The sequence below is a fragment of the Furipterus horrens genome, unplaced genomic scaffold (assembly GCF_987537825.1).
Source record: "Furipterus horrens unplaced genomic scaffold, mFurHor1.1.pri manual_scaffold_1, whole genome shotgun sequence".
Classification (NCBI taxonomy): domain Eukaryota; kingdom Metazoa; phylum Chordata; class Mammalia; order Chiroptera; family Furipteridae; genus Furipterus; species Furipterus horrens.
In genome coordinates this window covers 53,760,216-53,821,163 of record NW_028327171.1, presented here as the reverse complement: position 1 = coordinate 53,821,163, position 60,948 = coordinate 53,760,216, and the positions used below count along the sequence as shown (strand labels likewise).

The 60,948-nt window shown below is 45.5% G+C and overlaps 3 protein-coding genes across 4 annotated transcripts in view; all 3 read left to right on the top strand.

Annotated features, from left to right (window-relative positions):
- The first annotated feature begins 6,846 nt into the window (after positions 1-6,846).
- On the top strand, positions 6,847-8,992 carry GP5 (glycoprotein V platelet). Its single transcript, XM_090282928.1, has one exon. The coding sequence runs from the start codon at positions 6,980-6,982 to the stop codon at positions 8,672-8,674; it is 1,695 nt and encodes a 564-aa protein (XP_090139054.1). The 5' UTR covers positions 6,847-6,979; the 3' UTR covers positions 8,675-8,992.
- Positions 8,993-39,656: 30,664 nt separating this feature from the next.
- LRRC15 (leucine rich repeat containing 15) lies at positions 39,657-50,952 on the top strand. Of its 2 annotated transcripts, none has more exons than XR_016510663.1 (2): positions 39,657-39,717; positions 43,729-43,808. XR_016510663.1 is itself a non-coding variant. In XM_090275505.1 (2 exons), exon 2 carries the CDS (start codon positions 47,049-47,051, stop codon positions 48,801-48,803), a length of 1,755 nt encoding a protein of 584 aa, XP_090131631.1. In that variant the 5' UTR covers positions 39,657-39,717; positions 47,046-47,048; the 3' UTR covers positions 48,804-50,952. The 2 variants fall into 2 exon arrangements, 1 of the variants encoding a protein (XP_090131631.1); XM_090275505.1 differs by lacking the exon at positions 43,729-43,808 and adding an exon at positions 47,046-50,952.
- A 3,874-nt stretch (positions 50,953-54,826) lies between these two features.
- CPN2 (carboxypeptidase N subunit 2) overlaps positions 54,827-60,948 on the top strand; it is an 8,175-nt gene continuing 2,053 nt past the window's right edge. Inside the window, exon 1 of the mRNA XM_090282870.1 lies at positions 54,827-54,951. The gene's annotated coding sequence lies outside the window, so the exon portion shown is untranslated. The remainder of the gene's footprint in view (positions 54,952-60,948) is intronic.

Here is a 60,948-nt window from a genome sequence, read left to right as displayed (position 1 = left end):
TTTAGGACAGAAATGTCCAGGAAAGTAATTGTTAAATAATGATATATGTAACTTTTTAACTTTTTAAATAACAAGATTTTTAATGTGTGTTTCCCTCAGGGTTGTTCAGAGGTGTTTGTTTTTTTTTTTCTCCCTCAAATATAAATAGTGGTAACTATGTTTTGTATCTTCTAGCACCAACTGCTATAAAGCAATGCTGCAAATAATGCTTGAATAAAAATGGCTAAGCCAACAACAAAATAGATAATTTTTATATTAGTTTTATAGTCCTTGCATTTGAAAGCTTTCCAAATTGCACGTGCATTTAAACAAAACTGTTGCAGTTTTTACTGTATTTTGTTTTCCCTGTTTATGAAAATACTGCACAGTTTCAAATGCATGGTAAAATATCAGTGTTTATATATTCTGCTTCCAAAACAGCTATACATACAATATTCAGAGAAGAGCAAAATTCAAGCTTTAGAAAACATTCTAAGATTTCTTGCATGTAATTTTGACATCTGAAAATAGATTTTTGTATATTTATGGTGGGAGGTGGTTGGAAACTTTTAACAAAATACGGGATGTTAATTTTTGTACAGTCTGGGTATTTACACATATTTTTAATGTATTAAACTTTGGTAATTATGTGCACATTAAATTAATAAAATAGTTAACTTCCTGTTATGATTTGTTAATTCCCTAAGACTTTGGAATTTTTTTAAGAAACTTTATATCAGAAATGATACTGCATCTTTATATTTTTAAAATTGTATTGCTGCTCCAGAATGGTACCATGATGTCAAAAGACATACATTCATAATTGTACATTCAGCACTGTAAATAACCTTATGAAATTTTTTTTGATTGAAGCTGTTCAAAATAAAAATGTAAATGAATGAAATAGCATTTCTTTTTTCCTGTGTCTTTATTTATTTGTTTGCTTTTTAGTTACAAGAATATTTCCCTTTCTGGATTTATTTCCCTGTTTAATACTTTATTTCCTTTTTTTTTAACTTTGTATTTTTGAAGGAAATCAGTACATCATTCCACATAACATATCTGTGACCATCTATGGAAACCCATCGTCAGATACAATGTAGAGCTAAATGTTAAGTGTCCGGAGGTCTGAGGGAAATGGTGACTTACAAGACTAAGGAATTAGTCTATTAATAGTTGGGAAGACCAAACCAAAAGCTAATATCATGTAAAGCATGGTAAGTTTGAAGTGAAGTGGAATCCATGGTGCAAAAAGAGCCCTCCAAAGAGAGAAGCTGTGGAGCTAACTGCTGGTCATAGAAATCCCAGGGAAGGCAGATTTGTGTTGGACATTTGTGCATGGGTAGTGTTTCTGGTACGGCAGGTTCTGCATACGACATGCCACCTCTGCGGGCTATGTGGCTGGCTGTGGTGTGATGGATTTGGGTGGTATGAAGGGTGCGTTTGAGCCCAACTTCTTCCATGCACTATGGTTTTTATAGCAAATGGTTGTGTTCCCACAGCCTGCTGGTGTGGGCATGGTTCTTCTGTCTCTTCTTCCTCTTCCCCCTACATCACTGCCAGTTGCCTTATTCTGAGTGTGTATTGCAGGGAAGGACAGAGTCCCAGGAGTTTGAGACTGCCCCTGTTCATAGTTGGGGTTGTGGTTACCTGGCCTCCGAGTCTCCCCTCTGGAGGAAGCGTGGATGACATTCAGGCAGACACCTGCTTTTGGATGGCCAAACCCCATAGGCCAGGGTTCAGTGACACAGAAGCCATTTATGGCAGCTGGTTTCTGGCCTGTTGCATAGATCCCAGCTCCAAAGTACTTGGAACACTAGAGCAGTTGACTTCATTTAAAATAATGCTCAATACCTTGTTCATTTGTCTGGTGGATGAACTCTCGGTGTTCTCCACTGTCTGCAACCTCTACCCAGTTCTCCCTTTGGCAATTCGAATGTCCTGCTCTCTTCAAAGAACAAATGTTGGACGCCATTCAGATTGGAGATATTCCTGGGGAAATAGGCTAAAGAAGCTTCACCAGAATTTGACTCCCAAATTTTACTCTTATTATTCCACAGTACTTGCCAATCTCTCCATTGCATTTGCTCCCTGATTTTTTCATGGGCAAAGGGCCTTTCACTTGATGTGCCTATCTATGCATGACTGGCTCACTGAGTCACCAGGGTTATCTGTTTTGGGCTCTGGGGTTCCTTCCCCTGATTAAAGCTGACGGTAGACGTCCTGCAATACCTGGCAGAAGCAGTGGCTTCATGATTTAGAAGGTAGTTTCAGTCAGTTCAGCATTTCCTGAGCTTTCACTGCATTTGGCTAAGTCAAAGGCTGATTGGCTTTCAGTGCTTTTTCTACACCTGCAAATGTCATGACTCGAATACTTTCTCAACCAGAATAAAATAACTTAAGAACCACTTCAGTACCACTCCACTCAATGATTCCAGAGGTTAATGTTTATTCTTTCACAATTCGAGCACTGACTTTGCCCAGTATGCTTTAATACCTTTATCTGTACGTTGTTTTCTTCAATGATGCCATTTTCCCTTCCAAGTCACTTGATTTTTGCATTAAAACTTTTAAAGAGAATAGTGATATATGCATGTTTAATAAAAATGTAAACCTCACAGAAAGTTATGTAAGGAAGTCTACCTATTCCCTGATTTCTCCCCCAAAAGGTGATTACTAAAGTTTCTTGGGTATATCATTCCAGAAGAAATATATATATTTACTCATGTAAAGATTTTTTAAAAATACACAAGTAGAATCCTATTGTATATGCTATGCTGCCCTTGTTTTCTGTCATAAAGTGTATCTTAAAGAGTTATGTCAGCACTTGGAGCTCAGCTTTATTCACTGCAAGGCATCCCATTGCATTGATGTACAGTACCATAATTGAAACAACTTCTTCCCTGTTGATGGTCATTTAGGTTTTTGTTTCTGTTACAATCCTGCAATTAATGCTTTTGTGCACATATCTAAATGAGCATATCCATAGGGTGTATTTTTAATCAGTGGAACTGCTGGACAAAGAATACATATATTTTAAATTTGGTTGATACTATTAATTCTCCTCCAAAAAATTTGCCCCAATTTATATGCCCACCTATGTAGTGTGAAAATGTCTGTTTCTTCACCTTTATAATATAAACACTGTATATTTTCAGACTTTAAACACTATAAGATTATTTCAATGTGATACTTGTGCAGGAATTATCGAAAAGCCCAGAAACAGGCCCACACACTCATGAGATGTTGGTGCCAACATTGTAGCTCTGAGGTAAAAAGGAATTTATTTAAAACTAGGGCTAAGACAGTTGGTTATCCCAGTGGTGGGGGAGGGTGGGAAAAATTGGACTCAACTCACATCATACACAAAAATCAACTCTAGATGGATTAAAGACTTAAAAGTGAAGGACAAAACTATAACAATAATGCATTATAGGGAAACATTTCTGATTTGGGAGGAAAAGATATAATAGGCACAAAAATCACATTTAAAAAAATTGGTAACTTTGACTAAAATAAGACATCAAAAGATTGCATAAAAATGATGAAAAGACAAAACACTTGTAACATCTATAAGCAACAACAGATTAGAATCCAGAATATATAAAGAATGCCTATAATTCAGGTTTTTAAAAGATAACTACATATTTTGCATATAGACAAATGGGCAAAAAGAATGTTCTAATTTCTCAGGATGAAGAAGTGGCCCTTAATATGAAGAGATGCTCAAGTTCATTATTAGGGAAATGCAAAATTAAAACCACACTGACAGTTTTTTCATATTAATTGCAAAAATTAGTTTTACAAAATCAATTCGAAGTGTGAGCAGAGCTATGAAGCACAGGAACTGTCATACACTGCAGGTGGCATTATGTTGGTGTAACAGAAGCCACGGTCTGCTCAGAATTGTAACAGAACCCCACGGGCTGTTCAGTTATTAGGGGCCCAATTGCCTCCCGCCAGAAGCATAATTCTCAATACAAGAGAGTTTAGTGAAAAGAAAAAGAATTGTTTATTTAATGGTTATATAGATTTAGATTATTTGTGGATTTTTGCCGTTAAGTCTTATTTTCTTTAAAACACCCACAAACACATAGATTTGCCTCCCCCTACCAAACCAGGCTCTTTTTAGAAAAGTTAGAGATACTGTTTCCCTACTTCCTAGACACAGTTTAGCTTTACCAGTAGCTCCCAATTATTTGATCCTGATTGAGGAGGTTTTTCCTGTGTTGTGGTGCCCTCCAGCTTTTAATGCATAACCGCGTAGAGGTCCCAGCCTCCTTGTAAACTGCATGGAGTTCTCCCTTTTCTTTCCAACGCCGCATGGTGGTGTTCTCTCCCTAAAATGTCTGCCGCTTATTTTTAAATCCCTGACTGCGTCCCGTGACGCAGTGGGCATGGTAGCCAGTTTTGACCATCCCCAGAACCTTACACAGGCTGTGTGCTCTTTCTGTACCATTCTATGGTCCAAAAACCCCTCCTACCTTCTTGGGGCCTTGGAAGAACCAAAGCCATTTGCGTAACAAAGACACTAGCCACAGGCATGTGAAGGCATCTTAAAAACTGTTTCCTTTCCCCATTCCCCAACCTGCAGGCTCTGGGGATTTTTGGAGATCCCCATTCTATAACATTGGTATGATGGCCATGGAAAGCAGTTTGACATTCTTAAGTTCAATGAAACATGTGAACACCCTTCAACCCAGTGATGCACAGTTGAACATATTTGACAATGTTTTCAGACTTATTATTCCTAAGAGAAATTGAGTGGAGCCTTTGAGAATGGTCTTAGCCTTATTATTCATCCAAGGGGGATGGGGGTGGGGCTGGGTTAGAGAACTGGGGCAGGGTGGCATGAAAAGGAAGCCCCAAAGGAAGTGTGGCCCATCTAGGGGTGTGGCTGCTGCCATGATCCAACTGTGTCACTAGGTTTGTCTAGTATCAGAGAGTTACATTGTCCCATTTATGGAGAAACGTCTCTCACTCTATCATTCAGCTTTGACAGCAGGACTTAGGTTATATATGATTTCTCTCAGTTTGAAAATGTTTGTCATTAAAAACCAGAATATGCCCTGAGATAGCACACTTTCCATGACTTTTATTCTGTTAAGGTCTTTATCCTGAGGATGCAAGGATACCGCCCTTTTCCTTTGGAAAGTGCTGACTCACAGGCGAGGCTCTAAGCCTTTCAGTTGCTTTGGGGTGCAGCACCACTTCAGGTAAGGCCAAATATTTTAAAAATTAATATGGGCAACTGGAGGGCTTGATTAGTCTGTGTGTGCATAAGGAATAAAATTTAGCTACAAGAAACCATTTGTGTAAAATTACACTTGATAAACATTGTTTTGGCAGATTAGTATTACTGTGTATACTTCACAAATAATTCTATATCGAGTATTAATATTTTTAAAATTCTCACTCGAGGACTTTTTTTTTCCTATTGCTTTTAGAGAGAGGAAGGGTGAGAGAAACACCAATGTGAGAAGGAAGCTTAGATTAGGTGCCTCCCATAGGGATCATAGGCACCCAGGCCAGGGATTGAATTGCAACCTAGGTATGTGCCCTGACAGAGAATCAAACCCACAGCCTTTTGTTTACAGCATGATGCTCCAACCAACTGAGCCACACCGGCCAGGACCATGAGTATTATTAGCCATCTTAGGAATGATAGCTTCTTGTTTATGGCTCGATCATATGTCGTCGGCAGCCGTCCGTCTCGAGAGACGATGGTGTAGCTTCTTAAGAGTCTATCTGCACCGCCGAGAATGGCTGTCCAGTCCAACTCGGGAGTGACACGGTATCTGTCTCCTCCCGTGTTGAATCGACATCTTGCGATGACGCCGGAGTGTCCTCTCCAGTGGAGCTGAAGCTACAGAGCCTGGGCAGGGTGATATGGAGGGTCTGCTGTTGCCCATGCAGCAGACCCCCCCTCTCTTCGCAGCTGAAGGGTCCAAGGGAAAGACGGAGTCAATACAGCTTGGCTTCAGGTGCGCCGCAGGAGTTGCCGGTGTTGACTACAACGTCAAACCGCCTTAGGGACTCCGGCTCCGGATTTTCTGTCGGGGTTTACTCCCTTAGCCTTTCCCCTGAAGAGGTATGCCGCAAGGCAGCGGAGGTTTTTTGGAGTCAGAGTTTTCCTTCTCTGATGTGCCCTGACTGGAAGATCGAACCAGCGACACTTAGCTCGCAGGCCGACGCTCAATCCACTGAGCCAAACCAGCCAGGGTTCGATCATATGTACTACTCTCAAATTCTTGTTGTGTGACCCTAGTTAAGTTACTTAAACTTCTTGTGCCTTACATTCTTCATTCTTTGGCGATAATAGTATCTACCTCACAGGGTTAGGTAAGGATTAAGTTAACTGATTCAAATAAAGCGCTGGGAACAATGCATGACATTTTAGAGTGATAAGTATTATTAGCTGGTTTTCTTCAGTGTGGCTGAGGTTGTTCACTATGGGGGATGTGCTCGTTATTTTAGTAGAGTAGTTGGTATTGCAGATACACACGGTTCTGATCAAAGAAATCAGGTGGTTACTGTTGTTTTAACAGACTTTGCTGTTCCCTTCATGACTTGGTTATAGGTTATAGCCACCCCTGGGTAAGGTATAAGGTCAAGAGCAGACCTGTTTCATAATGGCTCTGCTCTGTGATATCTGGAGCTTAAATGTAAGAATGATTATGTAATATTTTCTCTATGTAAAGACTTATTGGTTTTTCTATAGCTTGAAAATGCTTTAATTTCAATACTTTATACGGAGAGTGGAAAATCAGTGAAACAAAAGAATGAGACGTTATGGCAGAGAATGAATGAATGTCTTTTCACCCACCACCCAGGGAAATCTGCACACCTCAGGAAAGCGGGAGACTTGGTTGTATCAGGATCCCATTCAGAGTCAGTGATAATCCTGGCGAAAGAATCATGCCTCTGCAAAATTAAATTCCCAGGGTTACAAGATCGAATATGAACGTTTGCCCTCGTGTGTTGTCCACAGGTTTCAGACATGCTAAGGGGCACCCTGCTGTGCGCGGTGCTCGCGCTGCTGCGGGCCCAGCCCTTCCCCTGCCCACCCGCCTGCGAGTGTATGTTCCGAGACGCGGCGCAGTGCTCCGGAGGCGACGTCGCGCGCATTGCAGCGCTCGGCCTGCCCACCAACCTCACGCACCTCCTGCTTTTCCGAATGGGCCACGGCGCCTTGCAGAATCACAGCTTTGGGGGCATGACAGTCCTGCAGCGCCTGATACTGTCAAATAGCCACATTTCCGCCATCGCCCCAGGCACCTTCAATGACCTGATAAAACTAAAAACCCTGAGGTTGTCGCGCAACAAGATAACTCATCTTCCTGGAGCGCTCTTGGATAAGATGGTGCTCCTGCAACAGTTGTTTTTGGACCACAATGAACTAAAGAGCATTGACGAAAACATGTTTCAAAAACTGGTTAACCTCCAGGAGCTCGTTTTAAATCACAATCAACTCGTTTTCCTTCCTGGTAGCCTCTTCATACATCTGGGGAACCTGAAACTGTTGGATTTATCTGGAAACAATTTGACTCACCTGCCCAAAGGATTGCTTGGGGCACAGGCTAAGCTTGAGAAACTTCTGCTCCACTCGAACCAGCTCACCTCTCTAGACTCAGGGCTGTTGCATAGCCTGCGCGCCCTAACGGAGCTGCAGCTCGACAGAAACCACATCCGTTTCATTGCGCCCCGGGCTTTCGACCGACTCCGCAACCTGAGCTTTCTGACTCTTTCCAGAAACCAGCTCGAATTCCTGCCCTCTGCACTCTTTCTCCGTTTGCACAATTTGACCTTCTTGACGCTGTTTGAGAACCCGCTGAAAGAGCTCCCAGAGGTGCTTTTCGGGGAGATGGCGGGCCTGCAGAAGCTGTGGCTAAACGGCACCCAGCTGCGCACCCTGCCGGCCGCTGTCTTCAGCAACCTGAGCCGCTTGCAAGAGTTAGGGGTGACCCTGAGCCCGCGTCTGAGCGCGCTCCCAGGAGGCGCCTTCCGGGGCCTCGGTGAACTAGAGAAGCTCGCCCTGCACTCCAATAACCTGTCCTCCCTCCCCGACGGCCTGCTGCGCGGCCTCGGCAGGTTGCGCCAAGTGTCTTTGCGCCACAACAAGCTGCGGGCCCTGCCCCGCGCGCTCTTTCGCGACCTCCGCAGCCTGGAGGAGGTCCAGCTTGACCACAACCAGCTAGAGACCATGCCTGACGATGTGTTTGGGGATCTGCCCCGGCTGGCAGAGGTCATGCTGGGGCATAATCCCTGGCGCTGCGACTGTGGCCTGAGGCCGTTCCTCGGCTGGCTACGACAGCACCCGGGCCTCGTGGGCGAAGCCGACCCCCCGCAGTGCCACGGCCCAGGGCTGCGCGCTGGCCTGCGGCTCCTGGCCCTCCAGGACAGTGATGTGGGGTGCCTGAGCACCCGGGGCCCGCCTCCCCACTCTCCCGCCCCGATCCTGCCGGCTCTGCCCGTGGCCCGCGGCCCCCCAGCCTTGGTGCCTAACAGCTCAGAACCCTGGGCGTGGTGGGCCCAGCCGGTGGCCCAAGGCAAGAGTCAAGACCGTAACCTGTTCTGGGGTCTTTATTTTCTGCTTTTAGCTACTCAGGCCGTAATAACCGGGATCATTATGTTTGCTATGATTAAACTCGGCCGGCTCTTTAGAAAATTAATCAAAGAGAGAGCTCTTGTTTGACTCAACAGGAAAACCTTACAATTAATTAAAACGTGACAAGAGTATTGTTAGATGTGGCTCCGGGAAAATCCAGACAGGCTGCCGTTGTTTCCTTTCTCTTCTCCCGGCAGCCTTCTGCTGTCCCCTCAATCCCACCTCTCTGTCTCCTCCTACTTCCCCTTTCGCAGAATAACCTTTACAAGTGTAAATCGTGACCGCTTGCTTTTACTTCGTCCTTCCTTCCACTGTGCGTTTCTGGGGACGTGGATTGTGTTGCCTCATCCTTGTGCCCCTGTGCCCAGAGGAGAGAAGTGTCTCTTCAAAGTTTACTGAGGAAGGGTGAAAATGAACCAGCCCGCTCCTGGCCAGGGCTCCGCTCCTGCACATGGTAGGTGTCTGGCAAATGTGCAATAAATTAATAAAATAAATACACACGATACAAGGGATGGTGCCTTTTCCTGGGGGAAAGGATGGATTGTTCTCTTTACCTACTTGTGTTGGAAAAACAGAACTCTTCCAGTTCTTTCCCTTGTCCTATTTTTTCTCCCTTGTTGTATCTCTGTGGACTATTTGGGAGAGTGCTGGACTCCAGTCATTCAGTGCATATTTTCACAGTAGGCCCACTCAATGAGAGGTGGAGATATCAAAGAACACAGGGCCCTCTCTCCAGGAGCTCAGCACCCAGTGATGGGAGCCAGGACAGAGTGGTCAGGGCTGAGTGCCAAGGAGCAGGAGGAGGAGCCATGCAAAGGGTGGTGGAGCACAGATTTTAGAGAACTGGGAGCTCACCAGGAAGTGTGTGTGTGTGTGTGTGTGTGTGTGCACATGTGATGCATGTTCATGTCTGTACATGTGCTCCCATGTTGGCATAAGGGTGGGGTTGGGTGGGGTGGGGACATTGATTCAGAGAGTCCTTGTATGTTTGTCTGCAAAGACTTTTGAAACTGCTATGAGAGTAGTATGTCATTGACACTGGATTTTCACTTTCTGAAACTAAACGCTACCTCATTTCACAAAGCATTATGGAACACCTAACGTGACCGGTGTTCATGAATGTAATGACACGTTTGGTTTCTAGTTTCTTATGCTCAGATCACGTTCTCATTTATTCTTCCAATTGAAAGCAGTAAAACTCAAGTTGCTTTCAATGGATGTCTGTGCTTGTGAGCAACAGTGGTTAAAACAAGGCCTGGAGAGTTGACAACCGTGGGTTCAAATCCCAGCTCTACCACTTACGAACTGCATAGGACTCTGGGCAAGACAGTTAAATTCTCTAAGCCTGGATTTCCTCATCTTTGGGAAGGAATAAAGAATATCTGGTTCATAGAGTTGTGAGAATTAGTGGCAATAAAGCCTGTGATGACAGCCCAGTGCCCTATGAAGAGTAAATGCTCAAATGTTAGCTCTTATCAAAGGGCAAGCAATCAAGTACTGCTGTCATGACTTCTAAAGAAGAGCTCTGAGCTGCTTTTTCTTATTTGTGTATATAATGGTGAGAACAAACCTTCTCAAACTCAAGGTTACCTTTAGCTGCTTTGTCTTCATGTGTGGGTGCTCTCGGCCCTGCGTAGTCCAGCTCCGAGCTCACAGTCCAGAGCAATGGATCTTCTGAACAACACCAACTGGACATGGTACGGGAAGTGCTAGGTTCCTGGCATTTGTAGGTGCTTCTTCAAGGCCAAGTCCATATGTCTCCTGGTAAAGCCTTTCCTGACTATCCAGGCAGACTACAGTATTCCCTGCTCTGTGTCCCCCTCGAAGGCTGTTGGGCACTAGGCCCCCTCCCCACACCACCTGCTCCTGGTCACCCTTCACTTCCATGTGTGTATATGTTCAATGTCCCTCCTTGTCTTATTTATTTCCACTGCTCCAAATTTTGCAACTACCTACAGTATAAAACCCAGACTTTTTTGATGGACTATGGACTCGTTCTAACCAGTATGCCCTCAGGCAAGCTACCTAATTTTCTAAGCCTCCATTTCCTCACCTGTAGAGTAAGGATAATAAAGATCCTTTCCATGGTTACAAGGATGGAATGAAATAATCCAGGTCAAATAGTTAAGTCAGTGGCTGGTGCAGGTGAGGCTCAGTAGGAGTTGGCTGTTATTATGATTAGCTCTTTTGAACATGCCTCGTTTTAACATGTCTCATTGCCTTTGTAGATGTCCATTCATTCAGCCCTTTCTGAGTAGGAGGATAGAGTAGTAGTTAAAACAAAGCACACACTTCCATTGGGTTTACATTTTGGTGTCCCCTCCAAACTGAGGGCCATTATCTTTAAACATTCAGAAAAGTAAGGAGAACAACTTTGGACAACCTCAACTTGCTTTATAGAGTCTTCTTATGTTGCCCTATTTACTTCAGATTTTTTTCTTTTTTTAGCAGAATAAAATATGACAGATAAAGTTGAAGGCTCCTGTACATATCTCTTCCCTTGTTCTCATTGCTCTGCTTTTGTCCTTAGTGCTAACCTATTTAATAAACCTGGTGTTTCACATTCCCAGGCATGTTTTTGTATTCCTACTACATGTATCTGTAACTCTGAAAAAGGCTTTGCCTGTTTTGCAATTTTATATAATTGATGCTACTTTGCATATTGCATTCTTCAACTATTTTTTTCTTTGTTAACATTTTTTTTTAGATTAAACCATATGAAGCATATGCCTCTAGTTCATTCTTTTTAATAGCTGCACAACAGTCTATGGAATAAATATAGCACAATTTATCTGTTCTCTTGTTGATAGACATTTATCCCCAGTGTTTTTTGTTTTCTTTTTATTCTCCATTACTTTATATCATCCCTACCTCTTAATAATGTCAGACTTTTTAATTTCTTTTAATCTGATAGGTATGAAATGGTAACTCATTGTTGTTCTATCTTTTATTTCCTTGATAAATAGAAAAGTTAAATTTATTTTTAAATGTTTATTGAACCTTCAGAATCCTTCTTTTAAGAATTATCTGTCATATACATTGACCAATTTATAATGGGGCATTTTGTCTTTTTCCTTTTGATTTGTAGGAATTCTTTGCATACCCTGGACACTATCCTCTGTAAATTATATGTTTCGCAACTATCCTTTTTCAGGTTGTGGCTTCTTATTTTACTTTGCTTATACTGTCTTTTGTGGAACAGAAGCTTTTATTTTAATCTAGTCAAATTTAGCAATATAACTTTATGGTTCGGGCTTGTAAAAATATCTTGTTTAAGAGATTCTTCCTGTTGTGCCCCACTGGCTCCTTGCTTTGCATCAGGGGAGCTTGGGTGAGTTTCTCCTGGAATTCCAAACCTTCCTGTTCTAAGTTCCAGTGGACAGCTGCAGCAGTAGAAAAGAGGATATGGCAACCAAAGGAGGAACTTCTGACCCAGGCAAACAGATATAGCTTGGACCCAATCAGAAATCAGTCTTATCCTTAATATAGGGACTCAATTGCCTCTACTTTATTTTTCCTCCTTTTTATTGAATTTATTGGGGTGACACTGAGTAACAAAATTATGCAGGTCTCAGGTGCACAGTCACACAATACATCATGTGTACACGGTATTGTGTCTTCACTACCCCATGGCAAGCTTTCATCCATCACCATTTATACCCCCTATGTCCTCCTCCACCTCCCTCCCTCCCCCTCCCTCTGGCAAGCACCACACTGTTGTTCGTGTCCATGAGTTTTTCCTTTTCTTTTTTTAAAAGTATATTTTATAGATTATGTTGTTACAGTAGTTCCAATTTTTCCTCCCTTTGCTCCCCTCTGCCCAGTACCCCCCTTCCCTCCAGCAATCCCACTCCCCTTAGTTCATGTCCATGGGTCGTGCATATAAGTTCTTTGGCTTCACCCTTTCCTATATTATTCTTAACTTCCCCCTGTCTATTTTGTACCAACCAATTATGCTTCTTAGTCCCTGCACCATTTCCCCATTTCTCCCCCTACCCCCTCCCAGCTGATAACCCTCCAAATGATCCCCATACCTGTGATTCTGTTCCTATTCTGGTTTGTTTAGTTGGATTTTGTTTTTATTTTTTAGATTCAGTTGTTGATAGCTGTGAGTTGGTTATTTTAATGTTCATAGTTTTGATCTTTTTTTTAAGTAAGTCCCTTTGACATTTCTTATATTATGGCTTGGTGATGATGAGCTCCTTTAGCTTCACACTTTCTGCCTCTCTCTTGCTGCTCCCAGGACTCTGTCTTTATCTTTCACCTTTGGAATCTCAATCATGGTTCATCCTGGTGTGGTCCCCTCTGGGTCCAGCTTGCCTGGGACCCTCCGTGCTTCCTGGACTTATATGTCCATCTCCTTCACAAAATTTGGGAAGTTTTCCTCATTTTTTTCAATTCTTGCTTCCTCATTCTGCACTGGTTCACTGTTTCTTTCTTCCTTATGTTCCAAAATCATTGATTTGAACCCTGGTTTCCTTCCCTTCACCATTGGTTTTGTGTAGATTTTCTTTCGTTTCACTTAGCACAGCCTTCACTTCTTCTCTTAAGCGTTTGCTGTACTTGAGCATATCTGTCAATCCTGTGAGCATCTTTATCACCAGTGTTTTGAATTCTGTGTCTGTTAGGTTGTCTATCTCCACATCTGTAAGGTTGGCTATCTCCTCATTGCTTAGTTCTCCTACTGGAACCTTGACCCGTTTCCCCTTCTGGGTCATACTTCTCTGTCTCCTCATTCTGACAGGCTCCTGTGTTTGTTTGCTTCCTTTTCCCAGGCAGAGCTGTCGCTCCTCTTACGTTTAAGGGGCAGAGCCTTAGGGATTAATCAGTACAGGGCGACCTGTTTCACCACGTTGTGGCACTGTATGTGGGGGAGGGGTCCGAGAGGGAACAATGCCACCTCCCCAGCACTCGCCCCTTTTCCAGACACCTCCCCCACTTCCGCACCAGACAGGTGCCCCTCTAGCTGCTGCCCTGGCCGTTGTTCCCAGAGTGGGTGGGTCTGCGGATGTTCAAGCGGACTCTGCTGAGACCAGCAGTTTCTGTCTCCACCCCAACCCTCACTGGTCTGCACAGTCAGAAACAATGAGGCTTGGTTTTCCCCAGTGCTGGGATTGCAAACTTTGAGGTCTGGTGAGGAGCTGGGAATGCTCCCCAGGTGTCCCTCCTGACTTTTTAAAACGTGGGACTGAACTTTCTTCTGGCCCACTGCTGCTGCCACCACACCGCGTTCTCCCCGCCCCGGCCCTGCTCCTCCTTCCTGTCTGGATGAGTATTTCTTCTTTATATCTTTGTTTGCTGGACTTCCATGTAGTTTGATTTTCTGGAAGTTCTGGTTGTTTCTAGTTTTGAGGTAGTTGTATTCCTTCTTAGTTGTGGAGGGAGATGCAGCGTGTCTGTCTACGCCTCCTTCTTGGCCAGGAGTCGAGTTTTTTTCTTTTCTGTCCAGTTTCTCTACTCCCTGACTCAGCCCCCTGCCCCCTGCCAACAGCTATCAGCCTGCTTTCTATGAGTCTGTTACTATTTTGTTTTTTAGTTCATTTTGTTCATTAGATTCCACATACAAGTGAAATCACATGGTGTTTGTCTTTCTCTGGCTGGTTTATTTCACCTAGTTTGGTACTCCAGGTTGATCCCTACTATTGCAAAGGATAAGATTCCCTCTTTTTTATGGCTGAGTACTATTCCATTGTGCAAATGTACCAAAGTTTTTTTATCCACTCATCCACTGATGGACAGACACTTGGACTGCTTCCAAATATTGGCTATTGTAAATAATGCTGATGTTCTTTTGAATTAGTGTTTCAGGCTTCTTCAGATATATTCCCAGAAGGGAATCACAGTTCCACTTTTAACTTTTTTAAGGAAACTCCATACTACTTTCCACAATGGCTGTATCAATCTGCATTCCCACCAACAATGCAAAAGGGTTCCCCTTTCTCCATATCCTTGCCAATACTTCTCCAAAGAGGACATACAGATGGCCAATAGGCATATGAAAAGATGTTCAATGTCACTAATCATGAGAGATGCAAATTAAAACTGCAATGAGATATCACCTCACACCTGTTAGAATGGCTGTCATCAATAAATCAATTACCTATACTTTAACATGTACATGAGCTAACCCTTTGGGGTCTTAAAAAGATTATTTACTGGAAACCTTCTACTTCTATAGCTTGTAAGGTATATAGCAGGTGTTCTATCTGTCCAAATATAACCCTGGAAATTCATTCAATGGGTCCCAAGGACATTTCCCACTTCTTTTAGATCTTTTGAAGTATGGCAATTGGATTTCATACAAATGCCACAATTGCAAAGATACAAATGTGTGTTAGTTATGATTTGTATGTTTTCCCTCCCACTGGGTTGAGGTACTCTCTTGCAGGAGAGCAACAACCTTAACAATAAGTAAATTATTGTTGGGAAAAATTAACTCCCAATTTGGGAATTCCTTCTGAGTTACTGTGACTGAGGGACTCATTTCACTGGGCAAATAATGCAACCCATTTGTAATATTTGGCCTATTCTACAGTATTTTTATTGTGCCTATCACCTCAATACTCTGGCTTGGTGGAACATACAAATAGTACAGTTAAAACTCACCTAGGTAAATTTTCAGAAGCTTTTAATCTCCATTGGCTAAAAGCTCCCCATATAATGTTTTTCAACCTGAAATCTTCTTTTGGTAAACACATACATAGATTTTCTCATTAAATAGTCACTGGACACTCTATGCATCTAGATGAAGGGGAATATGAGTCAACCTTACTAAAAGGAGAGATTTTGCATTATGATCAAGACCTTATTAACCAGCTTATAGGGACTGATAAATTAACAACATTTATTTCACAGCACGCTCCCAGGAGACAAAGACTTCAAAAACCACAACTTACAGCCAGGAGTTTTTGCACATTGGAAAAAACATTAATTCAGGACCTGCTCCAAAACTGTTGGAAAGGACCTTACCAGGTACCTTACCACAAATAGACATCTTCCCCAGTCTCTGACATTTGCTTCTGCCTACAGTGGAGATCAGAGACCCCCTGAGGATGAGGAGCCACTGACATCAGAGATAGAGAGCTTTCCCAAGACATCAACAAGATGTGTATACCTACAAATTGATGTTGAACTTTACTTGTTTTACTGTCTTTACCTGTGTGCTGATAATGGCCATAATAATGGTTACACTTGTTCATTGGGCTTTTCTCAAACCTTGTGTATATAGCCCAACTGTCAATAATCGCTAAAGGTGTATGAGAGAACTTCTGTATTATCAGTAATAGTCTTCATGGTTTCTCTTGAAATTTAGAAGGAATGCTATTGCAAAAGGAAGAAAAGGGATGTGCGTGTTGAAGAAAAGTTAAAAATAAGTAGTTTGTCCTAATAAGTTAGCTATTTCCAAATGAGTAAGAAGAGACAAACTAAGAAGAACAAGGGAGACTGTAGAAGGTTTATGGAAAAGGAATATTGAGAAAAGAATTTTATGTATAAATGCTAGAACCAAATTATGGCAATGTGCTTAAACCCAAACCCATCAAGGACTACTAACTATATTAATTCAAATGGAAGCTTAAGTGGCTATAGAAATGTGGCCCTCTATAACTGCTGCTGAGGCACAGGGAATTTACTTATGAGACTCTTACTGTCCTCCTTGCCTCCAGAATTTTTAGATGGCAATTGTAATTTCCAGCATTGTGTTCTGACAGCTTTGTCCCTGAATAAATCTTAAAGTTACAGCTTCCAACTGCACAACTAGCAGGAATCATATTAATAATGAATGGCACTGAGTGTTTCCAACGGGAAGTTGATGGACCATAGTAAATAGGAACCCATTTCATGGTCAGATTGTGAAAACTGAAATAGTGTATGGTGTGCCCTCAAACTATAGGCAAGTGTTACTCTAGATGCAAAGTACAGAGAAGTGAGACAGACCGCAAAACTTGAATCATACAGGATATTAATGAACAATACAAACAAATGAGCAAACCAGAACCAGAGGCATGTAAACAAGGAGCAGACTGACAGTGTCCAAAGGGGAGGGAGGGAGGGAAGGAGAAGGGGAAGCATCTAGTCAAGGAACAGGTATAAATTACCCATGGACACGGACAACAGGGAGGGAATTGAATGTGGGAAGTGGGGTGGGCAGGGTAGGGGGGAGCAATGAAGAAAAATGGGACAACTGTAACAGAACAACAATGAAAAAGAAAAGAGAAAAACTTGGATCATGATAACTTATCAGTCAAAAATAATTCAGAGTGTTTTTCATAATGAAGGCCCATAAACCTGACTGCCTTCCATATCCCTGCTTTTCACTTTTGAAAAAAATTTAGCCTTGACTTCTATCCAAAGCTAAGGTCTTGTCCCATTCCCAGTGGTCCATCATACAGCAAGACAAACGCTGACACTAAGACTTCCTAAGAATGAGCCTTCCTAGCACCATGGGAACATGCTATCAAAAGAAAAGTTAGTCATAAATGCATCCTTCAGATTGACTTATGACCAAAAGGGGAACATGTGGATGAAAAAGGAGCCACATACTAAACCTGACAGACTTGGGAGGCCTGCATGGCAGCCTTACAGAGACCTAAAGTCACCTCATAGGGTGATCTGAAATTAAAACTTCTTAACTAAAAGCAAGACATGGTGGGTTGCCTTGTCCTTGGCTAGAATCTTCCCTGACAAAGGTCAACCTTTACCTTAACTAAGCCTGTTTACTGTCTTTTTGCATCTAGGATAACATACCTTTGAAATGTCAGAGTAGAGTAATTTCTTTTTTTTCCCCCTGGATCTGTCAGGGCACAGCCACCCCACCAAAGCAGAGACCACAGATCCCCTCATTGTTATTGTTATTGTGTTAATTGTTGACTGTTAACTATCCCATATCCACCTGTGTAGAAGAAATATGTGTCTATTTGTTTTACATTTTATCCAGTCTCAGAGATTCCCCTGCCTTTGCTTTCTCCTGGCTCCCTGATCTATCACCAACAGATTTCATGTAACTCCCTTATGCCTCCTCCTTTGGTTGTAATGTATAAAATAAACCGCAAAACTACCAGCCTGTGGAGCATTTTCTCAATCCATTGAGATTTTGCTACCCAGCAGTTGTCATAAGTTTAGCTCAAATAAAATCATAAACATTCTTCAAAGAAAGAAAAGAAGGAAGGAAGAAATTCTTCCTACTCTCAGGTTGTAAAAGCAGTCTCTACATCTTCTGAAAGTTGTCAAGATTCATTTTTCACATTTCGGTCTTTAATCCACATGGAAATTATTTTTGTACATGATATGATGCAGGTAACCAACTGCATTTTTTTCCAAATGAACATTATATCCTATTGTCCCCGACCCTTTATCCCAACATCATCCTTCCCTACTGATTTGCAAAACTACCTCTGTCGTGTGTGGAGTTCCCACATGTGCGTGGGTTGGTTTCTGGGCTCTGTAGCCTAACCGTTGGTCTGTTTATCTAATCTTATACCACACTCCCTGTCTTTCTTATTGTAGCTTTACAACTTCTTGGTTTGAGTCACAACTCTACCTCGTTCTTCAGAAGTGTCTCATCTATTCCGAGCCCTTTGCAATTCTATGCACATTTTAAGATCAACATGTAAAACTCCACTGAAAAATTCTGCTGGGATCCTGATGGGATTGCAATGAAGGTGCAAACTAATTTGAGGTGAGGGAAATTTACATTCTTCACACTACCTAGTGCACTTGTCTGTAAACATGGTTCACCTTTCCATTTATTTAGGGCTTTTCTAATCTATTAGTGAGGTTTCAGAATTTTTTCATAAAAATCTTGCACAAATTTTGTTAAATTTATTCCTAGGTATGCTGCCCCTATTCTGAATTCATATTTTTAAAAAGACTTTACTTATTTATTTTTAGAGAGAGAGAAAGGGAGGGAGAAACAGAGGGAGAGAAACATCACTGCAAGAGAAAAACATTGATTGGTTGCCTCTCACACATGCCCCAACTGAAGACTGAACCCACAACCCAGGCATGTGCCCCAACCAGAAATTGAACCAGCGACCCTTCACTTCTCTGAATGATGCCCAACCAACCAAGCCACACTGGTCAGGGCCCTCTTTTGAATTTCTGTTGCTATTGTAGATGTTATCATTTTTTTTTTTTAAATTAGATTTTCTGCCCCAACCAGTGTTTCTCTCCCTTTCTTTCTCCCTTCCTTCCCCTTTCTCTAAAAAATAAATGTAAGAAACAACATGGTTTAAATTTTTTTTGTAATTAAATTTATTGATGTATTATGCATTTCTGCTCATATACAAGGGGGAACCCCCTAAAAACAGGAATTATTTCTGGAATGTGGGGTCCTTGTAGTACAGGCCTCCCCTGCTATGTAAGTGTACTAGGAACCGACCCGTATCAGTGTACCAGCTGGCATTATTGTGAGAGGCTGCGTTCAGATTCAGGGAATTTTTTTTAAAGATTCTTTCAATGCATTTGCTCATTTCATGATGTGTGATTTACAAGCACACCTGCCCACACCACACTGATTGTTCAGCAGTTTTTGACCAAAAACCGGCATGACCCCTGTGCTCCACCCTCCCTATTCACTGGATCTCACCCCAACTGACTTTTTTTGTCTTTTTGTTTCCCCTGATGAATAAAGAGCTCAAAGAGAAATGTTTTGCCAATGTGGAAGATGTGAAATAAAAACAGCAGAAACACTAAAAGGCATCAAAATCGGCAAGTTCAAAACCTCTTCTGAGCAGTGGGAAAAACATCTTCATAGGTGTATTGCATCAAATGGAGAGTACTCCATTTGAAAGTGACTGGAGTTTAAATGGGTAAGAATAAATACACAGATTTTTATAAATAAAGTTCATTTCTTGGGTCCCCCCTTGGATATTAGGTTGAATTATATGAAATTTCTAATATTCAATTATTTTTTCCCAAAAAGAAACATTTTCATGTGATTCAACCTTAAAGCTCTAGCACCATATGTAGTTCTTCTCATGATTATGTTTGTGTCTTTAAAGTTCACCTTTATGTCTTGTTCCATTAATTATCGATGGTGTTACCAGTTCTGGCTCACAAGAGAATAATTCAGGTGAGAGACAAACACACACAGTGGAAATGAGATCGCAAGTTTACTTATGCAACACACTTGAGCAAAGCTACAAGTGAGTGCTCAGCTAGTCTGAGTGCCCCAACTATCAGCATTCGGGGGTTGTACACCTTAGTTAGCTTCCAGGTACCCCTCCTTTTCCCCATTCCACACATCAGGATTCATAATGAGCCTTGCTTTCTTATTTAATAAAGGCCTTTCTCTCTAGTTAGTGAAGTTGTTACAGAAGCTCCCTTTCCCAGCACCATCTTCAGGACCCCTTCCCGCTGCACTATTTTCGCTTGTGATGTTCGGGCACCTGGCAATCTTATCAAACCGGGCTCAGGACAGCTGCATTCATTGGTGAGACACGTTTCCCTTTTGCTTCTAGCCTCCTGTATTAAGTTCTTTGTTAGATTGTAATGCGAGGTTCCTGCTTTATTTCCCCTCCTGCCCCTCATTCCTAGCTGCTACCTAACAATGGTCTCTGTTAACACCTCGCTCTGAAGTTGGCATCAGTGCTCTTGTTTGTCCCAAGCTCTCCTTTTCCCTTCTAACTCCCAAGTTCTGTAACTATTGATGACTTTGGTATTCTATTATCATAACAAAAATTCTGGTGATTGTTGGAAAATCTTGGAAATAATAAAAAAGAAGTTGATGTCATTGTGCCTTTACTGTACTGTCAAGTAATACATTGTAATTATATCTCCTTTCAAGCACTTCTTTTATTTTTCTAGAATTTCTAGGAACCACAATGGGCCTACTACCTGCCCAGCTGTCTCCTTGAGCTTTTCTTGGTTGCTTTCACTGTTTTTTAAATTCCCAGTTTGCTTCTTAATTTTGACTTCTGAGGAGAAGGAATACAGAGGGTACCTATTTTTTCTGAGTCTCTGCTTGAAATTTTTTTTATTCTTTGTTCTCCTCTCACACTTTATTGCTAATTTAGCTGGGAATAAATTCTAAATTCAAATGATCTCCTTAGACCAAGATTACTGTGAGAATTCTTTGTTTTATTTGTAGTTGACTCTTTTTTTTTTTTTGGTTGGGGGGAGCTTTTGGAGATTTTATATGTCCTTTTTGTTCTGGTTTCAGTACGATGTGCCATACATTGCTCAATGTCATTCACATTGCTGGAAACATCCAGAATCCTCTGGAGATTTGTGTTCCTAAGTTGTGTGAAATTCCCTTATACTATTCTCTTGATAATTTTCTTGTCTTTTCCTTTTATTCTTTTTATCTTGTCCTTTCTTTTGTCTTTTAACCTCTCTTTTCCCTTTTCTGGACACTTCAAATTTATCTTCCAACAATTTAATTAAAAATGTTATTTCTGTAATTGTATTTTAAAATTCTGTGATCCCTGTCCTTTAATTGTTCTTTTTTATAGACTCTTATTCCTGTTTTATAGATGTAGTCTCTTCAGGATTTTTGTTAGGATAAATACAGTTTGAAATTTTTTACTTTTTAAAGTTCTCTTTCACTTTCTGAGCTATGTATATGTTTTCTCTGGGATTTTTCTTGTTATTGTTGCTTGCTTGCTCCTTTTGAGTCATTGGTTGTTGGACCCTGGCTGGTGTGGCTCAGTGGACTGAGCACCAGCCTGCGACCCAAAGGGCTGCTGATTTGATTCCCAGTCAGGGCACATGCCTGGGTTGCGGGCCAGGTCCCCAGTTGGGGGTGCATGAGAGGCAACTACACAGTGATGTTTCTCTCCCTATCTTCCCCTCTCTCTAAAAATCAATAAATAAAATCTTTTTAAAAAGATATGCTTTATATGTTTTAAAAAATAAATCTTTGATTGTTGATTCATATTTTTAAAGTGAGTCAATTAAAAAAACAAACAAACAATTTGGGGAGCTTTGTGCACCTGGAGAGGAGTTGTTGACTGGCAAGCTATATTTCAAGGTTCTGGGGTAGCAAGCTGAGTATTTATTGGGAACCTCTACATGCCAGAATTTTGTGCAGGGTTGTTTTTTCCCAGGACCTTAAAATTTCTTTAAATAATTTTTTTTGTTTGTTTTCCTAGGGCAGCAAAGCAAAGGCAACTGTTCCACATACTAGCTTTCAAATAACTCCCTGGTTTTCTACTTCTAGATCTCAGACCTGCCGTGCAATGTACCTAGTGTAATGAATTTTCAAGCTTCTTCAGGGTTTTCTTAAGAAAAAGAGGTCTCTGCCTGTGGCTTCCTCCTCCTTACCTGCCTTCCACTGTTCTGTTCCATACACTTGCTGAAATCTCCAGTCCACTGATTCTCCTTTCCCATTCCCTGTGATATTGTGGGTTCATACTATTTCAATTTCTTTACTATCATCTAAGTAGGGTTCAGGCAGAAAGAAGCAGCCTGAAACTGGGTACAAACAATTTGAATGTTTAACTGAAAGTCCATTCATTTCTATCCTCCAAGTTTCCAGTTCTGGAAGTTTCTTTGACCCCCTCTGGGCAAAATTGGGTCTACCTTGTCCTGGACCCTGGGTTCCTCCTGCACTTTGGGCCTCTCCCCCACTTTCCCAACACACTTCATGTTGTAATTGGCTTATTTGTCTGGAACCACAGCAGGTGGAGCTCTGAATCTCTGCTGAGACTGGGACTGACCAAGGCAATTTTGGGGAGAAGTCACTCCAGGCACCCCAGCTTTTAAAGATTACCATTGCTGCCAGGGTGTGCCGGAGGCAGGGAGATCCCAGGACTCAATGAGTGCCTCATTGCTGCACACGCCCTCATGAGGCCTCTGGAATGTTACAAGATGATTTCATCAAGATCATGAAGAGACAAGCATTGATTGAGTCCAGTGACTAGATCCAGAGTACCGTATCCTGAGACGCCCAGGGGAAAAAAAAACAAAAATCAGGGAGGGGTCGGAGCGGGCAGGTGGAGGAGGGTGTAGGGGTGCAAAAAATAAACAGCCTCTGCCCAGTGACACTGTTCCTCCATCCCCTTCCACCTCTCCGTCCATGCTTCCAGGTGCTACCTGGTTTTTGTTATCCCAGCAGAGATATTGATATTTCCAAGTCCAACCCTTGGGAGGGTTTGGTGTTCCAGCTGCTACTACATTCAGTCAACCCTTATTAAACATCTGGCTGTGGCTGGCACCATGAATTCAATTTTCTTAACCCTCACAGCTGCCCCAACAGGTAGGTATTATTATTTCACTTTACCAGTGAGAGAACCAAGGCAGTAACATCCCTGAGGTATGACTGGCAGACCTGTCACAAGAGCTCAGGTCTCCTGGCTTCTGGCCTACAGCTTCTCAAGCCCCTCCCCCACAGCTTCCTCTGCTGTGGTTGGGGTCACTCCCCTTTCCTCTGCTGATCAGGGAGGTGCAAGCCCCAGGAGGACGCAGGCATGCTCAGGACTGTGGGCATATGACCCAGGGGTTCTAGTCCTTCAAGCCTAGCAGAAGCTCCCTGAGAGTGAGCACTACTTGTGGGAGTCTTGGCTGGTGAGAAGGATATCAGAGGAGACTAAGAGAGTGGAACAGGAGGAAGAAAAGGTGTGGGGGGGGAGGTAATGGAGAAGCACAGGACAGGAGAGAAGAGAGTGGCCCTGACCCAGCAGCATCGACTCAGAACCTATGGGTGCGGCATCCCCATGTGGTGAGAACAGCGGAGCTGCTCTCAAAGGTGGGTCTCAGCTCTGCCTGTCTCGGTTTGCCCGTCCTCACCCAGCGTTATACGTCCAAGATGATAATGCATATAAAATGTGCTGTGAACTGAAGCTCTGGCCAGCAGTGAAGGGTCCCCTGTTGCTGGCACACCACGAGGGCAGGGTGGTGACCTCTTCATTGGCTCCACACCCCAGAGCGCAACCAAGAACAGTACCACTTGGCACAGAGGAAACCCAGGAATGAAGGATGTCAACAGAGTGTGCAGGAAGATACAAGGATGCAGGACATGCCTTCTTGGCAAGCCTCTCCCAGGGCACTGTCTTCCTAGCACTGGCCCCACAGCCCAGAGCCCTCACCCTCTCCTCCTGACTACCATGGCAGGGACCACCCGACTGAGGCCTGCCAGCACCCAGCTGGCCTTGGACAGAAGGTAGAGAGGTGGGCCTAAAATTTATGTTCACAGTGACATCAAAAAGAAAATCAGAAAATGTCAGTATTGCTGAGTTTTTGCCCCCTGAAATCCAAGTTCAAATCTAGCTCGGTTCAAGTTCTTTTCAGTTGATTTGTAGGACAGGGGTAGAGGGAATGGCATCAGTGAACTTCTGCAGCACTTCCAGTCTTCTGAATGATAGTCGTCGTCGGCAGCCGTCCGTCTCGAGAGACGATGGTGTAGCTTCTTAAGAGTCTATCTGCACCGCCGAGAATGGCTGTGCAGTCCAACTCAGGAGTGACACGGTATCTGTCTCCTCCCGTGTTGAATCGACATCTTGCGATGACGCTGGAGTGTCCTCTCCAGTGAAGCTGAAGCTACAGAGCCTGGGCAGGGTGATATGGAGGGTCTGCTGTTGCCCATGCAGCAGACCCCCCCTCTCTTCGCAGCTGAAGGGTCCAAGGGAAAGACGGAGTCAATACAGCTTGGCTTCAAGTGCGCCGCAGGAGTTGCCGGTGTTGACAACAACGTCAAACCGCCTTAGGGACTCCGGCTCCGGATTTTCTGTCGGGGTTTACTCCCTTAGCCTTTCCCCTGAAGAGGTATGCCGCAAGGCAGCGGAGGTTTTTTGGAGTCAGAGTTTTCCTTCTCTGATGTGCCCTGACTGGAGGATTGAACCAGCGACACTTAGCTCGCAGGCCGACGCTCAATCCACTGAGCCAAACCAGCCAGGGGGTGAATGATAGTACTATAATAAGATATTGGCCTTGAGAGCTGCCAGTGGGCATTCAGGTAAAACACAGTCTATCTATGGGCCAGTGTCAGGGAACCTCCTGAATGGACCAGACCCTGTGGGCCACGGTCTTCTCACAGCCCAGTACCCCTTTCTGGTCCAATGAAAAAAACTCCTGGACTCTGTGAGATCTATAACATTTCCAGTGGTGATGAACACAGGAAGATTCTATCTGTCTGTCAATACAAAGAAATAAGCTGCCTTGGAAGGTAGTGATCCTCACAACCCTAGAAGCAATCAGGCAGAGATTGAGTCTTCCTGGAAAAGAAAACAAAGGAAGAGGAAGCAAATAATCATATATACAAGGATCAATCAATGTTTATCTCTCTCTAAAAGGCAATTTTAAAAAGTCTATCTTTGCCCTTACTGGTGTGGCTCAGTGGATTGAGTGCTGGCCTGTGAACTGAAGGTTCACCAGTTCAATTCACAGTCAGGGCACAAGGCTGAGTTGCAGGCCAGGTCCCTTGTTGGGGGCACATGAGAGGCAACCAGCTGATGTTTCTCTTGCACATTGGTATTTCTCTTCCTCTCTTTCTCCTCTCTTCCCCTCTCTCTGAAAATAAATAAAATCTTTTTTAAAAAAATATCTTTTTTTAAAAAGCAAATAATAATTAAGAACAAAAACTAGCCTTGCTTTCTTGTCTCCATGCCATATAAGTTCTTCTGGTAAATCTCTTTTTCCTTTAAAAACCATTCTTTTAATTTGAGAAAGAGAAACATCACTTTGTTGTCTCATGTATTTATGCATTCATTGGTTGCTTTTTGTATGTCCCTGACTGGGGGTTCAAACCCACAGCCTTGGACTATTGGGATGATGCTCTTACCAATTAAGCTACGCTGCCAGGGCTCTTTCCTCTTTCTTGTCAGGGTGCTCTTGCATAAAACTCCTGTAAAGCCTTAAAGGGTCCATTCAAATGTAATACTTCTTCCCTGAGGCAGAGTTAGTTGTTCCCAGTGGTAGGCAGAATAATGACCTCCAAAGGTCCAAGTACTAATCCCCAGAATGTATGAATATGTAAATATGGTACCTTACATGGCAAAAGGGAATTTGCAGAAGTGATCAGGTTAAGAACTTTGAGATGGGAAGATTATCCTGGATTATCCAGGCAAGCCCCATGTAACCACAAGAGTAGGAAAAGGAGGCAGAAGATTAGAGAGATCTGAAGATGGAGCAACCCTGGTGAAGGCCAAGGGATGTGGGCAGCCTCTAGAAGCTGGAAAAGGCAAGGGATTGGATCCTTCCCTCCAGCCTCCAGCAGGAAACCAGCCTACTGATGCTGACTTTAGTGAGACCCATTTTGGGTTTGTAATAATTTGTTACAGCAGCAATAGGCAACTAACCAGTCCCATCTGCATGCCTCAGTTATACATCTAGCACATTGTACTGTAATTTTATAGGTACTGTTATCCTTAACAGTCACCTTTGGGTAAAAGATATATATGAAGTAGAAAGTAGTCTTTCTACCATGGTGTTGCGGGGCATAGTAGATGCTCAGAATTAGTGCTCACTTGAATGGATATATAATCAGACCGTGATTCTTGGTTTATAGATTGAGTTATAGGATGTCACTTAAATACCTAGTTGAAAACCAATTTCTGCATCTTCCTTTCTCCCTAAGGAATTCCTGCTTTTGCTCAGATTACCAGGTGGTTCTTTTGTTGAGCATTGAGAGACTCTCCCTTTTTAGGCAACTTGATTTCATAAGAGCTCAACTCCAGTGTGGCTGGGTCTCTTTTCTGGAGAGACTTGGCTGAGGGAGCACAGCTGGCCTCATGGCCACTGATGTTTTTTAAAAGTTCAAATGAGAGGAACAATAACGTCTCACCCACTACTTTGATAGCCTCACCTGGAGGGATGTGGTAAGAAACAGAACCTCAGAGCTCACGGCTCTGACTGTTAGGACACTTGATGTTGAGGATGTTTGGACTAAGTGACAAAGGTCTACTGTAGAAAGACCCTTGGAAGACATGCTCATCTGGTCTATGTCTCAGGGTTATTAAACTCCTTAGTCACTAGTCTTCATATCTGGTGGTATAAACAGACTTGGTTTCCTTTTTCTCATGACCTGCTAGAAAGTTTTGAGGTAAATGTAAGGCCCACTTTGGCAAGGTTAGGGGAACCTCCCCCTTCCTACCTCTGAGGTTGTCTCACCCTGGTTTCTCCTCTCGGTTTGACCTCAGTCCCCTCAGCCATTAAATGCTGAGAGACCACCCACCCCCAAGAACATTCAGCCTTCCCTTCTCATTTTCTGCTGCCACCCAGGCAGTTTCACGAAGGCCTTGGCTTCAGTTGCCTTCTGCATCAGAATTGCAGTGGACGCCTGCAATAGAATCACGCCTCTGGTCTAGCCAAGTGGGAGGTGACTCAGTTCACAAGCCAGTGAGCACAAGGCAGCCCATCCAGGGTGGGTGGCGCAGCGACTCCACATCATCGTTGATGTCTCCGGTCTGTCCCTCATTCCACTCCACCATCTGTGGCCTGAGGCATCTGGCCCAGTGGCTGCAGCACTTCCAGCCTCACATGTGCCTGTCAGTGGAGAGATGGGAGAAAGCAGAGTAAAACTGTGTGCCAGCCTTGTCCCCCTTTAAAAAATGGATTTTTAAATTGCCATCCATATATCTATAAAGTATGCAAATCATGTGCAGCTGAAGGAGTTATTACAAAATAAATGTTGAAGTGTTCACTTTTAGTTTCACTCCTAAATCTTTTACTTTTTCATTTTTTATTTTCTTCCTTTTTTTCCTACTTTTGTGTTATTTTGTCACATTTTACTTGAGCAACCTCAAATCCTTTGTGGAACAAGGAGTGATAAGAATAAATACACAACTCATAGATGGTGGTGGCTGGATGGATACACAATTTTGTCCCTGGCAAAGAGGTTCTTGCTCCCCACCCCCAGGACAGAAATCAAGAGAGGAAGAGAAACAGACTCCAAAAGAGGTTTACTGAAAAAAAGGTGGAGGGGAAGAAGAAAAGGAGAGAGCTCGATGCAGAGAGGATGGCTCCCTGAACTGCTGCCAGAGTCTGGCTTATCTAGTGCTGGGTTTCTTCACTCGGGCGTAGAGTAGATTTCTTTATTCTCCAGATTTGATTGGTGCAGGCACAGAGTGGGTTTCTTTGTTCTCCAGGTTCTCACTGTGGGATGGCATTGACTGGCATAGGCGCAGACACATTGGTTTGGGGAGTGGCAGAAGAGAAACTTTAACCTTATCTAGGAGAAGCTCAAAAAGTAACTGACATTCCCATCCATCTAAGAGAGGATCAGCCTGTCTCACTTTGACATGACCAGGAAGTTGATCTACCCAGAGTCTCCAGTTCTGGGGACCACAACTATGTCCTAATGTGAGGGAACACCTTGCAGAAGGGATGGGGTGAGTGGATCAGAGCGAGGGAGAGCCCAGGGGTCATGCTTATTTGGCCTTGATGCCACCTCTCTCCTTGTCACTTGTCATCTGGATCTCCATCCATACTGTTAACCTCTTGTTCATTCCCACCTTTGTTCTACATTCCCAGTTGTAACAAGGACCATCATGCATTCATTCTTGTCTTCAAAGTCCTCTGTTGTTGGGAGCAAGGCTCAGTCATTTCCCTTCATTTGCCGGTAGGGAAATGGACGGTGCCAGAGAGGACAGTCTCCAGGATTCAGGTGGAGTTCTGACAGTGGAACCTATGCTCATTACTGTCATTTAGCACCGCCACCCCCCGCCCCTCCGAGCAGTAACATACAACTTCATTTATTGGGAACAACTATTTCATCTGTCTCATTTCATATGCAAAGGTTGACCAGAAGGCAGTCTTAAGAAGTAACTTGTTGCTCTTCTGAGAAACATAAACTAAAAGTCCAAAAGTGTGGGGTAAAGTAGAGAATACTGGATTCTAGTCCCAACCTCTGAGACTTTTCTGGAATTCAACTTCCTTTCCTAGAAAAGTGTAGATTTAAAGTTGGTCCTCAGCAAGCCTTGGGGGAACCACAGCCCCCTGTAGGGAGAGGATGTGTACCTCCCCACCAAGGGTTGGCACCTGGCTCCTAGCCTTCCATGTGTTCTTGAACCTGTTTATCTAGGTAATAACATTTACCGTTTTTTTTTTGGGGGGGGGGGCAGGGGATGGGTTATACCCCGAGAAGAATTTGTAGAAGGAGCGATGAGCAAAAGTGGTTTCTCAAAGTGGGGAGCAGAGGGGAAAAGGGGCTCCTTGAATTGAATCCATGTGCCCCTGTGTAGACTTCTGTGCAACCTTCAGTCATGTAGGCCATTCAAAACAGACCTGTTCATTCACGTAATAATTAAGAAAAACACAGCAGCTCTTACAGCACCCATCTCTGACCTTTAATTAGGTGTGGTGACGCGCTGGAAGCTGCTCAGGCCAGGAGGGCTATGAGGTTGCCAGTTTAATCATTTCAAAGGTTGCTCTGTTTTATTGTGGCATAAAATTTGGAAGTCTCATATTAAAATGTACAATTAAATGTAACTCAAATAAATTGCTTCAGGCCAGAGAGAACTTTTCCCTTCCTCTTCCTGAAACTAGCCCTGTCCCCTTACCCACCCCCAGTTGTTAACTGTCTATTGTCAATCTCACTAAATCCCTTTGAGTGAAAGAGACAGATGGGCTCTTTGAAAAGTGATGTTTAAATAGACATTTGGCGAGCTTACCTGAGCTAGTCTCAGACTGTCCTCGAGGATGGTGGAAGGAGAAGGCAGATTCTGAGACCATTAGATCCAGGCCATTAGACTGGTCTCTTCATAAAATAAATGAAAAAAATAATGACACCATCATTCCTGGTTCCCAGTCACCTGTGGAAAAAAGTCCAAGTGCCTAAGCCTGGCAGACAAGGGCTTCATAACCTAGTTCCCTGTAAAAGCTCACGCCCCCAAGCACAGCACCCTTCTGGCCTTTGAGCCTCCATTCACCCCATAGCCCTGGCCTGGAACACCCCTCCTGTTCCTTTAAACACTTTAGAGTCCCATTCATTTCCCAAAGCCCAGCACCCACCCCAAGATGCATCCTGTGATCTCTCCCAGCTGGACAGGCCTTTCCTTCCTCTGTCCCTTTAGGACACATTGCTTGCATGAGGTCAAAGCTGGTTTTAGTTTGGGTGCTTCAAGTTCCTTGTTTATGTATCTCAGTTTCCTGAGACTCAACCCTGAAGGTGGAGACTGAAGATCCTCTCAACTCGTCTCTGCAGACCCCTAGCAGGGTGCCTGCTTGGAGCTCAGCCAATGGCCACAGGGTTTGTGGGACTTTTGTTCATGTGGACTGTGAACCCATCCATCCGATCCTACCCACATGACTCACCAGAGAAGAGATTTCATTTGGGGGTTGGGGGGTGGCTAATCCTGGGCAGTGGACGTCTCTCCTGAGAAACATTGAGCTCTTGCTTACAGGGGTCAGAGTGGAGGATGAGGTCTTTAAAATACAGAGAATTTAAGGAATGTTTTCAACATTGTAAAATCATCAAGTCAATTACAGAAAATGCGGAAAATATATAAAAGACAAAATTATAGAGGAGGGAAAATGGTTCATATGTCCATCACCCAGACAGGTCAGCCTTTTTAAGGGCTCAGACACACCTGCTGGCCAAGGGGAGCTGAGTTTAGCCCAGGGCAGAGTGGTGGGTTCAATGACCTGTCCACATCCAGGTGAACCAGGGACAGGCTCACCCAGATTGGGTGTCTGGGTTCTTTATTTTTGACAATGTTTTCTGAAAGCCCTAATTTCTAATTTCATAAAAAAACTTTCATTAGTTACATAATGGCTCTCAATTTTTCAGTATAGCTTGATGTGACGGTTGCTTTTTTGTGTGTTAAAATACACACAACATAAAATTTTCCATTTTAACTGTTTTTAAATGTACAGTTTAGTGGCATTAAGTATACTTATACTGTAGTGCAGACCCTGGCTGGTTTGGCTCAGTGGATTGAGCGTCGGCCTGCGAGCTAAGTGTCGCTGGTTCGATCTTCCAGTCAGGGCACATCAGAGAAGGAAAACTCTGACTCCAAAAAACCTCCGCTGCCTTGCGGCATACCTCTTCAGGGGAAAGGCTAAGGGAGTAAACCCCGACAGAAAATCCGGAGCCGGAGTCCCTAAGGCGGTTTGACGTTGTAGTCAACACCGGCAACTCCTGCGACGCACCTGAAGCCAAGCTGTATTGACTCCGTCTTTCCCTTGGACCCTTCAGCTGCGAAGAGAGGGGGCGTCTGCTGCATGGGCAACAGCAGACCCTCCATATCACCCCGCCCAGGCTCTGTAGCTTCAGCTTCACTGGAGAGGACACTCCAGCGTCATCGCAAGATGTTGATTCAACACGAGAGGAGACAGATACCGTGTCACTCCCGAGTCGGACTGCACAGCCATTCTCGGCGGTGCAGATAGACTCTTAAGAAGCTACACCATCGTCTCTCGAGACGGACGGCTGCCGACTGTAGTGCAACCATCATCCTGATCCATCTCCAGAATTTTTTCTTCATCCCAAACATTAAGCATTAACTTCCCATTCCTCCTCCCCGCAGTCTCCAGCAGCCACCACTCTATGAACTTGAAACTTTAGGTACCTCATGTAAGTGGAGTCATACAGTATTTGTCTTTTTGTGACTGACTTATTACCTTTATCATATTGCCTTCAAGGTTCATCCATGTTGTAGCATCTGTCAGAACTTCCTTTCTTTTTAAGGATTGATAATATTCCCTTATATGCACGTATCACCTGTTTATCATTGTTTATCCATTCATCTGTCAATAGAAACTTGAGTTGCTTTTGGCTATTGTGAATAATGCTCCTATGAACATGGATGTACAAATATCTCTTCGAGACCTTGCTTCCAATTCTTTTGGGTATATAACCAGAAGTAGAATTGCTGGATCATATGATAATTCTACATTTATTTATTTTTTTTTAGAAACCAACATGCTGTTTTTCACAGCAGCTGTGCCATTTTACACTTCCATCAGTAATGCACAAGGGGCTCCAATTTCCTCACATCCTTTGCAATACTTATTATTTTCTACTTTTTGGATAGTAACCATCTTAATGGGTATGAAGTCGTATCTTACGGTGGTTTTGATTTCTTGATGACTAGTGATGTTAGGCATCTTTTCATGTGCTTATTGGCTATTTCTATATCTTCTTTGAACAAATGTCTACTCAAGTCTTTTGCCTGTGTTTTAATTGGATTGTTTGTTTGAGGATTGCTTTTTCAAGTGTGAAATCCTCTCTCCTCCACCCACTGCTCCCAGGCTTGACACCCTCTGACCAAACAGCCTCCTTGAAACACTCATTACTCTAAACACATCATCATCAGGGACAGAATGCTGGGGACAAAGAGCAAATCCCATAACACTTGTCTCAGGAGAAACATCACTAATAACCAGGTATTAGTGAACATGAGTCTGGGAGCTGTCACTGGGGATTTTAAGAAGGTGACTGTCTGCTTGTTTGTCCCATTATTATTATTTTATATGTTTTTCGTGTTTCTGGCTTTATTCTAACCGTGAGGATGGTGTGCAATACTTTAAATAGACCAAATTCTGCCTCTTTGGGACAATTAGGAAATAATAAAGTCATGTCCTCAAAGACTGTCCTTTTCCTGCAAGAAGCCCTATCCTGTAAGAAGGGAGGGGTGGGGAGGGGAGAAGGACACTCCTACTCACAGAGCGTCTACTGTCATCAGGACCTGAGACGGGCATGTCACACATAATCTTCTTCCAAGCCTTCCATCATTTGCACGAGGCAGGTTGTTGTCTGAGCTCACACATGTGAACAAGGAGGCTCAGAGAGGTGGCTTAATTTTTTTGAAGTCCCTGCTAGTGACAGGCAGCACTGCGATTTGGAAACCATCCCAGAAGCCTGGGCCCTTAGTTCTCCTCCTGCTGCTGAGACCACCCCAAAGTGCTGAGTTGGGTGTCAGGACCCTGTTTCAAGAAGACAATATCACTTGCTCTATCTCTGCTCATCTCAATCCCTCTGTCTCCGCCGGACATTTCCACTCAATTTATAGACATATTTAATCCTCTATCATCCTAAAAGCCCCACGTCTGCTCCAAGATTTCTCCTGCACCTGCTCCTTCCACTCCCACTACCCCCCCAACTGCCCCTCACACCACTGACCATGCCCTCGCCATGGGCTTCCCAATGCCCAGTGGGCTTCATCCACAGGCTACCACTTTCTTCTTAAATCCCTGCACTCCCAGTTCTACAAATAACCTGTCCTGGCGCTCCTATATGCTCTCTCACTGCTCTTTCTTGGTCTCCTCAGTTGGCTCCTTTTCCTGTGCCTACCTCAGTAATATCAGGGGCCCCAAACTGCCTTTTGAACACTCTTCTACCTCTCTCTACACCCAGACCCCTTGAGAACCTGATGACAGTCATGAGCTGTCTCCCAGTAAAGGGCACATGCACAGCACATTTCTACTAGTTTGATGTACCATTTCAGGAAATTCATAGGCTGATATCCCTCTCGGTCCTTTATGTGTAGAGAGCCTGCTTTAACAGCTGGTGTTCATCGACTCCAGATTAAGTCCCATTTCTGGACCAGTTTCTCTTATCTATGACTTCTTAGACCCGTATTCCCACCCAGAACCTTCCCCTGAGCTCATATCTGATTTCAGATTCAGCCTGAAGTCTACATGATGGTCTCACAGGACTTAAACACAGCTTGTTCAAAGCAAGTCTGCCCCCTTGTCTCCCCCACCCCCGGGTTCTCCAGCACTCTTAATGGTATCCACCATCCACTCTGAAACCCATGCTGAAAAACTGGCCATTTCACTTCATGAATTTTTCTCTTGTTACCTGTGATGTGGACTCCTAATTGCCCTACTCATATAGTTATAAGAGTTTTAATTTTGTATGTGGAGCTCAGCTCTAGACTACATTTCCTTTGCAGGTAAGGTCAGCCACATGGCAAATTTCTGGCCAATGCAATGGGAGCAGAAGTGATATGATAGCTTCTAGGTCATGCCTTTAAGTGGAAAACTTGAGCCCTTCACTTCCTCTTTCCTGCTTTTCCTTTGGCGGGTATATGTATATAAAGGGCTGGAGCAGCCATTTTGTTTTTGTTTTCTTTTAAAGATTTTATTTATTTATTTTTACAGAGAGGGAAAAGGAGGGAGACAAACATTGCTGTGAGGAAGAACCATCTGTCAGCCACCCCTTGTACACACCCTGACAGGAGCCTGAACCCAGGTATTGAACTGGCAACCTTTCGCTTTGATGGACGATACATACCCCACTGAGCCCCACAGGTCAGGAGCAGCCATTTGGACACGAGATGGCAATCCTGGATTTAGGACATCAGAGTAGAGAGATGGAGTGTCAGTCCCTCATACAGTCAAGCCACCATCCCAGCCCTAGATGAGAAACAAAATTCCATCTGTTTAAGCGCTTGCTATTTTTGACTCACTTTGTTATGGTGACTTAACCCACATGGTAACAGCCCCACCGAATTATTCCACTTACCACCATAACCATGTCACCGTGTTTCACCAGTTTCACTCCTTATATTACCTCTTGATTCAGTCCTGTCTCTCCATTTTTATTGCCCTGTTTTAGCTCAGGTTTTCATTACCCCCAGTCTGAGCTAGAATTTTTTATTATGTCTTCCTGTCCCCAACATTCCTGCTCCCATTCTCTGCTCCTCCCCCTGCCCTGAACCCATTGTCTCTAGCACTGCCAGAACCACCCATCGTCTCTGTACCAGTGTTTCGCAGCCTCAGCACTATTAACATCTATCTCAGCCCAGGTAATTCTTTGTTGTGAGGCTGTCCTGCATGCTGGAGGATGTTTAGCAGCATCTCTGACCTGTACTCAGTAGATGCAGCTTGCATTCTCCAAGTTGTGACCATCAAAAATGTCTCCAGACATTGCCAAATTCCTCTGGGAGGGAGGCAAAATAACTCCTGGTTGAAATCTGCGGCCCTACACCAGTCTGACCGCATCTGTCCTTGGCTAAATCCTTCTGTACCCACCCTGGCCTACAGACTGAGTCACAGTTGGTGAGACCCTTCATACCTCGTCTCTTGCATTCTCCCCAGAATGCATGTGCACCCTGCTCTCTGGTTACCTTGAACCCCTTGCCACCTGCTGAATGTGCCATGGTCTTTCATGCCTTTGAGCCTTTGCAAATGTTCTTTTTCTTCCCAGATTGCCCAAACACCGGCTCATCTTACCAAGCTTAGCCCAAGGGTTACCTCCTTAGAGAAGCTCTTTCCCATAGTCCAGGCAGGCTTGGAGGCTCCCTTGTGTGGCCCCATCTCATACATGCCTTACACTTGAATATGACTGTTCGTGGGTTTGAATCCCCCACAGAATGAATTCACTTCTGTGTGCTGATACCTAGCCCAGGGTCGGCCACTTAATGAACTCTCAGTTCACTGCATGGATGCTGGGCCTCCCCCTTGAGCAATCAGGACAATTGAGGGAAGAGGCTGTGTGATGTGTCTGATGGGGAGGAGGAGGCGGAGGCTTTGGAATGGGGTGAGCCTGTCTGTGGGTCCCAAACATCTGAGGGGCTGGCCCAGGGGTGAGGCAGTCACCACGGTGTCTGAAAGACAGGAGAGAACCTCTTGGTGAAGGTTCTAGGGAGGCAGTTTTAGTGTCATAAAAAGAAACATTAAAAAAAAAATAGAACTTTTTTTTTGTCTTTAAAATGGTTGTTCTAATTGTCAATTGGATGCAATTCAGGAATGCACCTAACTTTTAGTTAAATGGAACATAAACAACACATAGTTACACAAAAGTATTTTTTTTAATTATTAAAAATCCTCATTTGTCACTGGTCCTTCCCCTGACTATTGTAGCAGTTTTGAGTGTATCCTTCCAGATTCATTTCTAAATATTTCTATATGGCTATAAACAAAGAGATATATATGTGTGTGCAGTATGCATATGAACATACATATGTGTGTATACATGCATATATGCTTATATATACATACTTGTGTGTATAAATATACAAACACATATGTCATGTGCATGTGTAAATACACATGTGCACATCCATAGAGATGTACAGCGGGATGAACTTTTCTCCCACCTACACTGCCCTTTTTCATTACTCTTCATCTGTGTTGGAGAAGGTTTTTGACAGAGATCTTGGTGGTGTACTCCTTCAGTTCTGCTGTGAGAGGCTGTCCACATGATCACAAGGGATGCCTGTTGGTCTTCGAGACTCGCTGCTCTGAAGAACAACCTAAAATTCCTCCTGCAGAGAACGGCCAGGGCCATGGTAGTGAGATGGAACCATAGCTGCCCATTGGGAGCTTGGGGGCCCCACGGCCTTCTCTGTGTCCAGGAGGGCCGGGCCACTGTGCGGGGAGCAGCAGGTGAGAGCAGGGCAGGTGACCTGGGGAAGGAGAGAAGAGGGACTTGGGCAGATGGAGACCTGGATGCCCATCTGCAGCCAACTCTGTGGACAACGCAGGGCTCCTTGATAGGAAAACTGATGTTTGTGCCATCTTCTGTTTTTTTTGTTTTTGTTTTGTATGTTATTGTGATCAATGAAGAATGAGATTGTTTTCTTCACTGTATTTCCCATATGTTAAAATGTAACTGAGGGTTTATAAATTTATGGTTTTCCCCCCTAAAACCAATAAGTACAATCATATTATATATACAGGGTAGAGCAAAAGTATAGGTTTACAGTTGTGAGAATGTGAAACACAATTTATTCTTGTATTATTATTTATTAATTATTGTATCATTTTCCATACAAACAACTGTAAACTTACTTCTGCCCCACCCTGTATATTAATCTGCTTAGTACTTTGGATATATTTTCTTTCTCAGCAAATAAAGATATATCCTATCTTTTAAAATTGGTTACTTGGGTATGGATTTTCACAGAGCATGAAAGCATTGTCTTATGGACGGACATTTGCATTACTTACAATGATTTATTATTATTAAAATGCTGTGCTGAGCATTCTTGAATGTACAGCTTTGTATACATACGTATGACCATGTCTGCCTATTGGCACTGACCCTGGTGAATGGGTTTACACATTTTGAATTTTAATAGCTACTACTCTAGCAACTTATATTCCCATCAATAAGAAGTACCACTTTTTTGCCAACCCTGGGTGTTCTCCATCTTTTTTATTCTGCCAGTCTACCAGGGGACCTCATCCTGTGATACTGCCCAGCTCACCCCTGGTGTGGACCAAGCAGGGTCACAATTCCATATCTCAAGGGTGCTATGAAAGGATTTCCTCCCCACTGGGGAGGTTATTTCACATGACTCCCACTTCCCTAGATTCTGTGCTTATTAACTAAACTAGAGAAACATGTGCCAGTGGGAGGGATCAGAGTTCTCTGAAGCCTGGCCCTTCTGCTTCTCCCAGTGGGGCAACCCTGGAAGAGGCAACCCTGGTCCTTCTGCTTCTCCCAGTGGGGAACTAGAAAGTGAGCCCTGAGGTTTTCAGGGCCTGCAGGTGGTGAATCAGGCTTTTACTTTTACCAATAATAGATCACACTTCTGGGGGCTGACTGGGGCCATTTTGTTTCCTCTGTGGGAGAGAATGTCCTTCCTAATGCAAGAGCAGGTCTCAGTGACCTGAAACTCAGAGGTCTTATAGCTGAAACCCCACAGCTACCCTCAGTCTGGGAACATGGTCCTTCCTGCATGATCTGGTTACTGCATTGAAATTCATGTCCTATCATGAGGACCAAAGAGGACGACAGGAGTGCTTTGAAAACTATATGCCCTGTGGGCATCCTAGGGTCCTCTGTGAAACATGGACGCCCTGCCATACTACACTTCCTGCAGTCTGGCTCTGACTATGCCTCTCCCCCTCCTCTAAAACCTTCGTTGGCTCCCTATTGCCTGCGGAGGGACATTGCATTCCTGAGGGAGCTATTCCAGACCTCCCCAATGAAGTCTGCCACATACTTGGGCTCCAGCCGAACTCGGTCTTTGGTCCAGAGCCCTCCTTCCTTCTTGCTGTGATTCAATGATTTTTCTTAACTCACTCCCCCCATATTTCCAGGTCCCCCTCATCTGTTGAGGCCACCTTCTACACGAAACTCAAGCCCCAGCCCTTCAAATGCACCCACATGTTTCAACCTGAGGAAGGTTCTACCAGTAACCTCACAGTCCTCAATCTGCACAGCCTCTCTTCCATCTGTAGTAGGTATGTGCATGGGAGCACCCAACATGGCAACGGTGGTTTAAACAGTATACAATCAATGCACAGGATAGGGGTTGAATCCTGGTTTTGTCACTTAGTGTGTGACCTTGGGGACATTAGTTAACTGCCTTGGGCCTCAGTTTTCCTATCTGTAAAATAAGGGCTATCACTCCCACTCACAGAATTATTTGGAGGTCTTGACCTGGTGTTTGTCTGTTTGATTCTCCAGAGACATTTTTGGTTGGGAGGGATGCTACTGGTATCTGGTAGGTAGAGATCAGGGATGCTCTAAGCATCTTACAATACACAGGACAGCTGCTCACAACAAAAGCTTCTCTGTCCCCAAACATCAATAGTGATGAGGTTGAGAAACTTGGTATAGATGAAATGATGTATAAATGTGGCTCTCCCGTTCACAGTGGGTGCTTCATCAATGTCAAGTCTTCCTCCCTTCCCAGTGAGTGTCAGTTCTTTATGGGCAATAAATGTCTCTGATTCATTCCTGCGTTTTACACAGCTCCTAGCACAGGACCTGGCACAGACTGGCTGCATGTAATATTCAAAAGAAAGGAAAGAAGGTAAAGAGGGGATACTCTTATTATTGCAGGTTCTATTAAAATGCAGTTCAACACCCCAGTTTTAGGATGTGGAGATACCAAGGTAATAAGAAGGAAGTTGTTCTCCATGTGGGATATTACTTGGAAGGAGACTGGGTTGAAGAGCTTGGACTGGGAGCGGTATGGAGACCTACTCCAAGCAGCGCCTAACCCTCTTGGGCACGTGTCACTTGGGCTCATGGACAGGGCACTTTTTGTTTCTGGCTCTGAATCATGCTGCCACAGTGAGGAGGCATGTGGCATGATTCAGGCACTAGGGCTTGACCATGGCAAGCCACCCAAATGACTGTTTCAGTAATAACACTATGCACTTTGATGTTTTCCTTTCATCACAGGTCTCAAAGCATGGTACAAACATTAATTAAGGCTCTTGGCATTCCATGAGGCACTGTGTGTAAAAGTCACTCTCCCCAGTTCGCTGAGAGGGTAAACTGAGCCAGGGGAGGGCAGGTGGCTTGGTTAAATGCAGCTCATACCTAGCTGAGGCTCCTTCTTTATGGAGAAGCAGAGATATGTCTTCCCTCCAACTATGACTTTATTTTCCTCTTCCCCAGCCCTCTTGGTGATACCAGGAATAGACGTGGTTTCTTGTCCCTTACAGGGATGGCAGGGCAGGGGCTCCTACCCAGGGTGAAGAGCACAGGGAGCCCCTCATCTCAAATATGCCCCTTGACTGCTCTGTGTATGAGGAGACAGTGAGGGTACATTGGATGATATCAGAAGAGAACTGAAACATTGTTTTCAGGAGGGACACTGAAGGTCTTTTTCTTTGGAATTAAATGATTTTTCCAAAATGCTAACAATAGGTGAAGTGGGTTAAGCAAATAGGAGTGCTCCTTGTATTATTCTTGTATGTTTTCTGTAAATTTGAAATTACTTTTGAATATAGCTTCAGAGAAAAAAAAAAGAATGAATGCCTTTTCTAGAGCCACACAATTCTTTTCTTCAGCCACTATGGCCAGTGCAGTGAATCCAAAAGAAACATTGGAGGAAAAGAGAAGAGATGAAAATGCCTTCTTTAAAAAAATAAAAAAGTGCATAGACAGAGAGCAGGCTGACAGCTCTGGGGGTAGAGGGGCGGGTGAGCTTTAGGGGGTGGAGGGAATCGAGCAAAAAGAAAAAAGGGCTCATGGACATGGACAGCAGTGTGGCGATTGTGGCGGAGGGGTAGAAGGTACAAGGGGGATAAATGGTAATGGAAAAAACACAATAAAAAAAATTTTTTTTTAATGTGGCAGAAGAAGAAAACCCCTTCCACTTAAGCACGCAGGTATGGCTCCCCTGGTGGTGCGGGCTGTCCTTGCCCGTCGGGGCGCTGCAGTGCCGCGGCTGTCCCTCCCCTCCACCGCCGACACTGCCCCCTGCAGTGACTCACGCCCGGGGACCGTTTAAATACCGGGAACGACCGGGAGCAGCACTTATGCTGCAGCCTTAAGCCGTCTACGTCCTCCGCTCCGGCTCCCTCTGGTCGACGGTGGGCGGGCGGGCACCGCGCTGTTGGTAAGTGGGCGGGCCGGCCCTATCTCTCCCCGTCCCTCCTGCCAGCCTGGAAAGACCTGGCTGTCCCGCCCCACCTCCACTCTCGGCTGACCCCGCTCCCTTGGGGAGCGACTGCAGAAGGGGCAGGGCTGGAGTGGTGCTTGGGGGTGCTCTCAACGCCGCCAGGTAGAGCCTGCGCTGGAGAGGTGCATAGCCTGTCCACCCACTTTCCAGAGCATCTGGGGCTGCCAGCCCCTCCTGCGGATCCACGGCCGGCCTTCATGTGCCCTTACCGTCCCACGCTGTCAACCCGGGGGTGGGCGTGGGGGCTGAGAAGACGTTTTAAAGACCGGCAAGACACATTGAAAGTTGACCAAATTATCGCACCCAGTTACCCAATGAGTTACCTCTTTCTGATACTAGCTGCATTGGTGGGAGAGTTTCTCTTAAGATTGGGGTTATTGGAACCCAGGTCCTCCTCCCTGGCACTTACTGGATTGCTTCATGGGGTTCTCTCAGACGAGGATCTGTCCTCTTTTCATACTTACTTACAGTTGCTACAAAAGCAGATGTGCTGGTGTCTGGTTTTCCAGTCTGGAATTCAGCTGTGGGCTCAAAATTGCTCCGGGTTCTAAGTTTGTGTGGGGGTTAGGCGACCCAGTTCTGGCAGCTTCACCCTCTTGTTAGCCAGTGTCTGAGCGTGGCTGAGGCTGCTGGCTTTGATCAGGGAGAGTCGGAGCTGGAGGTGGATTTGATGCGGGTGCTGCGCATACCAAATTGTGACTGTTGTGCCCTGTCAGCGTGGCTCAGTTGGTCGCGGGTTCGATTCCCGTTCAGGGCCCATACTTGGGTTGCAGGTTTGATCCCCAGTCTGGGCATGAATGGAAGGCAACCAGTCAATGCTTCTCTGTCACATTGATGTTTCTCTCTTCTCTTTCTCCCTTTCTCTCTTTCCCCTTTCACCTCTTGGGTAAAGATTTTTAAAAACTGTGACCGTTGTACCTTTACCAGCATCTCTGCTCAAATGCAGAGGCAGGAGCAGAGCCAAGAAACCAACAGTGGAAAACCAAAACTTCCCAGAGCCCACCCAGGGCCACGTATGTACGTGCAGGCAGGCTGCAAGTCTCTCTTGGATGGCACATCACCCTTCTGAAGGTGCTGGGATGCCTGTCTGCCACACTCCTGCTTCTCCTTTGGGATTATCTGGGACTGTATCACCCTACCTGAGGCTGCCTTCAGATGATGTGCTGGTGCCACTGGCTCCTAATTTAGAAATTCTCTCAATGGCTGTCATTTCTTTTACTCCACATCAACTGAACATCTGGGATACATTCAGAGCCTGTGGTCCTGAGTCAGCTGAGCTGGCTCTGCAGTGACGAGACCAGCATGTGAGGGAGGTCGGGCCAGGGCAGAGGGGTCTGAGCAGAAAGTCAGGGTACCCATGGGAAGTTCTCCCCAGGTCCAGGGGATGCTACCTGGGCTTGCTCAGTAAATGGAGTGGGTGAGGATGGGGCCCAGGTGGGAGTATATCCAGATGTAGAGAAATAAGAAGAGATGGGAGAGAAGTTGTCCCAAGTCAGTCCTGCCATCAAACACTCGGAGGCTGGGATTACACATGGCAATTTGCTGCCCTAAACTCTGACCACAGAAGATGGGCTGCAGCTTCTGGTTTCACTGCCTCCCTTGACTCCTGGGACACAGGACTTAGAAACCATTTCCGAGATACTTTAATAAGGGGCTGATCCATTTTTATCTAATTTGGGCCCCCTGAGAAGGAGCTGTCACCCATGTCTTCTTTAATAAAAGCCCTGAGTGGAAACTTCTCCCTGCTCAGCTGCCAAGTTTGCCAGTATCTCCTGCTGCTTTTGCCAAGCTAATTACAGTGCTACTTGGGCCTCTGCAGGAAACCCTCTCTCTTCTTTCTAACCCTGGGGCTGGAAAGGACTTGCTTTCTCTTACTCATTTTCTTCTTTAAACAAGTGAAAAACATTTTGGTTTTGAAAGGTCATCAGAGATGGAGTCAACAATTAATTTAGGTGGGGAATGAGGGTGTGGCCAGTATTCCCTTGGGGATCTGAGATGCTTTGTGTTTGGGGTACAGCATTCCTAAATTGGGTACTACCTTCAATGGGGCTGTGTGTTGAGATCAGCTCCTCTGGTGACCCTTTCTGTTTCTTTCCTCCACTTCCAGGCCACTCTGGTGAAACTGAGCAAACACAAACATCAGAGTAGCTCTAAGGAATAACATCCCTCAAACCATATACCCTGGGAGTTGGGAGAGCTACTAGCAGCTGGACCTTTGCTCAAACTGCTGGGAGGGTGGATTGTATATGAGCCAGAGGTCATTCTGGAATGGAGGGAGCAAAGCCACCTCTAGTCCCCTTCCAGGCACTGCCAGACACATGGCTGACAAGATCCTAAGGCTTGTGACGAGGTTCAGAGGTTCAGCTAGAGCTCTGATCTGGGCATCAGGAGTCTTCAACTGAAAGTGTGACCTTGGGCAAGTCCCCTCCTCCTTCTGGGGTCCCTTAGTTTTCCAATATACAAAATGACCACATGGTTTGACCAGATAGTCTTAAAAGGCCCTTTCACCTCTAATACTCCGAGCTCTAAGCTCTGCCTCTGAAAGCAACTTCTACTGCTGGGCTTGATTTAGCACAAAGCCTGGATTCCTGATGGGAATGCAGAAAGGACCACTGGAGGAAATATTGATACAGGGAACTGGCCAGGCCTGGGGCCTGATGTTCAGCCTTTCTGATCCCAGGTCAATCTCTCTGTTCTTGGCAGTAAATGATGCAAGCCATGAGCATGGGGTCCCAGCTGGCCTGGGCCTTGAGTGGTGCTTCTGAGTGTGGACCGCAGACATCTTCATTACAGTCATCTGGGGAATTTGTTAAATGTGTGAGGTCTTGCTGGATCTTGGGCTCTTCAGACCTGGGGATTGGGATCTCTGTGGGTGGATCCTCCAGAGGCCTTGATTTCACTCCACAGCAGAATGAACAATGAACAATAATTGTAAGTAACATTTACTCTACTCATTTTTGTGCCAAGAACAAATCTAAAGGCTTTACATGTATTAACTCATTTAATCCTCATGGCTACAACTCTGTGAGGTCAGTTCTATGAAGCAAGCAAGCTTCCCAGGCACTTCCAGATGACTTTTGCGAATTGGTCTGGGGGAGGGAGCAGTTGCCCCAGTTAGCGAGGGACGGGGAGAGGTCTGGATGCACTGAGCCTCCCAATCAGTCCGTGCCCTTGGGACTAAGCAACCTATGAGAAGGTTGACCAAGGCGGACACTGGCTGGCGGGGTGAGGGGAGGAGGCACCCCTCAACAATTCCAAACCTGTCATCTTGGCCAGCTGGACAGAGTAACATCTCACTGTAGATGAGGTCATGTTTAGGGAGACCTTGGTGGGAAGAGGGCACAGGCCAGGGAGGGAGATCCCCTTTCTAGGCCTCAGTCTCCCCAGGTGCATTGGGAGGGGCCAGGACCAGAGGCTCCTTAAGGCCTCTCTCAGCATCCAGGTACTGTGAAATGGTTACTGGCTCTGTGAAGATGCACCAATTAACAAGTGGTATTGCCCTGCCTGGCACAAGGTGGGCCTGGAAGATGGGTACAAGTTCCCCCAACCTTGGCATGAAGGTGGGGCTGGGCCAGACGGCACTGCTGGCCATTTGGTGTGGCCTGTAAGGAAGAGAGGATGAAGAGAATGATGGGGCTTTAGGTCAAATCTCCCTTCTGTCTCCAATCAGAAGATATCAGAGCTTGGAAATCTTTACAGAAGGGGAAACAGGCCTGGAGAATTTGCCTAGACTCACACTCAAACTCATCATCAAGACCAGAGTAGCACATTCATCTCTGGGCTCTTTCCACAAGCTTTACTCTGTGGCATTGACAGAAGCCACCTCCTCCCAGGGAACTTCGTGTTTAGGGAACGTGAATGATGGTATTAAACCCCAGAAGTCCCAACCCACCAACCAACCAAGTTCAGGGCTTCGAGGCTAATTATGTGTTTGTTCATGAATCACAGGCTGTCCTTGCTGAAGAGACCCACAGCCGCAGTGCCTGCTCCCAGCTCTTCTACTCCTGGGGAGGGGCCGCGTCAAAGTGCCCAGGTGAGCTCTCTGTCTACTCAGCTCACTGAATTCCCCAGCCTGCGACAGACGCCAGGCTGTGCCCCCTCCCAGAACAGGGGTTGGACCGAGTCCCTGCAGTGACTGCGGATGCATTCTGCTGCCTGGAAGAGGAGGGTGTAATTAGACCAGCTTTGTGGGTCTTTAACGGGCATTCGTCATGGCTGCCAAGCGGCACTGGGCGGCGTGGGTTATTAGGCTGCTACGTGCTGGGCTTCCGAGGGCCTCGGGCTGCCGCTTTCGCCTGCAACGCTCACTGAGAATCCCAGGGCCTCACTAGCTCTCCAGCCCCAGTTTTTCAGCCCCTCCCTCCCCTGAGGACTCTGCAGCTGGGTTGAAGTGGGCTCTGGAGGTCCTTTGGAGCTGTCAGTACTGGCTGTGGCAGTAACAAGCGCTGGAAAACAGGAAACTGCTGCCTGGGGTGGGCTCTGCATACATGAGGATTTATAAAAGGGAAAATCTGCAAATTCTTGCAGTTTTCAACAACAGTGGCTCTGTTCCCATAGGGAATCATCTCTTCCCTCCTTCTCCCTGCCTTGTCGCGGGCCCTTCCTGGGGCTAGCTGATGCCCCCTCCCTAGATGGGCAGTGCAGGCTCAAGGACAGCCTGAGATGGGTCCTCAGAGGGGACCTCATCCATACCCTCATTTACAGATGGGAAAACTTGACAGAGGCTGCCCTGGGCTTGCCAGCTTGTGAGCATTTAATTTTAGTGCTCAACTCTCTGACACTTGGGCTGTGACACCTTTTTGAAGCATACTGGATATAGGGGTATATATTATAAATAAGGGCTACCTAGCATGCCACCAGGAGCAATTAGAGCATCACCTTTTCTAAGTCACTCCAAGGGGATGTTCTGGTTTCCAGCCCACTTACCATCAAAGGCCTTTGAGAGAACAGTTTGTCACTGCCCTTCTTGAAATTCAGGGTGGAACTGAGCACAGCACTAGAGATGTGGCCTAATCAGGGCAGTGTAGAGTAAGACCATAACCTTCTCTGTTCTACACTTAATACTCCTATTAATGCAGTCTAAGATCACATTACCTTTTATGGGCTGTCTCATTTTTTGTTACCATCAATAAGTCTTTCTCCTGGGATGGATGCTGAGTCACTTTTTCTGTGCCCCCTGTTTAGGCTGTTTATTTTCTGTTCTCAAGTCTGGACCTGATATTTGTCTACGTAAGTTCTCCTTTTTAGATGTGTCCGTAGCTTAATCTAGCCCCATTTCTTTGCACTAAACTTCATTGGCCAAGTTATTATTCTTTCTTGCTTTTCTCCGCTGTTCTACATAATTTACTGAACCCTTAATGCAAAAGTACAGAAGGGCAGGGCTCTAATGGGCTGTGAATGAATGAAAATCAAGGTGTGAGTGGGTTTTGCCCTCAGAGCAAGCTTATTGGAAGGCAGAACAGGGGTACATTGAGCTGAAGCCAGACTGAGAAGCCTGGATTATTTTGAGTTACGGGCCAGACTCAGGACTCTATGAGTTCGGGGAACAAATTGAAACTAGAGAAGTACCTTCTCCACCCAGCCAGTTAATGCCTTATATGCTTTCATCTAAAATTCCTTCCTCTGACTCAGGGTTTTTGCTCATTAAAAAGGAGAGGCACTGCCTGAACAGTCAAAGTACTCACCCAAGAACCTGGTACTCCGGGCTTAACTCTATGGGCCTTGGTTTCCCTGCTTCCTACATTCCCCATAAAATGATGGGAATGCATGATTAGCAGTTCTTAACCCTCTGTGAGTTAGAGATCCCTTTGAACCTCAGATAGGAAGTATAGATTCTATACATACACACAGAAATCTTTAGTCCCTGGACTAAAAATACCAAGATCAGAAGCACTTTGAGACCTTCTTGATATTGTGCATGAGCTTGGAACAACTGCACACATCTGCACAGGACAAACTCATATTCAGTCTCCCATTTGCTCCTCACAACAGCCTCAAGAGGGGTCAGAGATTACTATCCCCACTCAACAGATGATGAAGGTGAGCTAGGAGGCCTCCCACTTCATTCAAGGTCAAACAACTGGATAGTGGTCCTTAGCTATTCAGTGCAGGGACCAGTCTTCATGTCCCATGTCTCCATGTTGTATACATTTTATATGTATATAAAATGATCATTATCCCTGACCTCAAACACCAAACATGTGTGAATTTGACTTTATTCCCAGATCACCACCTTGCCTACAGCAGCATCTGGACCTACCATCTTTTAGCTCAAAGCACATCCTAAGTTTGGGGGACTTACTCAAGACCACTCAGTGTGTCTTTGTGCACTAGTCCCTAGAAGGGAGACCGCAGGCATTGGCTGAGTCGCAACAGCCTCTTCCAGTGAGATGGGAAGTGGTGCAGAGAATTTCATTTTATTGGGAAGGCTGTTTGAAATAAACATAGATGAAGCACACATGAAACATATTAACAAAGGTTAACAGAGACAGGTTGTTGGCAGTAGGGATAGAGTGAGGTGCGGATGGGGTGGGGTGGGGGAGGAGCGGGCCCAGGGAGAAGAAAAGCCCAGCTTCCTGTGGTCTTTTCTACTAGATCAGCAGCATGCTCCTGTTTCTGTGGGCTGCTATGGTTCTTCCTGTCAGGCCACCATGTTTATGGCCTTAATAGCTTTCCCCAGGTTCAGGCCCCATTTATTTATTATTATTTCCTCTCTGTCTCTCCTGAGGAACTTTGTTCAAATGGCAAATTCAGGTGCTTGGGGGATACAGTGGTGGATAAGATACTGTTCCTGCCTTAAGGAACCTGTATTGATGAAAGATGAATGTCCCTGCCCTTGAAATGCTTATTGACTAGTGAAGGAGACAGTTGGAAACAAATGTCATTCAGAGCTGGCTGTGCTGTGGGCCACAATGGAGGTTGGGAAGACCACCTAGATGGTGGGTAGCTAATGCTGACTCATGGAATCTGGGAAAGCTTCCTGGAAGTGACTGCTTTTGAGCTAGACTTGGAAGTTTGAGAAAGATTTGGATGAGGATGAAGAGTACTCCTGGTGGGGGGAATTTCTTGGGCAAAGGCATGGAAGTAGGAAGGCATAGCAGAAGGTGAAAAGACTTGCTGGCTAGACCATAGAGAGCATAAGTTGGATATGTGGTGATGGGGTTCAAAGGCAAGCTAGTTTTTGGTACCAAAACTAGTTTTGGCTTAAAACTAGCTGTAGTGTTGATGCTATGACCCTGACTCATGTGCTCTCCCTTCTTGCGCAGGTCATGCCACTGAAACACTATCTCCTTTTGTTTGTGGGCTGCCAAGTCTGGGGTGCAGGGTTGGCCTACTATGGCTGCCCTAGTGAGTGTACCTGCTCCAGGGCCTCCCAGGTGGAGTGCACCGGGGCGCGCATTGTGGCAGTGCCCACCCCTCTGCCCTGGAATGCCATGAGCCTACAGATCCTCAACACGCACATCACCGAACTCAATGAATCCCCATTCCTCAACATCTCGGCCCTCATCGCCCTGAGGATTGAGAAGAATGAGCTGTCCCAAATCATGCCTGGTGCCTTCCGCAACCTGGGCTCACTGCGTTACCTCAGCCTTGCCAACAACAAGCTTCAGGTTCTGCCTATTGACCTCTTCCTTGGCCTGGACAGCCTTGAGTCTCTCCTTCTGTCCAGCAACCAGCTGGTGCAGATTCAGCCGATGCACTTCTCCCATTTCAGCAACCTCAAGGAGCTGCAGTTGCATGGCAACTACTTGGAATACATCCCTGACGGCGTCTTTGACCACCTGGTGGTCCTCAATAAGCTCAATCTGTGCAAGAATAGCCTCACCCACCTCTCGCCCAGGGTCTTCCAGCGCCTGGGCAACCTCCAGGTCCTCCGACTATGTGAGAACAGGCTCTCAGACATCCCCATGGGCACTTTTGATGGGCTGGGCAACCTTCAGGAATTGGCCCTGCAGCAGAACCAGATTGGTGTGCTCTCCCCTGGCCTCTTCCACAACAACCGTAACCTCCAGAAGCTCTATCTGTCCAACAACCACATCTCTATGCTGCCCCCTGGCATCTTCATGCAGATGCCCCAGCTCAACCGTCTCACACTCTTTGGGAATTCCCTGAAGGAGCTCTCTCCAGGGGTCTTTGGGCCCATGCACAACCTTCGTGAGCTTTGGCTCTATGACAACCACCTCACTTCTCTACCTGACAATGTCTTCAGCAACCTTCGCCAGTTGCAGGTCCTGATCCTCAGTCGCAACCAGATCGGCCACATCTCCCCTGGTGCTTTCAGCGGGCTGGCAGAGCTGCAGGAGCTGTCCCTCCACACCAATGCGCTGCAGGAGCTGGATGGGAATGTCTTCCGTATGTTGACCAACCTGCAGAACATCTCCCTGCAGAACAACCGCCTCAGACAGCTCCCAGGGAACATCTTCGCTAGTGTCAATGGCCTCATGACCATCCAGCTGCAGAACAACCAGCTAGAAAACCTGCCTTTGGGCATCTTCAACCACCTGGGGAACCTATGTGAGCTTCGGCTCTATGACAACCCCTGGAGGTGTGACTCAGACATCCTTCCACTCCGCAATTGGCTCTTGCTCAACAAGTCCAGGTTGGGGACAGACGCCCTCCCAGTGTGTTTCAGCCCAGCCAATGTCCGAGGCCAGTCCCTCATCATCGTCAGCATCAACATTGCTGTCCCCAGTGTCCAGGTTCCAGTGATCACTGAGGTGCCCAGCTACCCTGAAACACCACAGTACCCAAACACACCCAGCTACCCTGAATCTACCTCCATCTCCTCCACCACTGAGTTCATCAGCCCCATGCAGGACTACACTGATCTGACCACCATCGACTCCGCCGGTGACCGCACCATATGGGGCATGACCAGGGCCCAGAGAGGGCTGGCCATTGCTGCCATTGTCATTGGCACCATTGCCCTGGCCTGCTCCCTGGCTGCCTGCATCTGCTGTTGCTGCTGTAAGAAGAGGAGCCATGCAGTCCTGATGCAGATGAAGGCACCCAATGAGTGTTAAAGAGGCAGGCTGGAGGCAGGGCTGGGGAATGGTGGAACTGCTGGAGAATCTGGATATTTCATCCTTTGACCTTCACCCCTGGGTCCATGGAGCCATCCCCTGCTCCCTCTCTCTGGTCCCTGAGCAGAAGGCACCCTCACCTTTTCCTGACCCGCTCTTGCAGGACCTTCTAACCCCCAGGGAGATCCAACCCTGCAAGGTTTCCAGTTCACATCCCTGGGCTTCCTTGAAGAAAGCCCCTCCTCCAAAGCCTCACCAGCTCTCCTCTGAGAACAACCTTCCCTGTGCCTGCACCCCTGCTGGCCTCTGTAGACTCACTTTGTGGAAATAGTTCTCCACTGGGACAGCTTCTCTCCCAAGTATTCTGTAAGTTGATTTCCCTTCTTTTGCTCCTCTTGTTTGTGGCATGGCTCTATCCTGTCACTTAAATGATACTCTCCTTTGAATTCCTGCTCCTGAAAGAAGGTTTCAAACCATTTAGCTGGTTTCTTAAGAGCCACCAAGCAGCCTGGCTTTCAGGATGCTATGAAAGAGAAAGGGGAAAATGATGCTGCTCAGTTCCTGGAGACAGAGCTATCATCTGCATCTCTCTTGTGATTTTAATCTGGAAAAGGAAGAAAGGCCCCAGTGCAACCAGTTCAGCCTTTTATAGAATGATATTTCCAACCTGCAAACTTCGCTTTTAAATTTTTAGTCCTTTAAGGAATAAAATCTTGTAGAACTTCTGACCCCTAAAAAACGCTTAAATCAGCTTATCGGTACTGGATAGAGAAAGCAGCCTGGTACCTGGGAGTCCTTGTATCTTCCCCTAGGGTTTTTCTCTTTTAACTGTTTATTGAAGGATAACATGAATACAGAAAAGTAGGAGCATGAAAGTGTAGTTTGATGGATTCTCACCAACTGTACACACCCTGTAATCAGTGTCCAGATTGAGAAAGAGGATATCACCCGTATCCTTTATCCTGGGCTTTTACTGGAGAAGACTGGGGCTTATGGCAATGGCATGGACTTCCCTGCGGACTGGCTCCTCATGGACCAGGATGGGCCCTCCGCTGTCCTCTTCCCACAGTCAGCCCTCACAAATGCCCAGCTGGCAGGGGTGGAGGAGAAGATGTGGGTACATTCTGGCCTGGACAGAAGATTTTATTAAATCCCCAGACCCTGAGGCAGCCAGATGGGCCAGGTCAGAAGTATCTCAACTGTAGAGGATCACACAACCACACGCCCTTCCCTGCCAACAAGCTGTCTGCCGTTCATTGGAGGCCCTTCTGCCTGGACCTTTTATGGGCATGATATGTCTATATCTGTTTTTAATTTTCACTCTCCATTTGGGGGAAGTGAAATACTTCAGAGATGAGATCCTTTAATTGAACAGCCAAGTGTAATGGAACCCAGCAATCCCTCTAATGTGGTGGTGAAATTCTCCATCAACATTACAGTCAACTAAAAACTGAACTTCAGAATCCTTATGTATAACAGAAAACATCAGGATATGCAGATAGATCATTCTGGGTCAGGGGGCTCTTGGGAGGAACTCTTGCCTATGGTCTGGTTGTGAGAGTTGTTTAGTCCAAGGTTACTCTCCCCTTGAGTTACAGTTGTAGGAATAGTGACCCTTGCCACCCTTCCTTCTGCGTACATATTCACACTGGTAAAAAAAAAAAAAAAAAAAATTATATTCATGATGATGAATATCTTTCTGTGGACAACTGGTCTACCAATTTAGAAGTAAAAGTTCTAAATGGAGAACTTTGGGTGTCCACGTCAGCCCAGGAAAGAACTATAACCAACACTATAAAGATTTGGAAATCTGCCATTAATCCTGACTGGCTTTTACTGGTTTCCTCTGCCCCATAAGACAAGTAAGAAATCTCCTCTGGCCTTAGCAGAATGATGCTGACAGGTCCCTAACAAAAAGGGTCCCAGAAAAGATGTGCGCAAGGACTACCACTCTTAGTAGCTTTTTACTCTGTTCCAGGGAATCTGGGAGAGATAGGGCTTGTCAGAAGCAAAAGACATCATGTCCCCAGGGTAAATCTAGGTCTTGAAATGTTTTCAAAATATCTGTAGCAACTGGTACCAAGGCCCGCTGGGGCCTAAAAGGGAGTGAGCTCAGAGCTTGGGGCATGAGCATCATTCTGCTGATGGTAGTCTGCTGTATAGATCCTGAGTCAAAAGAAAGAAGTTCAGCCTTCTCTGTCTCAGACAAGAAGCATGGTTTGGCACTGTATTCCTCAAGGTGCTCCTTATTGCTTGGCTCCAATATCTCATTGTGCAAAAGCACAAGTGGGCCAGTGGTGGCAGAGAGGTGAGGAAGGAGTCCTCTTCATCCACTGCGTCCTGCCAATCTGAACCCGGAACCCCTGGGTACTTCCAGCATTGGCTACGACATTGGAGTACTTTCCTCTCTGGCCCACAATATCGATATGCGTCCCAGGCCAAAGCTGGCCCAAGGGCAGCTGGGCTCAGATGACCTCACCCAGGAGTACACCAGGTGGGGATAGTAGAACCTTTATATGACCTTCTGAGCTTGCCTGTTCCTTTCTGGCATCAGAGTGGATTGGACGGAGCTATCCAGCCTCCTCTTCCTTGACAGACCTTTTGGCTTCTCTGAACCATGTTTTCTGGCCAGGGAGCTGCCAGAAAAGCTGGGCAGTTTTCTTTCCAACAGGACAATGCATTTGCTCACTTCTCAGTGCTGGAGTGAGTCACTTGGCCACTCCCCATCCTCACCTCAACCACACAAAGTTGAGGTAGGTCACAGAGCTCATGTCATTTTCCCTCTCTACTCACTGGCTTCTAGGTCAGCTTGCCAGTACTAGTAGCCTACAATCAGAGTGAGGGGTGGGTCAGTGTTGGAGAAAAGATAATAAAATCCAGTTAAAACAACTGTTTTTCAAAAATACTTACTGTGCATAGTTACCCTTTAAAGCATTTTCTTTTTAACCCTCACAACACCCCTGTGTATGAGTACCAGCTTATCTCCTTGTGATAGAGTCTAAAACTGCCGTTCTTCTGCAACATTATTCAATATGTGTGGGTTTTTCTTCTCTCTTTAAACTTTGTACAAGACCTCTTGGCCTGTCCTGGGCTTTTTCATCATTAAACCAAAGAAAATGGGAGTCACTCTCCCATTGCTCCCCAGAGTCTTAGCCACTAAAACCTCACTTGGTACTGTGTAGATCAAAAGCTTTGTAAACATAGGGAAACATTTAGCTCATTCATCCATTAAAGAAAAACTGGTCCCTCTCATGGAAATTGTTGGGCTCTGTGTATATTGTCTCCTTCTTTAGAATTTAAAGGCACAACACAATTCTCAGAACTCTTCATGGGCAACAACACTTTTCACGACCTTCCAGATATCAGTGTAGAGCAGTTTCAGGAATCTATTTCTAAACTCAGGAAGCTTTTGGAGAACAGACAGGTAGAGATAAACTAGATGACTAGGTTTGGTAAATAGGTAGTGGATGTATCCCAGTCTTTAGCTGCAAACCTCTCAGAGAATTCAGCCCATGGATCCCACAGTCAGAACTGAATTTGGGTTGTTGGGGAGGTGGATGTGTTTTGGGGAGGAAACCATTTCAGAGGGGGTAGGCAGGTGTTCTCCAGGCCAGACTCTTCCCAGTCTGAGTTGTCTCCTTCACCTACAAATAGATTTTTCCCATCAGCCATTGCCGTCATGCTCCTTCAAAAGCAGATCATGTTTGCCTCACTTAGAGAATCATTGCAAATATTCCTAAGAGCTTGGTGATGCATTTAGAGATTTCTAGGCCTCTGGGGTTTTGTAGACTGTGAGCCCTGGTGGGCAGGGTTCAGGATCCATCTTTGCTGGGGCTCTGTCTTTACTGGATACTGTTTGTAACAAATTTGGTGTACAGAATCAACAATAAATGGTATACACAGAATACATGCTCTCCTATGGATGTCTTGGCTATGGGATCTCACACCTGGTAATTCTACTCCTGTCACGTGTGTGCCCCTCACAGAGAATAGATTCTGGGCTGGGAAAAGGTCTTTGGAAATTGAGTAGGGAGCAAAAATGAAATAATAAATGATATCTATAAGCCACTGTGACTGGAGGGACCTTAAGAATAGGTTCAACTCATTTTATTGATGAAGAAAGTATGATCAAGATAGGAAGTAAACTAGTGGGTGAGCTTGCACTCAACCAGACCTCCAGACTCCCAGGCTGGAGTTTCTTCTATGTCCTCAGAAAGGCACTAAAGTTTACTCAGTATTCATTTAATGTACCCATGCATACATATGCATGCACATGCACACAGGCTGATGTGGGGAGGACTACCCTGCATCTCTGGGTTCCTATTAGTGCTTAGCACCAGGCTCAGAGAGTCAGAGCCTCTCAGAAGACACCATCTGAATGAAGGTGACTCCCTCCCAGTGTCCCGGTGACCCCAGGACTATTTCAGGTCTCCAGGTTCTAGTGGCTGTCACAGTTGTTGGCGGAGCTCCATTTCTTAAGAGAAAGCCAATCCTCTCCACTGTTCCTGTAGCCCATTGCCATACCCAGGAAAGGGGCTTCAAACAATATTTCCCCAGGATCTCTTAGTTCATAGGTCCCTTCTGCCAGATGGAAGCCTATTCCAGGCAGCTGGACCTACAGTAGCCAGTGGAGTGTTCACTATATCACAGGCTAGACCTTTCGGATGATTAGGGACAGGGCCTTGTTGTCCTTCCATACCCATTGCATCTGTCTGCTCAGACAGGTTTCTCGAGTTCTTAATGCAAGTCTTCCCTCCATACACATCCATGTCCTTTCAGCTGCACATATCTGTAGTTTGACACATGTGTGTACACACACACTCCTCCCTGGGCTCCCTGCCACAACCATTCCACAGACGAGAATGAAGAGACTTGTAAAGATTAAATAACTTGTGTAAGGACTGGCTAGTTGAAGAGCCAGGACTCAAACCCAGATCTGTTATTCACCATGACGTTGACAAGCAGACACACTCTCTTTCTGGAAGCCTGTGTTGCTGCCTCAAGGACCTGTTCCCTTAGCCTAGTTGTGAGTCTCTTTCAGAGGTGCACTCAATTCCGCCCCCCCCCACCCCCCAGCCATCCTGCCCCTGACAGCCTGGGTGGTACTGAGGGTAGGGCTGGGGGCATTTTGTTCACAGCCTCTCTCTCTCTTCCATGCTCCCATTTTTCTCAGCCAAAGTGTGGATTTGTATCATGTCTCCATTTAAAAAACACTTCCTTGTTACACTCAATCACGCCCTTGCAATTTGGCTGATGGAATTTGCTCATGTGCAAAAAAAAAAGCAGTCTGGATTTAAAAAAGAGTGACATAAATATTGATATCATACAATAAGTTTAAAAGCCAAGAGAGTACTTCGAATGGTAGAAGCTGGATATTGAAAATGATCTTAGATTGCTTATCTAGGTCATCTCTTCATTCTGTACCCTGGACACACATACACGTGTGCACATGTGCACACATACATGCTCTTCACTTCCTTCTGCAGCCCCTGTATGAACAGCTCCAGAGACAGGAAAACCACTACCTCCCAAGGATAAGGTGAAAATGTTTATCTCCATATTAGGCTAAAATTCATCACAAGCCCTTTCCCCCTTTTAACTCAGGGTTTAGAAAGTTGGTTTCTTAAACAGAAAAACAAACAAACAAATAAAACCAAACAATAAACCCACAACCTTCTTAGAATTGCCCCTGGTGTTGAGATCCAAGTAGGTGCCTGTGGCTGGATCTCAGCTGAGCTCTGGCTCCTGGGAACCAGACTGGCCTTTTGCAAAGAAGGGTGTGAGCCTGGACCCCTGGTCCCAGTTCTCGCTCCTGGAGTGGCCTAGTGGGTGCCCTGGTGGTCCTAAGAGTGCCAAGCCTGTGACCTTAGATGGATTTTGGCCCCACTGGCAATCTGCCTATGTACGGGAGCAGTTCAGGGTCATTTTGTAATATTCAGAGGCCTTGACCCAGATTCTCTGCTTTCCCGTGACCTGGGTGACATTCCGGGAATACTCAGGCCACGTGAGGGTCAGGGGAGGAACCACTTCCTGGAACTTTGATCAGCTCCAGGCTGCTGGGTCCACGCTGACCGCAGACCACACCAGACACCTTCTGCTCCCAAGGAAGAGCTAGGGCAGCAGGTCCTCGCCTGCCCAGCCCCTCACGGTAGGTCTCCTAGAGTCACTATAGGGCTCCTGGGTCAGGGGATGTGGGAGGAATATAGAGTCCTGGCTGCAGGGCAGGAGGGGAGCTGGCCACTCCTCCTAGGCTTCGGAGCATGTCCCCAACTCCCGGCAGGCTGAAGTATCCCTGTGCCCCTGCCCTGGAAGGAGAAGCCCCTGAGGTTCTCACTCACATGGGGTGGTGCTGGGCTGAGTGACGCAGGAGGCAGGTGGAGGTGGGGGCAGTCCAAGGTGAAAGCGACCTGGTCCTTGCACCCAGGGAGCTCCTAGTGAATGATGGGAATAAGCAGGGTGCCCTTATCTATGCTTGCCTGGTTCCACCCCACTGTGTGCCTGTCATCATGGTGTAATCGTCAGAAGCACCCCTTGGATTTCCAGAAGCGTTCTGGTTTAGATGATGAAGCATATATTCACTCTAGGAATAAAATGTGTAATCAGTTACCTTTTAGTGAACATTTACTGTTTGTCAGGCACTGTATTAAGTGCTTTATATTTACAATCTAATTTAGCATATTTAGCATGCCACTGAGTACAAAGTTAACCCTAAGGGATGGGGTTCTAATTAAGGATGAGGCTTCAATTAAGTTGAAGCTTAGAAAGATGAAGCGACATGCCCAAGCCCCTGCAGTGAGCAAAAAGCACTGTCAGAATTTGAACTCCATTAACTGAAGAGCCAGAACTGAAATACAGCCATGGACACATTCCGTTCAATTCAGCCCACAGGGCCTGGGCAGCTTCTCTGAGCTCAGCCCCGAGCCAGATGCGGGGGTGCACACCAAGTAGAAGATGCTGCAGGGCTCACTGGCAGGTGATGCAAATGACTAGAATACAGAGCAGTAGGACCCAAGTGGTCAACATAGGACATGCGTGACTTAGGGGATCCAAAAGAAGTGCAGTCAAGGAAGGCCTTCCCAGGAGGAGTGTGACTTGTACTGGCCTGGGAGGTAGGGAGGATGGGGACAGGAAGCAACAGGCGAGGCAGCCATTCTAAAGTGAGAGGGACTGTGTAAGCCAGGGTTAGAGCTGGGGCTCTGTGGGGGGCATGGGAAGAGAGGACAGTGCCCGGCTCACAACCCCCTTTTATTTCAGACCATTAGCTATCTTCCATCCAAGGATGTTATGACAGTGAGAGACAAGCTCTCTTGAGCCTTTGCACTGGAACTTTGAGGAAGGAAAAAAAAATCAAGGAAGCCCCTATTATGTGCCTGGAACTGTGCTATGTTTTTTACACAAAATTGTCTTAATTTTTATAATAATTTTCAATTTTATTATAAAAGCAATACCTTTTTATTTTAAAAGTGTAGAAAGTATGTGGTTTGGCAAAAGGAAAGATATTAAATCACCCACCATGCTATCGTTCAGAGATAACCATGGCAAATACTTTGTGTATAATCTGGAGCTATTTTGGGGGGGAAGGGGTCCACCCAGAGCAACTTCATTTACATAAATTCAGGTGTGGGTTGAAAGGGACTTATTAGAAATAACAAAAGATGCACCTCTCTTATCATTTGGGAAATTCCAAGAGTTTTTGGAGCTCTGTGCCAGGAACCAGGATGAAGACCAAATATATATGTCTGATTATATCACAACATTACACACCCAATGCTATGATGCCCCAAGGGATGAGAAATGTGCTTGTTATTTAATGGCCACAATAACTCTAACAATGCTGTAATTTAGCTAGAATTATTATTATCATAATTGCTGTTAATTTACAAATGCAGAAACTGGGACTCTGAGGGGTTTCTTCACTGCCTGAAACACACTGGGCAGCAGGTTGGGTAGGGCTTGCCCTCTGGGTAGGGACAGAAGCAGGAGCCTGTACCAGGTCAGACTACCTCAGCCATTTGGCTTATTTTTCTGGGTTGTGAGGGAAAGAGACTGTGGTCAAGGGAGCAGCAGGCCTTCCCTGGGGACCGAGGTGAAGGAGTCAGGGGCTCTGGGCTCCCATCACCCTCTGGAATGAGGGGGCATTAGCTCTGTGGTGGATGATGGACTGGCTTGTGGCACATACAGAAACATACCAACCCAAAAGCAATTTGAGAAGAGGAAAGAGTTCATTTGCAACCAGTACCACCGCCCCCTAAAAAAAAAACAAAACCAGGCTTGCTGAGAGCATGGAACATTTTTGTGGGCATTTCTGGTCTCTACATAAATGCAGAGGTGGTTTTTCAGATGGGAAACAGGAGTCTCTGGCTGCTGCCCACTGTCCCCTCTAGTGCCATCCTCTACAGTGTCTAGGCAGGGGCACTTCCCATCCCTAGAGCCCCCAGTGACCTGCTCCTGACAGTAGATGGAGGAAGGAGCCCTAGTCCAGGGCATCCTGGCCAGAGCCACTAGAATCTGTACTCCACTAAACCAAGGACAAAACAATCACATGTTGCTCTTGGCTGGGAGGAAAGAGTCAGAAAAAGTACTGTAGACAGTCATAAACCTCGCTAGTCCATAAATGGGGTGGCTAAATTATCTCATCAGTTATTCCACAGCCAACCTCTGTGACTGCTTCAGCACAAAGCTGGGGCTGGCCTGAACGCAAGATCATCAGGGTCACTGCTGCTGCTGAATATGCACTGTGCCAGGCCCTGTGTTTGGAGCTTTCAGTGCATCTTCTCATTCAGTCCTCAGAACAACCCCACGAGGAAGGTAGTATTGAAGCTCCTCGGATTGAAGATGAGAAAATCGAAGTCTAGAGAGGTTAGGTAATTCAGTGAAGGCCACACAGAAAATAAGGGAGGGAGATAAGATTTGAACCCAGACTGTCTGATTCCAAAGTACAAACTCTTAACCATTCTAGAACGATTAGGCGTGGATCATTTGGAAATTATCAGTGTTCAATACCCTCACCTCGAGTACCACCTCCTGCTTCCTCCCACCCCAGTAGATGGGAGCAAGAGGGATCTTGCCCTAAACTTCAGAGACCCTGTTCTGGCCCTGCTCCCACCATGACACCCCAAGGAGTGAGAAGTTTGCAAGACCAAAGGGACACGCCCATCAAGGCTATGTCCCATTTTATTTTATTATTTTATTTTATTTTTTTATCCTCACCCGAGGATATGTTTTATTGATTTGAGAGAGAGAGGAAGGGAGCGAGAAAGAGAGAAACATCGATGTGAGAGAGCATAGATCAGTTGCCTCCCATATACGCCCTGACCAGGGATTGAACTGCAACCTAGGTACGTGCCCTGACTGGAGATCGAACCCACAACCTTTCAGTGTACGGGACAATACTCCAATCAGCTGAGCCACCCCGCCATGACTGTGCCCCATTTTAAACCATGCTTTAAGTACTCAGGACCCAGGGCCTATGTTGATTGTCTCCCCAGGTCCATTTTCCTTAAGTCAACTATTTCACAAAAGTGCCTATGAGGTCTCTCTCCACTCACAGCACTGGAGAGAGTCAGGGGGAGTGCAGGTGACAGAGAGCTGGCTAGGTCCCACTTGTATATGTTCACAATGGGTCCCAAATGTGAGGAGCGGGCTTGCTTCCCCTCGCCCCCCCACCCCCCTGCCACTGCCTTGGTGTGGAAGCCATAGTGAGGGTGCCACAGCAAGCACCTTGCTTAGAACTCAGGCCATCAGTGCTGCTCCTGGCTCCTGGCTTCTCAGCTGTGTGCCCTTGGACCAGTTGCCATGGCTCTGGGACCCAGTTTCCCTGTTCTGGGTCTTCTAGATTTGCTCTGGGGATCTAGATATATATGTGGAAGCTTTGGAAATTGGCAGGTGAGAACAGTCCCGTCAGCTCTGCCCCCCACACACACATGGGAGAGTTTTCCCCTACCTCCCTCACCCACTTCTGCCTGAGCCATAGCTGATTTGTCTACACTTGACTTTTTGTGTGAGTCACCCTTTTGACTCAAATCCTGAATCTCAAGTTACTGCCTTTGTTGGAAAATTCGAAAGCATACATTTCCAAGTGACAGTGGATTAGAAATTAGAGGCACAGACCAGGGGAAGAGGGGACACCTTCTCAAGCTGGCTCAGTAGATGGGACTCTATCCCCATGAGGTTTTAGCTCTCCTTTCACCTGCACCTGCAGCTTTGTTCCAGCTTTCCTGATGGGATGGTGGGGACTCAAGACTGGTCTGTTTCCCCAGCCTGGCTGGGCGTCATTCACTCTGGGCTCAAGCCAGTCCAGGGAGGGGCAGGTCTGCCTCCCAGGCTGCTCGGCTCAGCTGTGCGGATTCAGTTCCACCAACACTAACTGAGCCCATCCTAAGTCAATACTGTGCTGGACGCTGAGCATAGAGAGAGGAGGACAGTCATCTTCTCACGGGAAGGACAGCCACGGGATCCTTCATTTCAGAGGACCGTGCTGGGTGCTGAGGTAGAGAAGTGCAGCACCAGGGCTCTTGTTTCTGGGCAGGGAAGGCATCTGTCAGGGCCCCTAGGGGTTTTGTGTAGGATCAGCAGCTGTGCGTGCATTAGAGGAGCCTCAAGGGAGGTGTGCACTTTCTGAGGGAGAAATTGTCCCTTCTCTATTGACTTGGCTGAAAAATTCCTGGAAAAACTGAGTTATTGAGTGTCTGAATGGGAGAAGGGTACAGGGGCTTTTATAAGCACCATGTGTGCTAGAGGCTTTTATACTTGAAGCCCTTTGACCTGAAGCTGGATTTAGAGATGGAGGCAGCAGCCGGAAGAGGGCAGCAGAGAGGCAGCGAGGAGCCAATTGTGACCGGTAACTGAGAAAAATTAGGATTATGTTATCTGAGGGTTTTTCCTCCCTACTTCTCCCTCCCTCCATTACTTTCAAATGTATTCTACTTAACGGGCATTTTGTTTTGCCTACATTTTTGGTGTTCAAATAATTTTTTTCTGTAATGATGGTGGCTTGCAACCTTTAACGATAATTAACATAGTGTATTAATTGCTCACTCTATCTCCGACCCTGATGTAAACCTTTACCTATATTTACTCATTTAATCCTCAATTAGCCTAACACAATAGGCACTATTATTATCTCCATTTTACAGATAAAAAATTGAAGCACAGGCTGATTAAGTAGCAAGCCCAAGGTCACAGAGTTGGGATGAGATGGAGCTGGAATTCTAATTTATGGAATCTGAACCACTACACCATGTAAATGATGATGTAGGTGGGAACAGCAGTAACCTGGGAGGTGCACACCCCCTAATGGGGCAACTAAGCCCCAGATGGTCTTGCCATGTAGGAACGTGAGTCCACTGCCCCTAAATCACCCCCAAATCTGGACTTTTAATGTGATATTTCTCAATTTTTACATGTTGGCTAATGGTTCATGCATAAAAAGAACTGAGACAAAAAATAAAAAATAAAAAACCCTACAGTTGTAACTTGAATCACCAACTTGTGATTTGTGGGTGGATGATGGCATTTTTTTTCTTAAAATAATTAATATTTCGTAAACTAAAAACCTGTTCCCCTTCCCTTAATTAAAACACAACTGCTGAAACAAAACCTCCTGGTCTGCGGAATCCCTACATCTGGGACCCCCTGTCCACACACTGTTGGAAGCTCCATGGCTTCCACGCTGGAAAGGCTGGGACACAGCGAGGCTAGGATGCTAAGGGGAGGAGGAGAGCATTTTGGCAGCGGTGCCAAGGGGCCCTCGAACTTATTTCCAGGTAAGAGCCCTCCTGGGGCTGAGGCTGCTGTCATCCTCAGCAGATGTGCAAAGAGCAGATGGTAAGACCGCTTCGTAATTAGGCTCTGGAATGTGCTGATATTTGGAAACTCAGGAAAAGTATGGTTTACAAATTTCCAATTCAGGAGTAATCTGCCCATATTTTACATATTATTTTAAAAATTCCACATGATCTGTAGTCTTGCATACTGCCTCCTTCTCTAATCTGGAAGGAACACAGGAGAGCTGGGTCTTGGTCCTGCCACTAACTTGCAGGGTGCCTGTGAACAGGCCATATGACAACTTCACTGTCAGGAGGTTAGAACCCTGGTCCCACTGACCTTGCAAGGCTGCTTTGAGGTAGTATGAACGCCATTAAAA

Bases quoted from the DNA above. Each gene is read 5' to 3' on its own strand.
- GP5 (XM_090282928.1), top strand. From the start codon at position 6,980: ATGCTAAGGGGCACCCTGCTGTGCGCGGTGCTCGCGCTGCTGCGGGCC.
- LRRC15 (XM_090275505.1), top strand. From the start codon at position 47,049: ATGCCACTGAAACACTATCTCCTTTTGTTTGTGGGCTGCCAAGTCTGG.